The 72,089-nt window shown below is 41.0% G+C and overlaps 5 non-coding genes across 5 annotated transcripts; all 5 read right to left on the bottom strand.

Annotated features, from left to right (window-relative positions):
• Nucleotides 1-23,831: 23,831 nt before the first annotated feature.
• trnan-guu (transfer RNA asparagine (anticodon GUU)) lies at nt 23,832-23,905 on the bottom strand. Its single transcript has one exon. It is a non-coding gene; the product is annotated as a tRNA-Asn (tRNA).
• A 22,788-nt stretch (nt 23,906-46,693) lies between these two features.
• On the bottom strand, nt 46,694-46,767 carry trnan-guu (transfer RNA asparagine (anticodon GUU)). The gene has a single exon. It is a non-coding gene; the product is annotated as a tRNA-Asn (tRNA).
• Nucleotides 46,768-47,087: 320 nt separating this feature from the next.
• Nucleotides 47,088-47,161, bottom strand: trnan-guu (transfer RNA asparagine (anticodon GUU)). Its single transcript has one exon. It is a non-coding gene; the product is annotated as a tRNA-Asn (tRNA).
• A 358-nt stretch (nt 47,162-47,519) lies between these two features.
• On the bottom strand, nt 47,520-47,593 carry trnan-guu (transfer RNA asparagine (anticodon GUU)). Its single transcript has one exon. It is a non-coding gene; the product is annotated as a tRNA-Asn (tRNA).
• A 192-nt stretch (nt 47,594-47,785) lies between these two features.
• On the bottom strand, nt 47,786-47,859 carry trnan-guu (transfer RNA asparagine (anticodon GUU)). Its single transcript has one exon. It is a non-coding gene; the product is annotated as a tRNA-Asn (tRNA).
• Nucleotides 47,860-72,089: the final 24,230 nt, after the last annotated feature.

Raw genomic sequence — 72,089 nt, 5'->3', positions numbered from 1 at the left:
ACTTTCTCAAACCAATCACACACTTTTCTGGATTCAAAATAAAAGTGCAACACTACATTCTGTTTAACAACATTAACAAAAAAATGTCTTACATTACGATCATGATTTCTCAAACACATTTTAGTAAATCAGTTTAAGAATATGGAACATGTAAATTATTTTATAACATGTTCTGTTTGAGTCCTCAATTATAGAATAATTAGCAGGCTGAATATTACATTTTAGTAATAAATAGAGAACGTTAAAACGTCATGCAGCAATACGAAGACCATTAACTTGTACAACATGTAATGTACAAAACAGAAGCATTTATTCAGGTAGAAATATCACAGATTACATAACCAACCATATTTGACAATAAAAGCATGATTGCAACAATCCACATTGTGTGTTATTATTGGGTGAAACTGGTACTCAAACATCAAAGTGTAGCTTCTTCTCAAAGTGCAAGAGCTCCTAAAGTAGGAATACAAATTCTGTATTTCTACAAAATCTGGCAAGATACCAAAACACTGCAGATATTTTTTTTATTGTCCTTAAATCCTGTTTGTTGTTTTTGTGTGGAGCGGTTTAAAAAAGCATAATGTTTAAAACACATTTCCTCAAAGCAAATTAATTGCCCATTAATGTTGTTAAAACTTGAACATTGCCTATCCAGGCTACACTTATTAATGATGCCAAATTATATCTATCTGCTGATTCATTTTGAGTTAAGTATGAAAATGTGATTAATTGCGATTAAATATTTAAATAGTTTGTCAGCCCTAATGTATATATATATATATATATATATATATATATATATATATATATATATATATATATATATATATATATATATATATATATATATATATATATATATATATATATATATATATGTGTGTGTGTGTGGCCCCTCAGTCAAAAAGTTTGGAAACCCCGTCCTACTAGCGTTTTAAGAGTGTTAGGTACTCATTACTGAACACTAGAGGGCAGTCTTCATCATCCTTCTAACTACACACTTTTCAAACAAAATTATGTCCGTGGTGTGAACATTTTGTACCAGAATACTTTTTATTATGTTTAAAGTAACATGTATACAAAAAAAGTTACACTTCATAATAATATATCTTGTTATTATAATTTTGTATACTGAAACATTTGTTTTCTTATTTAGCACAACTTAAAATGCACTTGATGTTGCAGTCAATGTTCCCTCTAATTTTTCATGTGTGTAGCAATCGCACAAACACCCTGAACATTCAGTGGAATACAGACGTGCACACTGTGGTCATACCAGCAGCACATTTGTCTCAAACCTGACAAAAATTTAAATGTCTTATTATTATAATCAAGTGACTAGTCAATTTCAAGAGATTATTTTCTAATATATGTGATTTGGCCCACTTAGATATTGTTTTTTTTTTTTAATCAGCTATGCACTATAGTATTTTATGCCTGGGTGGGGGTCCTGCTTTGGAAAGATTGTGTACCCCTTTCAGAGATCACATTTAGCTCCCCTTAAAACATTCACATTTTGCATGAGATGAAGTGTTTATTAACTTTCTGTCCGTAAAATAAATATTTTTATTAGCAATTATGTAGTCCTGTAACATAATTTCATGATTAATATCCAACAAATAACATTAACAAATGACAGTAGAATAAGCACACTGATTGAGGAGTCATAGTAAAACGACCTGAAATTTACACTTTACGTGTAGTGTTGGAGTTGTCCAACTTTTTGTGTGGCCATAAACGCACCAGTGGCTAATTGCCATAGTGTATGTGTTGGTGCAGGTGAGAGAGAGAGAGCAAGCGGCTGCTGTTCATATAACAGATGACAAAGAGTTGCTTTTGGCTTGGTTTGTACGGTAGACAACGACTAGTTTTGCTAAATAAAAGTATTTTACACATTGTTTTAGTGTGGTTATGGCCGACAAACAATTTCGCTAAATAAAAGGACCGATGGAATTCCTGTCCTCCTTTAAGTGTCTCCACAGACGTTACAATAATTTAAGTGTTGACAAACGTTGTTTTTATCTGTTGTGGCCGCCTTTCGTCACATGTTACTCACAGTTGCATTGCAAAATCATACAAAACAAACGATTTGTTTATTTTGTTTAGAGTGGGATTTGATTTTTTGCGCGACATAGATTTGCTGTGCGCAGAGGACGCGTGAGCAGTGCGCAATTGCGCAGGTGCGCACCTTAGAGGGAACGTTGGTTGCAATGTTATAGCCTCATCAGTCATGTTCTTTCTAGCCCCGGCTAGTGTTTTCAATTAACAGAAAATGCCATTTTGGCATCTTAACAGAGATATGCACAGGTCATACTTCAGCTCTCACAATCCCAACCTTGCCTATCAGTGATAGAAGTTTGACTGTTTGAAATGAAATGGCAACGCGTGGCTTTGTCCGTCTTAAGCTTTGCCAAACATAAACAAAACGCACCGGATCCCAGGATTAGTTCCTTGGTAACCATGTGACGGTGCAGGCGATTGCTATGGAAACCGGTCTATTCAGACAGTCTCTCAGTTCCTTGAGGAAATCTATTACAACATTTCGTGTGATTCGGTTCAATTTCCATTTCTGGCAGTTGTAGCGCAACATTAAATATTCATCAATGTAGTTTGTCCTCCTTCAATGCCTTCCCCACATAATCAGTCGGAGGTGAGTTTGTGTGGCCACTCAGCCTGGAAAACCCTTGTTCTGAGTAAAAGTCGTAACGTTGCATTGACTTCACATGGAGCAGGAGAGCCATCACCATTTGTCAAACGATAATGTAATTTACATACGATAGCTTCCTCCAAGAGTTGTAAACAAACTTTGATGTGTAAAAGCTGGAGGAGTACGCCAGTCGGGTGGTGTCTTCCGCAAAGGGTGCTGTATTTTCTGCCGTGCGAAGGAAAATACACTCAGTAGAAGCACAACATTCAGTCTCGCTTGCGTAGAGCTGTCAGGTATGAAATGAAGCTGCCGACAGCTTCTGTCAGGGCTCAGCTGTGAAATTCTAACAATGAACATAATTTTTGAGGGCGCAATGTCAGGAGGGATTTTTTTTTTGTGTCATGACCCCACTGTCTATCTGTTTTTGTTACCTGTTCGCAAGTGGTTTTCCTCCCTGATGCTGCTAGTTTGCTTGTATCTTCCTGTCTCATGAAAGGCAGCAATGTTCCCTCTAATTGTTCATGTGTCTGAGAAAACACAAAAACTCCCTGAGCATTCAGTGGAGCACATGTGAGCAACATCACACGTGGCAATACCAGCAGCACACCTGTCTCAAACCCAGTGTTGGGACTAACGCATTAGTTACAGTAACGTTAACAGTAACGTTAACAGTAACGTTACTTTCAATCAATCAATCAATGTTTATTTATATAGCCCTAAATCACAAGTGTCTCAAAGGGCTGTACAAGCCACAACGACATCCTCGGTGTCGAGTGGGTCTGACATAATATTGTGAAAGTCCAACACATCAGCGAAAGTCCAGTCCATGGTGGAGCCAGCGGGAACCATCCCGAGCGGAGACGGGTCAGCAGCGTAGAGATGTCCCCATCTGATGGACAGGCTAGCGGTCCACCCCGGAGCAGAGTAGAAAAGAAAAGAAAAGAAACGGCAGATCAACTGGTCTAAAAAGGGAGTCTATTTAAAGGCTAGAGTATACAAATGAGTTTTAAGATGAGACTTAAATGCTTCTACTGAGGTAGCATCTCTAACTTTTACCGGGAGGGCATTCCATAGTATTGGAGCCCGAATAGAAAACGCTCTATAGCCCGCAGACTTTTTTTGGGCTCTGGGAATCACTAATAAGCCGGAGTTCTTTGAACGCAGATTTCTTGCCGGGACATATGGTACAATACAATCAGCAAGATAGGCAGGAGCTTGACCGTGTAGTATTTTATACGTAAGTAGTAAAACCTTTGTAACGTGTTACTTTGTAACGCGTTACTGTAACGCCGTTAGTTTCGGCGGTAACTAGTAATCTAACGCGTTATTTTTTATATTCAGTAACTCAGTTACCGTACTACATGATGCGTTACTGCGTTATTTTACGTTATTAATACATTATTTTTTATGTAGTATCGGCTAGAAACAGAAGATCTGAGTGTGTTTTATTGCAGCGCTGCGGTGGAAAAGAAGAGGCATGCTTTCTGTGGGTGGGGGCGGGGGGAACTCCCATACCGTAGTTGAGGGGCGCAAAGGAAACGTTCCTCCAGTGCGTATGTACTTCGGGCTAACAACCTTCACTTTACCCGGCAGTGGGTCTTTACAGCTGAGGGTGAATGAAGAGGCCGGCGGTTTGTTGCAACTTTGTGACTTTATTGGACGCAGCCATCCACCAAGCTAGATCACCTGCACGCACTCACTGTCGCCGTTCCTTCACCTCTCTCGCCCACTCACTCACTGACGTCACTCACCTCACATGCTGTCATATCTTAAAGGGCCACACACACACACACATACGCTACTCTCATAACAACTAACAAGACATCATGGTGAAGCTAGAAGTCGAGTGTCTTAACATTCTCACTACTTTTTTTTGTCGAGCACAAAGAAAATAACATTTTAGTTAAATATAAGTTGTGTCTAGGATCAAAGATCCTATCTACTTAAAGGCCTACTGAAATGAATTTGTTTTATTTAAACGGGGATAGCAGATCCATTTTATGTGTCATACTTGATCATTTTGCGATATTGCCATATTTTTGCTGAAAGGATTTAGTATAGAACAACGACGATAAAGTTCGCAACTTTTGGTCTCTGATAAAAAAAAAGCCTTGCCCCTACCGGAAGTAGCGTGACGACACCGGAGGAAGGGCTGCTCACATTTTCCTATTGTTTACACCAGCAGCGAGAGAGATTCGGACCGAGAAAGCGACGATTACCCCATTAATTTGAGCGAGGATGAAAGATTCGTGGATGAGGAACGTCAAAGTGAAGGACTACAGTGCAGTGCAGAACGTATATTTTTTCGCTCTGACCGTAACTTAGGTACAAGGGCTCATTGGATTCCACACTCTCCCCTTTTTCTATTGTGGATCACGGATTTGTATTTTAAACCACCTCGGATACTATATCCTCTTGAAAATGAGAGTCGAGAACGCGAAATGGACATTCACAGTGACTTTTATCTCCACGACAATACATCGGCGAAGCTCAATAGCTAAAGAGCTAACGTGATAGCATCGGGCTCAAATGCACACAGAGCTATGATAAAAACATTATCTATCCACCTACGCCAGCCCTCATCTGCTCATCAACACCCGTGCTCACCTGCGTTCCAGCGATCGACGGAAGAACGAAGGACTTCACCCGATCATCCGTGCGGTTGGCGGCTAGCGTCGGCTAGCGCGTCTGCTATCCAAGTAAGTCCTCCTGGTTGTGTTGCTACAGCCAGCCGCTAATACACCGATCCCACCTACAACTTTCTTCTTTGCAGTCTTCATTGTTCATTAAACAAATTGCAAAAGATTCACCAACACAGATGTCCAGAATACTGTGGAATTTTGAGATAAAAACAAAGCTTTTTTGTATTGGATTCAATGGGGTACCAACACTTCCGGTTCAACGATTAACGTCACGCGCATACGTCATCATATATAGACGTTTTCAACCGGAAGTTTAGCGGGAAATTTAAAATTGCACTTTATAAGTTAACCCGGCTGTATTGGCATGTGTTGCAATGTTAAGATTTCATCATTGATATATAAACTATCAGACTGCGTGGTCGGTAGTAGTGGGTTTCAGTAGGCCTTTAATGCCATTATGTTGCAGCTATTTAAAATAGTTTTGTCAATTTCTTCTGGCCTGAAATAAATTGGCCCTTTGAAACATATCTTTGTCTTTGTGTGTTGTATGTATACCACATTGCTTAGCAGAGTTCAGTGTTACAAATTAATGTCAAGTTGATCAACACATTGTATTATTCTCCAGTGCAATAACAGTACTGACATGAAGGCTAAAAGGGCATTAATGGGAGCTTTAAAAAAAAGGGGGAAAAAAGAAGTAACTAAATAGTTACTTTTCACAGTAACACATTACTTTTTGGTGTAAGTAGCTGAGTTAGTAACTGAGTTGCTTTTGAAATAAAGTAACTAGTAACTCAATTCAATTGAACGGTGTTGACGAACACCGTTTGTCACTGTCACTCAGAGTTGCATTGCAAAACTACACAGAATAAATGTGTTTATTTTGTTTAGAATTCAGATGGGATTTGATTTGTTGCGCGGCATGTATTTGCTGTGCGCAGAGGACGCCTGAGCAGTGCGCAATTGCGCAGGCGCGCACCTTTTAGAGGGAACGTTGATAGGCAGAGATCAGAAAGATAATGATGGTGGTGGTGAAAGATGGCCAAAATTAAGCGGTATCAGTAAAGCACTTTATCCATATACAAACACTGCATTGTGATACACAAATTAAGCCTTCAGGGTTGGAAAGGTCATGGTGCAGTTATCCCAAATGCTTCCATTTGTCTCAGGAGTTTGATGCACTTTGTGCCAACAATTGCTCGAAATATTTGTGTTATTAACCCTTGTGCAACCCTAGGGTCCAAAACGGGAATTACACGTGTTCCTTATGTGATGTGATTGTTCAGTTTAAAAGATAGCGATCTGACATTTCTTCCTGGTCCTGATGTATTGCTATGCTTTTTCTATGAAAATCAAATGAATCTCATTATTGCCGATTGAAAAACAAGAAAATGTTGTTTTGGTGCAATTGCGCCCCTTAACCACCAGAAGACGCCAAAAATCATGATGCATAATGTTTAGAGCTTTGATGAGCATAAAAGAAAAAAATTGCAATTAAACCGCTAAAATGCAATGAAAAGGATATTGGGAAGTCATATATAAGGCCAAAAGACTTGTGTAACAATTCCTCTCCCGTCGGTTCCCCTGACACCGACACTGGAGCACAGTCTTGTTTTAACAATCTTTTTAATCTTTTAAACAGCACTTCGCTCTGCGACTTTTCCTTCTCTCCCGTGTGTCTTTCCAGCGTGTCTCTCCAGCGTGTGTCTCCAGCGTGTGTGTTTTCTCATGACAGGTGATTAGATGATCAGCCCATCTGGGGCAATCCAATCACCTGCCAGCTGTACTTCGAAGCCGCCCCCCACAGACCTCCACCACCAGACTCAGGCCGAGAAGCCGTCTGGCCGCACCTACTCCCCCCCCCTCCGTATGGGAGCGGGAGAGAAAATTGGCTACGGCCATCTGCGCCCCACACTCTTTGCAGAGATGGAACGCAGCGGCAGTGCTTCGGGATATCGAGTTGCGTAATCCACCAAAACTAACGCAAAACGATATCCCTGGGTACTCGGGTGAAATGGTCCGACGAGGTCCATGCCAATCCGTTCAAACGGGACCTCTATGAGTGGTATTGGGCGCAAAGGCGCTCTGCCCGGGTGCCTGGCCAATAGTTTCAGTGTTTAGTGTTTTATCGTACCCCATATTTCCTGCCCTTGGGTTATAATGAGCCGCTTGGAAAATAATTTCCCGAGGGCTTTTTGGCACCAACAACTGGGTGATTTCCTCTCCCGTCTGCGTGTCACGACTCACTCTGTATAATCTCTCCCTGATTAATGCAAAGTGGGGAAATACCCGCACTATTCCTGGTCGATATCACTTGGTACAAGGCTGAGCGTAGAGTATCATCACGAGACTGGTGGAAAATCTTCCATGGGGAGCCATTGGGGAGCCGGGGGGACTTCCTGCGAAGTCCCCGCCGGTTCCCCCTCCCCTTCGGCAGTGTCAGATGACCTCGCGTCACCACTGAGAAAACAGCACAGATATCCCATTTCCCTACCGGTTGTGAACGCACACCCGCGCACTGCCCCACTATATCATTAAACCCTGCCCAATTGGTTCCCAAGATTAAAGGGTGCGTCAGGTGCGAACTTACAGCAACCTTAATACTATTTTTTTTTCTTAAACCAAATTTCCACTGGCACTACAGGATACTCGTGAATATCCCCATGCACACATTTAATCCTCACCAGTTTAGCCTCCATCAAAGCCCCGGGTCTCACCTGGTTCTGGTGGATCAGAGACTGCTCACAGCCCGAATCCACCATCGCCAGGTGTGTACCCCCTCGAATCCTTACTGGAACACAGTACGTCTCTCCCGGCCCGGGGGAGGGTGCCGGAGAGCCGACACCGGAGCGGACACTCCCGACGCACGTGACCGGGCTGCCCACACCTCCAGCACGCCTGCCCAGGCGTTCGAGGAGCCGTCTGCGGGGGAAGCACAGCATCTGCAGCGGTCGGGGCCTGTGAGGCAGAAGAAAACGATGGATCATTAATCCGGTGCCGTGGAACCGGCGGACCCTCCTCAGCCTGTGTCCCGCACAGCCTGCGCGGCACCGGTACTGGATGCTTGGCCGCCTCAATATTCCTGTCCCCCTTCTGCGCCTCGCGGTGCACCGCCAGGTGGTCCTCGGCCAAAACCACCGCTGCTGCCAGGTCTTTGGGGCGGTGGTAGCGGATTCAGGCCGATGTTCGCACCAGGATCGCCTCCAGGAACTGCTCCAGCATGACCAGCTCCACCACTCTGCCGTCGGCTTCCCCCGGCTGCAGCCAGGGCGTCGCCGCGTCCTGCAGCTGCTTCCCCAGTATGAACGGCCGATCCTCTAGCCCCAGACGTAGCGCCCGGAATCGGAGTCTGTGGTCCTTGCTTGAACAGCCTGTCCGGTCCAGCACAGCCCGCCTCAGATCTTGGAACCGAACCTGGGATCCCGACGGCAGGCTGAGCACAGCTTGCTGCGCCTCTCCGGCCAGCAGTAGCAGCAGCTGCACTCCCCACTCTGCTTCCGGCCAAGCGCATGCCACCACCATGGCCTCAAACATGGCCAGAAACGCCGAAGGGTCCTCCGTTTCTGCCATCCGGTGGACGGACACGGCTGCTGATGTTGGCGCCGTCGCCCCAACCCGGTCCACCAGCGACTGCAAAATCTGGCTTTGCTGGGCCACCTGGAGTCGGAATACCTCCATCTGCTGCTGGCTCGCAGCCGTCACCTCCGCCAAAACCTGCCCCAGCGCTGCCAGTGGGTTAGGCGCCGTCATTCTTGGTGTCAGGGAAGTTGGGCGCCAGATGTAACAGTTCCTCTCCCGTGGGTTCCCCCGACACAGACAGACTCGCACTGGAGCACAGGAAGTCTTGTTTTAACAATGTTTTTATTTTGCTCATACACAGCGACAGCACTCCGCTCTGCGACTTTTCAGTCTCTCCCGTGTGTCTTTCCCTCGTGTGTCTCTTCAGCGCATACTTGCCAACCCTCCCGATTTTCCCGGGAGACTCCCGAATTTCAGTGCCCCTCCCGAAAATATCCTGGGGCAACCATTCTCCCGAATTTCTCCCGAATTTCACCCGGACAACAATATTGGGGACGTGCCTTAAAAGCACTGTCTTCAGCCGAGCGTCTTCTACAACCTGTCGTCACGTCCACTTTTCCTCCATACAAACAGCGTGCCGGCCCAGTCACATAATATATGCGGCTTTTCTACACACACACAAGTGAATGCAAGGCATACTTGATCAACAGCCATACAGGTCACACTCAGGGTCCCCATATAAACAACTTTAACACTGTTACAAATATGCGCCACACTGTGAACCCACACCAAACAAGAATGACAAACACATTTCGGGAGAACATCCGAACCGTAACACAACATAAACACAACAGAACAAATACCCAGAACCCCTTGCAGCACTAACTCTTCTGGGATGCTACAATATACACCCCCGCTACCACCAAACCCCGCCCACCCCATCTCCCGAATTTGGAGGTCTCAAGGTTGGCAAGTATGCTCCAGCGTGTCTTTCCAGCGTGTGTCTCCAGCGTGTGTGTTTTCTCATGGCCCTGACCGCTACTGGTGAAAATGACAGGTGATTAGATGATCAGCCACAACTGGGTCAATCCAATCACCTGCCAGCTGTACTTCGAAGCCGACCCCCCCCCCAGCAGGTGCGCAAACCACGCCCTCCTGTAATTACCCAACCTCAAATACTAACCTCTGCAACTTATTTTTGGAAATATTGTCCATTATAAGAGACAGGAAATAGTTATTCTAATTTTGGATCAAAGCTTTTGGATCATAAGTGTACTACCACTACTTTGAGTAAGTGTAGATATCCATCCATCCATCCATCCATCTTCTTCCGCTTATCCGAGGTCGGGTCGCGGGGGCAGCAGCCTAAGCAGGGAAGCCCAGACTTCCCTCTCCCCAGCCACTTCGTCTAGCTCTTCCCGGGGGATCCCGAGGCGTTCCCAGGCCAGCCGGGAGACATAGTCTTCCCAACGTGTCCTGGGTCTTCCCCGTGGCCTCCTACCGGTCGGACGTGCCCTAAACACCTCCCTAGGGAGGCGTTCGGGTGTAGATATTCCATCCTAATATTGCACACGGGTTAACTTGATTGGTGGGGGCAAAAGTAAGGCAATAACATTTTCTGTTTATATGCTACACGATGCACTCAAGTGTCAGAGTCAGGCACGTGCACACATAGGGCCCTATGGGTGCTTGAGCCCCTGCCCTTTTTTGCCTCGTCTTAAAAAGTGCCCTCTGCCTGTGTGTGTTTTTTTTGTTGTTTTTTTTGTTTTTTTTTCTTTAAACAACATTAATAAATTCCTGTCAGGGATGTAAAAAGAAAAACAAAACAAAAAAAACCTCCACGTTTTCTTGTATTACGGGGTTGTTTGAGCCTGCCGCTTCCGCCAGAGAGAGAGAGAGGGCGAGTGAGTGAGTAAGTGAGAGGAGAGAAAGCCAACTGCGCCCCTGAGCCGGAGACGTGATAGTGGAGCAACTTGAACCTGTGAGTTATGGTCTAGTCGCCGTCCACTTATTCAGCATCTAATATGGGTAATATTTCAGAAAAACGCTGTATTATTCTATTATTCAATGTGTCAGCTTCTGTTTTTGCCGGACGTCGGAGCACGGCGCATCAATTGAGCACGGCACATCAATTCCGCACAGAGCAGAGCGGATCGTGCGGGACAGGAAGTAGTGTACAAAATACAAAATAAAACACCGGGTTAATTTTCAAAATAAAATGCACTGTGTTTACGGCGGATCACATTTCTCTCACAGTAGAGGTTTAGATATAAAGTTTATTGGGACTTTGCTATTACTGTGTGGGTTAAAAAAATAAAAAAAATAATAATGATAATAATAACAATAATAATAATAATAATAATGGTAATAATAATAATAATTATTATTATTATTATTAATAATAATAATAATTTCAGCATTCTGGGGATATAAGATGTAGGTTACCTGTTAGGAATATTACCATCTGTATTTAAACTTGATTCATGTTGATTATGCCTGCAGCACAATGCCAAAAAAAAGAAAGGATACAGAAAAGGAAGGAGAAGGAGCGCCAGGAAGCAGCTAAGGGTAGCAGACCTCTTAATGCATGGCTAAAATTGATGATTTCACAGCATTTCATGGAAGCCCTGAATTTACATTGAGGAGCATATTTGGGTATGGGTGGCCTCCATCCTCTACTGGCCCCTGGTCCATATTTTTGGCCCTGTATTGCGTTTCAGTTGTTTAGTCTGAGCATTAAGTGAGAAAGACCATAAGTTACAACTTGATGGTGTTTTCATCAAGTTAAGGGAAGAAGGACAGATTTTCACATTGAAGTTTTTTCCATTTGGGTATTTATTTTTGTATTTTTTTTCAAAGTTCATGTTGCACTGTTCAATGTTCAATATTAAAGTGCTTATCTTTAACAATAAATAGCCTAATAATAAACCAGTGTTTTGTTGCTTTTCATGTCTTCCAAGCCTATGATAATGTGAATTAACTCATTATGACAATAATTTGTTGACACAAAAGAAATGGCAATCACTTTTACCTATAAAGGACACAGAGCTAAGTAGTTAGCTTCCTGTTAGCAAATTTAATTTTACATTAATTTCCATATTGTGTAAAGGACCAAAAAAAAATGTCCTGCCCTTTTCTGACTTTGAGCCCCTGCCCCTCTATAATCATGTGCACGTCCCTGGTCAGAGTAATCCTTTTGCTCAGCTCTGTCAAAAAGTGGATCTATTGACGAGTCTAAAAAATCGATGCAATACTCAGTAGGCAACAACAAGCTGGGGCTATTTATCGAATATCTGTCAAAAACATCAACCTCAGGAACGGTGATGTGTAATTTTCTGAGGACAGAGTCAGAAACACGCTGTGACCTGTGGAAGTGACCCAGCATCAGTGCTTGGTTAATAAACTACAGTACATCTGGAAAGTATGTACAGCGCTTCACTTTTTCCACATTTTATATTATTTATATTACAGCTCGGACTAGGCCGATAAAACAATATCAATATATACCGGGATAGACATGTAGTCATATCGATATAAAATGCGTTTAATAAAACTTTGGATAAATATATAAAGACTATTGCTTGGTTGGTTGCATGAACAAATGCACTTGCAGTCTGGTAAGCTAGCCAAACAGCAAATGGGAGGGACACGCTTACCAGCCAATCGCGTAACACAGGCCTGGGCAATTATATTGACTCGGGGGGCCAAATTTTGAAAATAAAATGTGTCTGGGGGCGTGTATATCTATCTATCTATATATATATATAGCCTTCATTTCTAAGAACAAGAATAGACTGTCGAGTTTCAGATGAAAGTTCTCTTTTTCTGGCCATTTTGAGCGTTTAATTGACCCCACAAATGTGATGCTCCAGAAACTCAATCTGCTCAAAGGAAGGTCAGTTTTGTAGCTTCTGTAACGAGCTAAACTGTTTTCAGATGTGTGAACATGATTGCACAAGAGTTTTCTAATCATCAATTAGCCTTCTGAGCCAATGAGCAAACACATTGTACCATTAGAACACTGGAGTGATAGTTGCTGGAAATGGGCCTCTATACACCTATGTAGATATTGCACCAAAAACCAGACATTTGCAGCTAGAATAGTCATTTACCACATTAGCAATGTATAGAGTGTATTTCTTTAAAGTTAAGACTAGTTTAAAGTTATCTTCATTGAAAAGTACAGTGCTTTTCCTTCAAAAATAAGGACATTTCAATGTGACCCCAAACTTTTGAACGGTAGTGTATGTGAGTGTGAATGTTGTCTGTCTATCTGTGTTGGCCCTGCGATGAGGTGGCGACTTGTCCAGGGTGTACCCCACTTTCCGCCCGAATGCAGCTGAGATAGGCTCCAGCACCCCCCGTGTAAGTGTTGTTGAAACTTACACTTAATATTTTTGTTTTAAGGGTTAATATTTTTTGTTGAAAATTATTATGGTTGTGAATTCATTTTAAATTTGTTGTAAATAAGACACATTTTGTACTATTAAAAGGGGCAATTTATTTCCTATGTTACACCGCTATTCTCGCGAGGTTTGGTTTACTATTAGAGACTGCGAGACCTGCATTCGCCCAGACACGAAAAAGACTTTGAGCAAGCCATCAGCAGCAGCAAGAACATTTCGCTAGCTGAACAAGGTATTTTGTTATATTGTGTCGAATTGTTCTGTATATTTATAAAGTACATTGGTTTAATTATTGTACGCTTATTTAGTATGCACAAGACTGAAGTATTTGCTGCCCAAGAACCTCCGAAGTGGCAGGCGGCCACGAGGTAGCTATTTTGTTTAGCACTTTATTTTCCTGTGACTGAACTATGTCTAAAGCATTGTATTTCATGTCTTGTCCTGTAGTTTTCACGGCATAAACCCAAGTAAAGAGCCCGTCTTTAAGAAGCCGTGCCAGTGTTGTCATTTCGGAGCTACACCCCGCGACCCTAAAAGGGACAAGTGGTAGAAAATGGATGGATGGAGATATATATATATATATATATATATATATATATATATATATATATATATATATATATATATATATATATATATATATATATATATATATATATATATATACTGTATATGTATATGTATATGTAAGCTGTGAAAATCTGCTGTACAGTATGCATGTGTTCTGAAGGTTTTCATATTTGTATAAATTGTCCATTTTAGTTCTATAGATAAATCATTTCTGTTATTTATTTCCATTTCATATGTGTTGTTTGGGAAGGTGTAATGTATTTTCGTTAGCTTGTTTAACCGTTGCTACGGTTACGGTTGCCACGGTTACGGTTGCCATGGGGACGGGCACTTCCGTTTCCGCCGGCAGGTAAAGAAAAGTGTTTAAAAGAGCTCCGGCATTTGACAGGCAGCGGAGCATTGGTAATACTACCCGGAGATAGAGTTCACCACAGTTGCAGATCAGATAAGTAACTACTACTCTAAGCATTGTATTTAAGTTTGTTATAAGTGACAGTTAAGTGCCAGTGCACTAGTTTAGGTTTAAAGACGTTTTGGGCGCTTCACGTTGCCAGTAGGAGGTGAAGCGCATGCTAACCGCTAGTTAGCTCACCGCAGCTCGCACCTGTGTTTGTTGGCTGCAACGTGACTTCACGAACGCCAGGTTCAGTCACGTTCGGACTAAGTTTATTCAAGAGACACTTTCCCCTGGGACTATTTATTGTTTGGAGAGTGAACATTGTAGAGTTTAGTTGTGTGCTATCGCGGCTACCTTGCTGCGAGGGAAGTGGACAGCGCGAGGTACAAGTGTTAGTGGCTCGCGCTCACGGGCTAGTCGACAGAGAGGTGACCCAGGACGAGGCTGGTTTTCCTCTCGCTCCAGACTAGACTCGTGAGGGAGCTAAGAGGAAGCACGGCCGAGCCCCCCGCCCCCCTTCTCTACTCTACAACGGGAGGTGTCCCCCCTCTCCAACGCCCCCTTTGCATCCAGCATTTGCAACTCACCACCCCCACCCTTACGTGCACCAACGATCCAGCAGGACTACAACAGACTATCTTCTGGCCCAGCCAAGGGGCCCAGGTTGGACTGTGTGTGTGTGTTGTGTAATTGGTTTAGTGCGGGAGGTTTCATTGGGGAGGTAGCGTGTGAGTGGGGATGAGTGTATGAGTGTAATTAATGTGTGTTTATTATTGTCTGATTATTGTATATTATATGATATATTAAATTGGTTAACTATATAAGTAGTGTCCTCTCACTCTCTCCTAGACTATCTTTATTTGGTAAATAGTGAAAATTAGAGCATCCGCCTAAAGAAAATATACAGTCCTTTACAGGCTCCCAAACATTTTGGTCCTTCGAGCCGGATAGTCTAATCAGTTAGGATGTCCAAGAAGAGTTAGAGAGCCCTAAGCCCCTCCCCAAAACCAGAACCACCAACACGCCCTGTTAGAGAGCGTAGGTTACCCACTAGACTACAGGACTATCACTTGACTACCCTAGATGAGACTGACAGCCCCAGTAGTTTAGAGAGTAAAGCACCCCAAGTGGCGGAGGACAATATTGCAATACCAGAATTAGGTTCAACCATGCAACCCAGTATTCACCCCTTCTCCTCACTACCAAGGGATGAAGAGAGACAGGAAAAGGCGGGCCCGCCGCTGACAGCAGTCATTCCCCCGCCGACAGAAATCGTCAGCCAAGGCAAAGAGGATCCACCAGGAGGTGGCGACTTACAGAACGGTGAGGAAATAATTCCCCCTGATGCCGCCACCCCACTAGACAGGACCGACCCACGAACCCGGGAAGCACGGAAGGAAGGACACTGGAGGAGAGGGCTGAAAAGCCAACAAGAGACATTATATGTGAGACGAGCTGAAAAGCCAAGTAGAGACATTGTGTGTGCGAAGAGCTGAAAAGCTCAAGAGAGACTTGTGTAAGAAAATTAAAACAATTGTAAAAACCACATCCAGTGAGTGTTGTGCCTTCCCCGGTGGTCCAAGAGGAACCCGAGACAGAGACGTCTCACAGCCCTATCAACCTGAAGAGTGCTAATCCCAGCCAGACCCAAACGCACTTCCTTGGGGCCGAGTGCAAAATGGAGGAACCCTCAAACCAGCCCAATAAGGCTGCCAGTGAGACAGAAGCAGTCCTTGAGGTAATCAAAGCAAATATGATTGAGGACAACGTGGAGGAAGACGGGGATGCAAGCATTGAAGATGGACAGAAAATGCAGGAGGATCATCACCAGCAGCTCCAAACCGCTCACTGCCAGCTAACTGATGTCATGGACATGACAGAGGAGCTTAAGAAGCAACTAGCCCCCCTTCAAGTTGACTTCCAGTACAACCCACCTAGCGCCCCTCCCACTCTAAACTTCACCCTTGGAACACAGGTCCCCAAAGCTGAAGTCCTCGCCAATGTGTTAGTCAAAGCGAAAGCGATCCGGAATTCCAAATCATTGGCATATGCAAGTAGCAACCTGGCTGACCTCGATCCCATCACGCCCAACTCTCTCCTCATGGGGCGGCCAGACCTGATTGTGGATCCAGCGCTACCCAGAGCGCATTGGCTCCTGGGCAGAGTGAAGACCGTCACTAAGGGGAAGGATGGAAGAGTTTGCTCAGCAAAAGTGGACACTGGCCAGAGAACCTACCATCGACCAGTGCCTCGCCCTATCAAGCTCCCCCCATACTCTTCTTCGACTCCCCCATACTCTGACCCGACTCCCCCTTACTCTGACCCGACTCCCCCTTACTCTGACCCGACTCCCCCTAAACCCCCCTGATCTGCTTATATATCAAACCTTCATTCGGATAACTGATTTCCTTCACATAAATCAGGGGGCGGCTGTTCTGAAGGTTTTCATATTTGTATAAACTGTCCATTTTAGTTCTATAGATAAATCATTTCTGTTAAGGGACTCATTATTATTATTATTTATTTCCATTTCATATGTGTTGTTTGGGAAGGTGTAATGTATTTTCGTTAGCTTGTTTAACCGTTGCTACGGTTACGGTTGCCACGGTTACGATTGCCATGGGGACGGGCACTTCCGTTTCCGCCGGCAGGTAAAGAAAAGTGTTTTAAAGAGCTCCGGCATTTGACAGGCAGCGGAGCGTCGGTAATACTACCCGGAGATAGAGTTCACCACAGTTGCAGATCAGATAAGTAACTACTACTCTAAGCGTTGTATTTAAGTTTGTTATAAGTGACAGTTAAGTGCCAGTGCACTAGTTTAGGTTTAAAGACGTTTTGGGCGCTTCACGTTGCCAGTAGGAGGTGAAGCGCATGCTAACCGCTAGTTAGATCACCGCAGCTCGCACCTGTGTTTGTTGGCTGCAACGTGACTTCACGAACGCCAGGTTCAGTCACGTTCGGACTAAGTTTATTCAAGAGACACTTTCCCCTGGGACTATTTATTGTTTGGAGAGTGAACATTGTAGAGTTTAGTTGTGTGCTATCGCGGCTACCTTGCTGCGAGGGAAGTGGACAGCGCGAGGTACAAGTGTTAGTGGCTCGCGCTCACGGGCTAGTCGACAGAGAGGTGACCCAGGACGAGGCTGGTTTTCCTCTCGCTCCAGACTAGACTCGTGAGGGAGCTAAGAGGAAGCACGGCCGAGCCCCCCCCCCCCCCCCCCTTCTCTACTCTACAACGGGAGGTGTCCCCCCTCTCCAACGCCCCCTTTGTATCCAGCATTTGCAACTCACCACCCCCACCCCTACGTGCACCAACGATCCAGCAGGACTACAACAGACTATCTTCTGGCCCAGCCAAGGGGCCCAGGTTGGACTGTGTGTGTGTGTTGTGTAATTGGTTTAGTGCGGGAGGTTTCATTGGGGAGGTAGCGTGTGAGTGGGGATGAGTGTATGAGTGTAATTAATGTGTGTTTATTATTGTCTGATTATTGTATATTATATGATATAGTAAATTGGTTAACTATATAAGTGGTGTCCTCTCACTCTCTCCTAGACTATCTTTATTTGGTAAATAGTGAAAATTAGAGCATCCCCCTAAAGAAAATATACAGTCCTTTACAGGCTCCCAAACATTTTGGTCCTTCGAGCCGGATAGTCTAATCAGTTAGGATGTCCAAGAAGAGTGAGAGAGCCCTAAGCCCCTCCCCAAAACCAGAACCACCAACACGCCCTGTTAGAGAGCGTAGGTTACCCACTCTCCTAGACTATCTTTATTTGGTAAATAGTGAAAATTAGAGCATCCCCCTAAAGAAAATATACAGTCCTTTACAGGCTCCCGAACAGCATGCTTGGGTCCTAATACAAAACCTCACAGTTTGGTTGAAAGCTAAAAACGTTACAACTGACCACATTAAAAAACGGAATGGAATTTTAAATTTTTTTACTGAATGAGACACCCAGAATGTAGATAGAAATAAATAATGTGGGATTTACAATATTAACTATGAACGATAATACACTGAATATTGACAACATATGAACGTCCCACCCCCTCTCGATTGACATATTTTACAATCAAGCGAAACGCAACAAAAATGCAACAAACACAGCGAAATATGAACGCGAAGGGTAAAAAGAACCCCCACCTACAATCTGATACATCTGATATATCACTAAGCTTTAGAACTTTGTTGTAAAAATCTCCTTCCGGGTCTGTCCCTGACACCCGCATTTCAGGCTGGCCGCTCTGGAAGCGCACCCCACCCACACTGCTTGGTGCCTCGTCTGAGCTGCTGTGACTTAGATTACCATAGAAACTAGTATGTCATGCAAAAGTGCAGATTCCAACCATTGAAATACTTTGTGTAGTTCAAGACTTACGGTCATTTGAAAACAACACTGCACATAATAATGGCAGCTACAGTTTCCATCTTAAAGATGTAAAAATGATATTTGGGAATGTCCGGCGGGCCAGATTGAAAAGCTCTGGGCCTTAATTTGCCCAGGTCTGGCGTAACACCATCAACCATCACTTTTGGTTGCACCACCATTACATGAAGTTGTAGCATTTCTAAAGCCAGCTGGAGTACCTGAAAATAATTAGAATCAATAGAAATCAATATTAAAACCAGTGCCTGTGAGGTTGGAGAAATACAAAGTGTGAAGCAGCAAGTCTGTTTTCACCGTAGAACTACACCGCCAGTAGATCTTTTCAGAAATGTTTGTTGTGATACGCGTGAAATATTATTGTGGGGTAAGTTTAATGTTAGTGATTCCCTTAGCTGAAAAATCATACGGATAATACACATTTAATCAAAAATAGTGGAAGTTGTTATTGTCGGGTACTGTTGAGAATTTGTTTGGTTTCACTGTCTTCATCTCTTTGGTCATGGAAATAGCTTCAAAGCTCAACAGCCTTCTACATTCTCAACTTCCCTCCTGTTAGTCTTGGCGGCCATCCACAAAGCCATCTGAGCCACATTCTCATTGAGTAAGATGACCATGACGGACTCTCATAGTCTGTTGCCTGGGGCGTATGCCTGCTCTTCATGCTGTTGTGCACAGCTCAGGCCAGCTCTCAAGGGTGGATTAACAATGGACATGCCTGGTCCTGAGATGTATTCATCTCCCCAACTCTTGTGTCTTATCTCCATATTGCTAGTGATTTGTTACCAGAGACAACATAAAACAATACCTTTTTTGAACTACACAACATGCACTTGTACAAAGGACAATCACATGTCAGGGTTTCAGAAATCTTATAGGCAACCCATCAACAGAAAGAGAAAAACAATCTGTTGTGTTAACAGAAAATTTGCTCATTGCGGTTGCTAAGAAACCGCTTAGGTGTTGGTGTTGGACAGTGATAATTATACTACAAAAATCTGCGAAAAATTCATACAGTGTGTGATGTAGAGACAAGCTTCCTGAGTATGTAACTGTGTGAGACAACCAAAGTAAACAAAATGAAGCCTCATCTGCTTGAGTAGGCCTACTAAATGTTAACCTTACGAGCCCACGTAAAAGGAAGCAGCTCACTTATTTCGGAGACTGTCTCTGTGGATTTATCAGTTGGCCAATGAAGGTCAGCTGCTGCCTGGTTATTTTACCGCATTAATCTAGACAAATGCCAGCCCACAATTTGAGGGGCTCACAAAATTCCATATTTATGACAGGCTAATAGGCTTGTAGGCAGTGGGTGCCTGTCTCAAAGTCAAAATGTCTGTGAAGGGTTGCTTGTATGACAATGTTTTCTGATAATGAACTGTGATACCTGTGACAAGTGTTAGCGATCACTCAGATGGCAAAATGGCAAACTCATACATCTACGCAACAGATAATTGTTATTGACTTATAGATTATCTCAGCAGGAAGTACATATAAAGAACGTGTCCCTGGGCGAACTCAGACCACCCACCTTTCAGTCTACGGCTGAAAGGTTGGTGTGCTACGGATACATGGAATTCATGGAATGTGACAACACATCTGTTTTGCAAGTTACAATGTAATAAAATAAAGTAAATACATTTACTCTCCTCTGAGATGTAAGTTTCTAAGTGTGTCCTGTCAAAATTTGTGAAAATGTTGATAATCCACTGCAGTCAAAATTCCTTTGGGTTTTGAGTTTGTAATTTGTAACTGATTGACTTGAACGTATTTTAAACATATTTTATTTCAACCTTTGGAGATAGTTAAATTGACTTGTGGACTTTATAGACACAGCCAGGCTGAACACAGTCGATGGCACAACTCACGTATTATGGACTGCACACTTAGTTAATTAGGATGAATTGATTAACGGTTCAACCTCAGTAAAACTCCCAAACGTCACTAGTATATTAAATTCCAATCATCGTAAAACCGTGATCGATGAAATGTATGTCTGTTCACATACCAACACATTCCCCCGCTGTTTTTGTCCCAGCCAAAAAATACGAAAGTTGACTGGCACATAACACCTCAGGTAATCAATATAGCAGACCTGGGCATTCTGCGGCCCGCGGGCCGCATCCGGCCCTTTGTACGTCCCTGTCCGGCCCGCGTGAGGCCAATCATAAATTACAAAATACATTTAAAAAAGTATCTATTTCGAGTGTGCAATACAACGGTGCTGCTTTTGTTTTGAAAAGCGTTATTTGTATTACTTCCATGTGGATGTACACTACCGTTCAAAAGTTTGGGGTCACATTGAAATATCCTTATTTTTGAAGGAAAAGCACTGTAATTTTTAATGAAGATAACTTTAAACTAGTCTTAACTTTAAAGAAATACACTCTATACATTGCTAATGTGGTAAATGAATATTCTAGCTGCAAATGTCTGATTTTTGGTGCAATATCTACATAGGTGTATAGAGGCCCATTTCCAGCAACTATCACTCCAGTGTTCTAATGGTACAATGTCAATCAATCAATCAATCAATCAATCAATCAATCAATGTTTATTTATATAGCCCTAAATCACAAGTGTCTCAAAGGGCTGTACAAGCCACAACGACATCCTCGGTACAGAGCCCACATACGGGCAAGGAAAACTCACCCCAGTGGGACGTCAATGTGAATGACTATGAGAAACCTTGGAGAGGACCGCATATGTGGGTAACCCCCCCCCTAGGTGTTTGCTCATTGGCTCAGAAGGCTAATTGATGATTAGAAAACCCTTGTGCAATCATGTTCACACATCTGAAAACAGTTTAGCTCATTACAGAAGCTACAAAACTGACCTTCCTTTGAGCAGATTGAGTTTCTGGAGCATCACATTTGTGGGGTCAATTAAACGCTCAAAATGCCCAGAAAAAGAGAACTTTCATCTGAAACTCGACAGTCTATTCTTGTTCTTAGAAATGAAGGCTATTCCACAAAATTGTTTGGGTGACCCCAAACTTTGGAACAGTAGTGTATGCTCGTGCGCGCAGCGGCAATCACAAATTACAAAATCAATTTAAAAAAACATCTATATCGTGCGTGCAATACAACTGTGCTGCTTTTATTTTGAAAAGTGTTATTATTATTATTATTATTATAGAGGTTTATTTGAAATAGGGACAGATACAAAAACATAGACATCTGAAACAGTTATCCGATGCATGCATCACAGTGTTTGTAGCCAAAGCTAATTTACAACACTTGTCCCCAACAACAACAACAACAACACAGATCCAACATCATTAAAATAGGAAAATAAAAAATAGAATGGGCGTATGTCCTGTGAGTGAAGGTGCACAGCAACAAGTGATGCCCGGTTATCCCCGAGACGCTAATAAAAGAAAAGTTGATGACGAATGGCGTGTTTTCAACAAGACATGGACTGCACAGGTTGCTGTGTTTAAAGAATATAGTGTAACGACCTGCTGAAGTTGATGTTGTGTTTTTGAGTTGAGGAAATGAGGAGTGAGGATGGACGTGCGTGAGGAAGGAACGAGATAAGTTGAGCTGTGTTAGTATAGGTTGCTCAATAAAAGTTTAAAAAGAGCGTCAGGCTTGGTGTGCACTTCTTCTGGACGCTAAATTTGGTATCATAAGTAAAACTTTGTGCATACTGCCGCTGCTTAATTGTGTGCGCATACTGCGCAGCTTGTGTGCTCAGCCTGCTACGTCATCGGGAGGTACGTGCCACGATGTTTCCTGGCGACTTTGTCAAGATGGAACGGGAGGGGAAGGACATTGAGTGGGGACTTAAGGTGCCAGCAGCACTGCAGATGTCTGTGTGTATCCCGGACGTGAGAAGCTCGTCGCAAAGAGAGAGAGAAAGGGAGGAAGGAGAGAGGCAGCGTCTACAGGTGCAGCGCACGCTGCTTGGCATGGGGGAATTCCGCCCTCAATGAAGACTCCCAGGTTTGATAGCAAGGCGAACTGGGAGGCATTTCATCCCACTTCTGAAGAAGTGCACACCAAGTCTGACGCTCTTTTTAAACTTTTATTGAGCAACCTATACTAACACAGCTCAACTTATCTCATTCTTTCCACTCGCACGTCTATCCTCACTCCTCATTTCCGCAACAGCAACGCTTCCTCCTTCTTCGCCAATCACCTTAGAGGCGTGCTACGTTCACAACAAAGAGGATGCAGGATAAAGTGACAGAAATTGAAATTTTTGAATTGTATTATACATCAGGAAGTGTTGTGTAAGAAAGTGCTAAAAATAAAACCATCAAAAGATGGGTTTTTAACATGTAAAGCGACTTTGGGTACTTAGAAAAGCGCTATATAAATCTCAGGTATTATTATTATTATTATTAAAGCCATCTGCTTTTGTATAAAGATAATTTAGGTTAAATGAAAATATTATTATTATTATTATTTATCTTACGGTATATCAAAAATAATTTGAGCAAAATTTAATTGAAATATTGTCGGTGTGGCCCTCCAGCAGTGCTTGGGTTGCTCATGCGGCCCCCGGTAAAAATGAATTGCCCACCCCTGCAATATAGTGATAGTGCAATGACGTGTATATCATATTCAAAATCAGCACAGAGTGGATTATTGGGATGTATGGTATTCTGGGGTATAAAAACGAACAACAATGTACACCAAACTAAACTGAAAACTGTGACCACAAAACCATGATACAAACCGTTTATTTTATAACTGCAGAAATGAAATAAAACTAAAACATTTTGCAACAATTTAAATACAGCATAATACATAAGAAAAAGCACGTACTAATTAGATAAATCATCTCTTTCTCGTGAACCCAATATTGTGTATCGTCTCGTCTCGTGACCAATGTGTATTGTCACACCCCGAGTACAAACCTTTTAGTGACACGTGAACAGCAAAACTATGATCATTATTTTTTTCAGAAATCATTTGGACCTTCACTTTCACCTGTTTTTATTGATTTCAGAATTACAACACCTGTGCTTGCAACTCAATTTTGTCACGCCATGGACACACACCATATATTTACAGAGGTTTTTCTCTAGATTGAGGCACCCAGTGACCCTGCTATTTTCATCTTCACAAAATACAAGTGTCTGACGTTTCACTCTTTCAGCGTAAAGGTCAGGATAACCTCCGTCAGAGTGAGACCAAACTTCATCAGGGTTTCTGTGGTGACGCTATATTTAATGAAGTGGTTACAAGCCAGTATTTTTGGCAGTTGTAGGTTTTGTAAAGCTCTTGTAAGGATCCTTTAAAAGTGACTCTCGTCCCTGGGTGGGCTTGAACCACCAACCTTTCGGTGAACAGCCGAACGCGCTAACCGATTGCGCCACAGAGACATGTAAGCTTGTTGCTGACATGCTAGATGGCACTGGAGTAGTCACCGTCATAACATTTCTTAAGATCCTGGCCATATGTAACTAATTACATTTACTAAAGAGTAATTCCGTTAGTAATTCAACAATTGTTTTGGTAAAGTAATGAGTAACTATAATTATGCATCCATCCATCTTCTTCCGCTTATCCGAGGTCGAGTCGCGGGGGCAGCAGCATAAGCAGGGAAGCCCAGACTTTCCTCTCCCCAGCCACTTCGTCCAGCTCTTCCCGGGGGATCCCGAGGCCTTCCCAACATAGTCTTCCCAACGTGTCCTAGGTCTTCCTCCTACCGGTCGGACGTGCCCTAAACACCTCCCTAGGGAGGCGTTCGGATGGCATCCTGACCAGATGCCCGAACCACCTCATCTGGCTTCTCTCGATGTGGAGGAGCAGTGGCTTTACTTTGAGCCCCCCCCCCGGATGGCAGAGCTTCTCACCCTATCTCAGGAGCCTATCTAGAACTCCGGCTAATTAGTGATTCCCAGAGCCCAAAAAAGTCTGCAGGCTATAGAGCGTTTTCTATTCGGGCTCCAATACTATGGAATGCCCTCCCGGTAAAAGTTAGAGATGCTACCTCAGTAGAAGCATTTAAGTCCCATCTTAAAACTCATTTGTATACTCTAGCCTTTAAATAGACTCCCTTTTTAGTTGATCTGCCGTTTCTTTTCTTTTCTTTTCTCCTCTGCTCCCCTCTCCCTTATTGTCCAGAGTCGGGACCCGGGGTGGACCGCTAGCCTGTGCATCGGTTGGGGACATCTCTACGCTGCTGACCCGTCTCCGCTCGGGATGGTTCCTGCCGGCCCCACTATGGACTGGACTTTCGCTGATGTGTTGGATCCGCTGTGGACTGGACTTTCACAATATTATGTCAGACCCACTCGACATCCATTGCTTTCGGTCTCCCCTAGAGGGGGGGGGGGGGTTACCCACATATGCGGTCCTCTCCAAGGTTTCTCATAGTCATTCACATTGACGTCCCACTGGGGTGAGTTTTCCTTGCCCGTATGTGGGCTCTGTACCGAGGATGTCGTTGTGGCTTGTACAGCCCTTTGAGACACTTGTGATGTAGGGCTATATAAATAAACATTGATTGATTGATTGATTGATCTCTAAGGTAGAGCCCCGCCACCCGGCGGAGGAAACTCATTTCGGCCGCTTGTACCCGTGATCTTGTCCTTTCGGTCATAACCCAAAGCTCATGACCATAGGTGAGGATGGGAACATAGATTGACCGGTAAATTGAGAGCTTTGCCTTCTGGCTCAGCTCCTTCTTCACCACAACGGATCGATACAGCGTCCGCATTACCGAAGACACCGCACCGATCCGCCTGTCGATCTCACGATCCACTCTTCCCTCACTCGTGAACAAGACTCCGAGGTACTTGAACTCCTCCACTTGGGGCAGGGTCTCCTCCCCAACCCGGAGATGGCACTCCTCTCTTTTCCGAACAAGAACCATGGACTCGGACTTGGAGGTGCTGATTCTCATCCCAGCCGCTTCACATTCGGCTGCGAACCGATCCAGTGAGAGCTTAAGATCCTGGCCAGATGAAGCCATCAGGACCACATCATCTGCAAAAAGCAGAGACCTAATCCTGCAGCCACCAAACCGGATCCCCTCAACGCCTTCACTGCGCCTAAAAATTCTGTCCATAAAAGTTATGAACAGAATCGGTGACAAACGGCAGCCTTGGCGGAATCCAACCCTCACTGGAAACGTGTCCGACTTACTGCCGGAAATGCGGACCAAGCTCTGACACTGATCGTACAGGGAGCGGACCGCCACAATCAGACATTCCGATACCCCATACTCTCTGAGCACTCCCCACAGGACTTCCCGAGGGACACGGTCGAATGCCTTCTCCAAGTCCACAAAGCACATGTAGACTGGTTGGGCAAACTCCCATGCACCCTCAAGGACCCTGCCGAGAGTATAGAGCTGGTCCACAGTTCCACGACCAGGACGAAAACCACACTGTTCCTCCTGAATCCGAGGTTCGACTATCCGGCGTAGCCTCCTCTCCAGTACACCTGAATAGACCTTACCGGGAAGGCTGAGGAGTGTGATCCCACGATAGTTGGAACGGAGTTCCTTAAGGCTCTGGATGCTGTCCACGCGATGCTGCAGAGTCTTGTCAAACAAGACAGCCCCACAGCAACCAAAGCCTTAAGGAACTCCGGGCGGATCTCATCCACCGAGGAGCTTTTTAACTACCTCAGCAACCTCAGCCCCAAAAATAGGAGAGCCAACCACAGATTCCCCAGGCACTGCTTCACCATTGGAAGACGTGTTGGTGGGATTGAGGAGGTCTTCGAAGTATTCCCCACACCGATCCACAACATCCGCAGTCGAGGTCAGCAGAACACCATCCTCATCATACACAGTGTTGACAGAGCCCTTGCTGTGCGTCGAAGTGAGTCCGGCTATATCCAGCCGGAACTTCTCCACCTTGCGCACTACCTCAGGCTCCTTCCCCCCCAGCGAGGTGACATTCCACGTCCCAAGAGCTAGCTTATGTAGCTGAGGATCGGACCGCCAAGTGCCCTGCCTTCGGCTGCCGCCCAGCTCACAACACACCCAACCTCTCTGGCCCCTCCCATGAGTGGTGAGCCCATTGGAGGAGGGACCCACTTTGCCTCTTCGGGCTGTGCCCGGCCGGGCCCCATGGGGACAGGCCCGGCCACCAGGCGCTCGCCATCATGTCCCAACCCGGGCCTGGCTCCAGAGGGGGGCCGGGGAGGGAAATCGGAGTCTCGGTTTTTGCATTTCCATAGAAGTCTTCAAGTTGCTCTTCGTCTGATCCCTCACCTAGAACCTGTTTGTCTTGGGAGACCCTACCAGGGGGCAAGGAAGTCCCCGGACAACATAGCTCGTAGGATCATTGGGACACGCAAACTCCTCTACCACGATAAGGTGGCAGCTCAGAGAGGAGTAACTATAATTAATTACTTTAAAATTTTCCGAACACTGGCACCAAGTGATCGATCTATACTTGGCAGAGTTGAGTTGACAAAGGTGTCTTCAACAGGAAGTGAACTAGCGTGGCATGTCATAAACCGTAAGTGAAACAAAGTGAACACCCAATTTACATTTATTAAAAAAACATTCTAAAGCATTTGCAAATATAATAAGATAAACATATTTAAACAATCAGATAAAATAATATGGCTAATAATTTTGATCACAATAACCTTGATATTAAATGTTTATATCTTACTTTTAACAGAAAGCTTTCTTGTTTGATCCCACCCAGGATGAATTGCCTTCTTTTCTATGGTGTCTTTACATGAATGTGTCCTGAATTGGTAAGTAGAAAGTGCACCCTACAGTGTAGCCATTACCAAAGCTTTGGCCATTTCAATTGTCATAGTTGGTCTGGGCTGTACTTGTCTTGAGCCAACGTCCTGACGAGCCTCGTTCACCCTGAGTGGTTTCTTCTCTTTTTGGAGAAGTGTTCAATATGGATGCCCAAACGATGTCAGTGTCATTATAATCAGTTGGTGTAACCCTGCCACGAAGACTGAAGATTGCACCAGTAACAAATTAAGGCTGGTTTCATGAGCCACAGATACTTAAATAGACCAAAGGTAAGGACCTCTACAATCCTCTAAATCAGGGGTGTCCAACTCATTTTAGCTCAGGGGCCACATGGAGGAAAACCTATTCCCAAGTGGGCCGAACTGGTAAAATCATGGCATGATGATTACAAAATTAAGACAAATTCAGATTTATTTTTTTTTTGTTTGAAAATAGACTCGGCACATTCTGAAAATGTACAAATCATAATGGGTTTTTTTTACACTTACATGTTGCGGTTAAAAGTATTCTATCTTCATTTCTTGTTATTTATACTTTCTGAATAAATTAATCAGTCAAATAAGTGGAATTGAGTCTGGCAGAGTTTTCAAAAGCTCACATTGGTGTTAATTCTTAATTTACCTGAAGAAGAAATTAATAATAATATAAAAATCTAATTACAAGATGTTATTGATGTAATCTAGTCATTTCCCTCAACTGATGTGCTAACATCATGGGGTTTATTCTGTACATATGTCGCATTATCTACAGCAAAACTTGTGAATTTTGAATCATTTCATGAATCACACATGAAGTTAGATGGGGATACATATTATTTCAGCATATGTGCGCCCAGAAAATGTGTCCCCAGTCATATGTACAACACGAAATGTAGAAATTATGAAGAGCATTTATGTAGGTAGAAATGTCACAAGTTACATTACCAATAAAATCTTTAACAGTCAAGGCATGAACGTAACAATCAATGTTTTGTATCATTACTATCACTAATAAGCAGCTTAGGTACGTAGTGTCCAAATACAGAAGTGTTGCCTCTCCCTTAACATAGCATACACTGTAGCTCCGCCCCTTATGGAGTAATGCATGCTCTCGTGGCAGGGCACAAAAAAAATAGCTATTTTGACATCCACTGGACACATTTAGAACAGCAGTTTCTTTCATTCAAAAATGTTAGCTCATTTTTATACTCAGCCAACTCATCTCGTGGGCCGGATAAACCTGTTCACGGGCCTGATCCGCCCCGCGGGCCGTACGTTTGAATCAAATTATTATGAATCGAATTAAATCCTCTTGACTTATCACTGAAGGCCAAGCCTAATGCTAATGATGATATTAACAATGTGCGGTCCATTTAAATATGCCTGGTGGATAACTTAATTCCTCACCAGTTAAAGGTCAGCCACACAGCAACTTGTCTGGCAACATGAAACCCACAGAATACCAAATAGAGTCTGTAATGAATGAATCCTGAAACCTGTAAAATATGACTGACTTAACACATGCATGACTTTTAAAGTGCTGTGCTAATTGAAAAATTACTATTTTTTGGATGATGATGATAGCTGTCATGCAACATTCAGCCTATCTAAAAATGTCATTTATTGACATGCCTGAGCTACAGTGACTGACATGAGTGGTATTTCCTGACCCCGCGCTTCTATAGAGTCTGAAACAGGAAATACATTTTACATGAGCTGAATCCAATTCACAGCGGGCTGATTAGATGCTAAAAATGGAGTAATTCGCTGGATAATGAATACTTCTCAATAAAAATGCCCTGCAAATGTCACTGATGACGCACAAGCTCTCATTAAATGTGGCTTTTTTTCTCCTTCCATTTTTCCCTTTCCTCTAATGGATATGGCGAAACGGGCAGGTAGTATCACTGACCCCTCACACCTAGTATGAACATTTCTTATTGCGGTTATTGTGACTAAAATTATCATTGTTATCACGGTATTTTTAAATGTGTTCAACATTTTCAAAAAGTACTGAAACCCTTTAACCAAGTTGTATTTAAAAAATAAATTGAAAAAAACAAAACATTCACAATTATTTCCTTTGCAGAAGAAACATTATTGTAGATTATAACACTGTTTTATGGACCTCAAGGAGAAATTAAATGTACATATGAAAAGCAACACAAGCGTATACAAAAAAGGTAAAAAAATAATAACGGAAATAAGTAAAAATAAATATGAAAAGATGGCTTTTTATGAACATAAGAGGCACTTGTCATGGCTTGTCACACCACGCCATGCCTTATTTTGAATTTCTTGGTAATTTTCTCGGTGTAGTTTTAGTTCCTGTCTTGCGCTCTTGTTTTTTGGTTTTTTACTTCCTCTTTTCTCTTTTGCAGCAGCGGCTTTACGCCTGCCTTTGAGCACTTTTCCCCTCATCTGTTTTCTGTTTGTAACTAACACTATATAAGTTGAGCTTGCGACAGCATTTGTTGTCGGAACCAGGGGCGTCACTAGCTTTAAAGGACAAGGGGGGCTTAGCCCCCAGGAGATGCACAGGATGCGAGCGAACGTAGCGCACGAGCACAAAACTTCACTAACGGCTAACAAAGACTTAGAAATTATTCATTGTTATTATTATTATTATTTCAGTCGGTTTATTTTCAATCTGTGTTCAGTACAACAACAAACATGGGTTTGCACAGTGACATTTTGTTTACAGCATTAACAAGAAACAATTACTTGCGTGATCCTTCAAGATACACTGAAACACAATGAAAGTCATGGCATTAGCCTCTATGTTATTAATTCACTACATAGAGGCTAATGCCACGACTTTCGCTCACAATACAATAATTGTTTGTTCCCAAATATTTTTAAGTTGCACAGATTACATTTTGGGCACATATAATGACTAAAATGGTTGTAATTCAAGCCCTGGAAATATTACTTAATTACTTGAATTAAAGTAATATCTGGATCGGGATAATTTGGTTTATATATAATATATTTATATATATATATTATGGCAAGCCGTTAAGGAAATTAAATATATATGGAAGTCTGAATAGAAATGAGAAACGTTTATACATACTGTAAATAAGAAAGACTTAGAGTCCGTCTGCTGATCTGAAAAAGAGCCAAAGCTGTCAAAGAGCTGAGGGACCATCTTCAAAGTGCAATGCTGAAACAAATAATGCAAACAATAAAATGTAACTTCCAGGGTTTGAGATTAACGTAGTCCTGTCGGCCCGGGGACGGTAAAAAAAATGCACGGGATGAAATTAAAGGCCTACTGAAATGAATTTTTTTTATTTAAACGGGGATAGCAGATCTATTCTATGTGTCATACTTGATCATTTCGCGATATTGCCATATTTTTGCTGAAAGGATTTAGTATAGAACAACGACGATAAAGATTGCAACTTTTGGTATCTGATAAAAAAAAGGCTTGCCCCTACCGGAAGTAGCGTGACGTAGTCAGTTGAACATATACGCAAAGTTCCCTATTGTTTACAATGATGGCCGCATGAAGTGAGAGAGATTCGGACCGAGAAAGCGACAATTTCCCCATTAATTTGAGCGAGGATGAAAGATTTGTGGATGAGTAAAGTGCAAGTGAAGGACTAGTGGGGAGTTGAAGCTATTCAGATAGGGAAGATGCTGTGAGAGCCGGGGGTGACCTGATATTCAGCTGGGAATGACTACAACAGTAAATAAACACAAGACATATATATACTCTATTAGCCACAACACAACCAGGCTTATATTTAACATGCCACAAATTAATCCTGCATAAAAACACCTGCGTGTTTGTTATGCTAGCTCCTAGCTCCTCTGCTAGCTCCTAGCTCCATAGAACACGCCAATACAATTCAAACACCTGATCAACACACACAATCACTCAGCCCAAAAGACCGTTCACCTAACCCAAGGTTCATAAAGCTTGTATATTTTTAAAAAGTTACGTACGTGACGCGCACATACGGTCGTTATCAAATGTTTAGCAGCCAAGGCTGCATACTCACAGTACCTGATATTCAGCTGGGAATGACTACAACAGTAAATAAACACAAGACATATACATACTCTATTAGCCACAACACAACCAGACTTATATTTAATATGCCACAAATTAATCCTGCATAATAACACCTGCGTGTTTGTTATGCTAGCTCCTAGCTCCTCTGCTAGCTCCTAGCTCCATAGAACACGCCAATACAATTCAAACACCTGCTCAACACACACAATCACTCAGCCCAAAAGACCGTTCACCTAACCCAAGGTTCATAAAGCTTATATATTTTTAAAAAGTTACGTACGTGATGCGCACGTACGGTACGGTACGTGTTATGCTAGCTCCTGGCTCCTATGCTAGCTCCTAGCTCCATAGAACACGCCAATACAATTCAAACACCTGATCAACACACACAATCACTCAGCCCAAAAGACCGTTCACCTAACCCAAGGTTCATAAAGCTTATATATTTTTAAAAAGTTACGTACGTGACGCGCACGTACGGTACGGTACGTGTTATGCTAGCTCCTAGCTCCTATGCTAGCTCCTAGCTCCATAGAACACGCCAATACAATTCAAACACCTGATCAACACACACAATCACTCAGCCCAAAAGACCGTTCACCTAACCCAAGGTTCATAAAGCTTATATATTTAAAAAAAGTTACGTACATACGCAAAAAAAAGTTGCGCACATACGGTCAAGCGATCAAATGTTTAGAAGCCAAAGCTGCATACTCACAGTAGCACGTCTGCGTCTTTGTCATCCAAATCAAAGTAATCCTGGTAAGAGTCTGTGTTGTCCCAGTTCTCTACAGGCGTCTGTGTATCGAAGTCAAAAGTCCTCCTGGTTAGAGTCTCTGTTATCCGAGTTCTTCCATCTTGACTGCATCTTTCGAGAATGTAAACAAAGAAGCGCCGGCTGTGTACTGTTGTGGCTGACTACTTTCGAAAAATACGTCCATTTCGCACCGACAACTTTCTTCTTTGCTTGCTCAGCTTCCTTCTTCATAATGCAATGAACATGATTGAAACAGATTCACGAACACAGATGTGCAGAATACTGTGGAATTATGAAATGAAAACAGAGCTTTTTCGTATTGGCTTCAATGTGGAAGGCATACCCGTGTTCCCCGGTCTACGTCACGCGCATACGTCATCCTCAGAGGCGTTTCGAACCGGAAGTTTAGCGGCAAATTTAAAATGTCACTTTATAAGTTAACCCGGCCGTATTGGCATGTGTTATAATGTTAAGATTTCATCATTGATATATAAACTATCAGACTGCGTGGTCGGTAGTAGTGGGTTTCAGTAGGCCTTTAAATGCTCCCCGGGACGATGGCTTTTAACCATTTTTTTTCTTTTTCTTTTTATGTATTTATTCATTTTACATTTTATATTAAATGTCTTGGTTTTTCCTCCCTCTGAAAATTCTATGAAATGTTTAACAAGCCATCCTATAATAATACAACAGCTAGTAATGTAACAATACAATAAAACAAATATATTTCATTATGTTTTTTTCATTATTTTAACAATAGGCTAATGTATATTACTTTATATAGATTCTACAAGAAACACAAAACTTAAAAACTAAATTATTTACAATTGCAGACACAAGGTTTCGTGCAGCTTCACTCATTGTAAAGGAAGAGGGAAGTCCACGCAGGAGAAAAATGACTACACAGATGGTGTCTGGGTTTTTCTTATATATATATATATCAGAATCAGAATCAGAATCAGCTTTATTGTCATTACGCAGGGTAACTAGATTGAGGCCATTCCACACAGTGCGATGTGTGCATGCAAGAAAACAATGTGTAAATATATAAAAATATAAAAAATATAGAAGTGCAAAGAAATGTGTGGAAGAGAACAGTGTACACTCTATACTCTGTACAATGTACACTCTATACACTCTGTACAAATGTGACTCTATACACCCTGTACAAATGTACACTCTATACCAGACCTGGGCATTTTGCGGCCCGCGGGCCGCATCCGGCCCTTTGTGCATCCCTGTCCGGCCCGCGTGAGGCCAATCATAAATTACAAAATACATTTTAAAAAGTATCTATGTCGAGTGTGCAATACAACGGTGCTGCTTTTGTTTTGAAAAGCGTTATTTGTATTACTTCCGTGTGGACGTATGTGCGTGTGCGATTGTGAGTGAATTGAACAGCGCAATCACAAATGACAAAATGAAGTTTAAAAAACATCTATGTCGTGCGCGCAATACAACTGTGCTGCTTTTATTTTGAAAAGTGTTATTTATGGCCGTATATCCGGGTGTAACCTGTGAGTGGAGGTGCACAGCGACAAGTGATGAGACGCTGAAAATAGAAAAGTTGATGATGAATGCCGTGTTTTCAACAAGACATGGACTGCCAAGTATTTCTTTACATAAATTAAAGGTAAAGCCGTGTGCTTAATTTGTGGTACACAGCTTGCTGTGTTTAAAGAATATCATTTGAATCGCCACTACACGACGAAGCACGAGGGAAAATACCGGAATCTGTCCCGGAATCTGTCCGATGAAGAGCGCGCACAAGGGAGGCTGATGCGTTGATGGTAAAATTGCAAACCCAACAAGGACTTTTTGCCATATTTCACACCCCCAGAGATGCAGCTGTCAGGACAAGTTTCGTCATTTCTCACAAAAGCGCCAGAAAAAGTAAGGCGTTTTCTGACGGAGAGTTTATTAAGGAGTGCTTATTGGACTCTGTCGCGCTGATATGCCCGAAGACTGTTTTTCGCTGGCTTTGGAGGAGAGCTGCGATGTACGTGACACCGCCCAACTGCTCATCTTCTTACGTGGGATACCTGCCGACTTTCAAATCACGGAGTAGCTGGCAGCCATGCAGTCAATTAAAGAGACAACCACAGGTAATGACTTGTTCACATAGGTCAGGGGTCGGCAACCCGCGGCTCTAGAGCCGCATAGCGCCGCCCTAGTGGCTCTCTGGAGCTTTTTCAATAATGTATGAAAAATTGAAAAAAATGAGGGGAAAAAATATATATTTTTTGTTTTAATAGATTAAAGATTAAAGATTAAAGTACTAATGATTGTCACACACACACTAGATGTAGATGTGTCCTCTGCATTTGACCCATCCCCTTGGGGAGCAGTGGGCAGCAGCGGCGCCGCGCCCGGGAATCATTTTGGTGATTTAACCCCCAACTCCAACCCTTGATACTGAGTGCCAAGCAGGGAGGTAATGTGTCCCATTTTTATAGTCTTTGGTATGACTCGGCTGGGATTTGAACTCCAACCTACCGATATGGTTTCTGTAGGGGGACAAACATGACACAAACCTCCCTAATTGTTATAAAGCACACTGTTTATATTAAACATGCTTCACTGATTCGAGTATTTGGCGAGCGCCGTTTTGTCCTACTAATTTTGGCGGTCCTTGAACTCACCGTAGTTTGTTTACATGTATAAATTTCTCCGACTTTCTAGGACGTGTTTTATGCCACTTCTTTTTCTGTCTCATTTTGTCCACCAAACTTTTAAGGTTGTGCATGAATGCACAAAGGTGAGTTTTTTATATGTTATTGACTTGTGTGGAGTGCTAATTGGGCATATTTGGTCACTGCATGACTGCAAGCTAATCGATGCTAACATGCTATTTAGGCTAGCTATATGTACATATTGCATCATTATGCCTCATTTGTAGGTATATTTGAGCTCATTTAGTTTCCTTTAAGTCCTCTTAATTCAATTTATATCTCATGACACACTATCTGTATGTAATATGGCTTTTAATTTTTTGCGGCTCCAGACAGATTTGTTTTTGTATTTTTGGTCCAATATGGCTCTTTTAACAATTTGGGTTGCCGACCCCTGACATAGGTAAATGCGTGTTTGGACATGTTAGGACTGAAATGGGACAAGCTGGCAGGTGTGACAATCCAATCCAATCCACTTTATTTATATAGCACATTTAAACCACAAAATGTTTCCAAAGTGCTGAACAACAATATTAAAAACAATATTCAAATATTATCCTTATCTCCATCAATGACTGAATAAAAAGAAAAAATAATTACATACAAAACCAATATAAAAAACAATATGAAATAAATATGATTAAAAACGATTTTTAACAACAGATGGTTGTCCAAATCTGACGGGGAAAAATGTTGGATAATGCAGGATAAAGTGACAGAAATTAACCCTGTGCAGAAATGGACATTGTTGCATTGTATAATACATCAGGAAGTGTTGTGTAAAACAGTGTTAAAAATAAAACCATCAAAAGCAATCTGCTTTTGTATAAAGTTAAGTTAGGTTAAATTAAATTATTATTATTATTATTAATTATTATTATTATTATTATCATCATTATTTTTTATCTTACGGTATATAAAAAATCATATTGAGCAAAATTTAATTGAAATATTGTCGTGTGGCCCTCCAGCAGTGCTCGGGTTGCTTATGCGGCCCCCGGTAAAAATTAATTGCCCACCCCTGCTCTATACAGTGGGTGAAATGAATATATACATGAATATCTACATGAAAAAAACAGGTTGGTTGGTGGAATGGGTTATTGCACCGAAGAGAAGGCAGATATGAGGGACAATGGGGAAGTCCGTTCAGGGTGGTAATGGCCCTGGGGAAGAAGCTGTTCTTTAGCCTGATTGTCTTGGTTTTAATGCACCTGTAGCGCTTCCCAGAGGGCAGCAGGTGGAACAGGTCAGAGCCAGGGTGGGTGCTGTCCTTGATGATGGCACTGGCTCTGTTGAGGCAGCGGGAGGTGTAGATGTCCATCAGAGAGGGGAGAGGAAGGCCGATGATCTTCAATCAATCAATCAATCAATGTTTGATTATATAGCCCTAAATCACAAGTGTCTCAAAGGGCTGTACAAGCCACAACGACATCCTCGGTACAGAGCCCACATACGGGCAAGGAAAAACTCACCCCAGTGGGACGTCGGTGAATGACTATGAGAAACCTTGGAGAGGACCGCATATGTGGGTAACCCCCCCCCCCCCCCCTCTAGGGGAGACCGAAAGCAATGGATGTCGAGTGGGTCTGACATAACATTGTGAAAGTCCAGTCCACAGTGGATCCAACACATCAGCGAGAGTCCAGTCCACAGCGGGGCCAACAGGAAACCATCCCGAGCGGAGACGGGTCAGCAGCGCAGAGATGTTCCCAACCGATGCACAGGCTAGTGGTCCACCCGGGGTCCCGACTCTGGACAGCCAGCACTTCATCCATGGCCACCGGACCTATGCAACTCCCCCTCGCAAGGGACAGGGGAGAAGAGGAGAGAAGAAAAGAAACGGCAGATCAACTGGTCTAAAAAAGGGGGGTCTATTTAAAGGCTAGATTATACAAATGAGTTTTAAGATGGGACTTAAATGCTTCTGCTGAGGTAGCATCTCTAACTGTTACCGGGAGGGCATTCCAGAGTACTGGAGCCCGAATAGAAAACGCTCTATAGCCCGCAGACTTTTTTTTGGCTCTGGTAATCACTAATAAGCCGGAGTTCTTTGAACACAGATTTCTTGTCGGGACATATGGTACAATACAATCGGCGAGATAGGCTGGAGCTAAACCATGTAGTATTTTATACGTAAGTAGTAAAACCTTAAAGTCGCATCTTAAGTGCACAGGAAGCCAGTGCAGGTGAGCCAGTATAGGCGTAATATGATCAAACTTTCTTGTTTTTGTCAAAAGCCTTGCAGCCGCATTTTGTACCAACTGTAATCTTTTAATGCTAGACATAGGGAGACCCGAAAATAATACGTTACAGTAATCGAGACGAGACGTAACGAACGCATGAATAATGATCTCAGCGTCGCTAGTGGACAAGATGGAACAAATTTTAGCGATATTACGGAGATGAAAGAAGGCCGTTTTAGTAACACTCTTAATGTGTGACTCAATCCTCAGGAGATTTTCTCCTGAGGATTGAAGAAAACCCCTCATGAAACAGGCCTGTAGAGATTAAATAGTCTTGTGATTTTTTCCCCACACATACATATATATATATATATATATATATATATATATATATATATATATATATATATATATATATATATATATATATATATATATATATATATATATATATATATATATATATATATATATATATACATATATATATATATACGTATGTCCTTACGCAACATCATCAGAATGATTGACAATTAGGAGGACCAATAGTCAACATGATCCACCCAGAAATAAATAAAACAAATGGCTTATCGATAAGCCATTTAAAAAAAAATTGTTTTAATATTTATTATGTGTATCCTTATTCTCCTACTCACGTTTCCAGTAGAGGCCTCTCTCCTCTCACTTTCTGTGCTCCTCTGCCCTGACTCCTACAGGTCAATAGGGGTTGTGGAGTGATTATTATTATTATCTACTGACATACTTGCCAACCTTGAGACCTCCAATATCGGGAGGTGGGGGGGTGGGGGGGGCGTGGTTAGGGGCGTGGTTAAGAGGAGAGTATATTTACAGCTAGAATTCACCAACTCAAGTATTTCATATATATATATATATATAAATACTTGACTTTCAGTGAATTCTAGCTATATATATATATATATATATATATATATATATATATATATATATATATATATATATATATATATATATATATATATATATATGTATATATATATATATATATATATATATGTATATATATATATATATATATATATACATATATATATATTTATATATATATATATATATATATATATATATATATATATATATATATATATATATATATATATATATATATATATATATATATATATATATATATATATGTATATATATATATATATATATATATATATATATATATATACATATATATATATGGTCAGGTCCAATCGCAGCTGCGGCAGACTTTTTTTTTGGGGGGCGTGGCCTCCAGCTCCGGCTGAATACCGGGAGTTTGTCGGGAGAAAATCTCCGTCGGGAGGTTGTCGGGAGAGGCGCCAAATATCGGGATTCTCCCGCTAAAAACGGGAGGGTTGGCAAGTATGTCTACTGATGATAGTCATACGTGAATGAGCTCAGCTCCTGTTCTCCTCCATATGTAAAGTGAGAAACACAGCTGATGCTCCAGAAGGAAGTAACCCCAAAGATAGCAAATGGTAAAAAAAGAGTGCACATTTAACTTAATTAATAACCAGGACCTTCATGATGCATTTCAGGCTAACTAGCTAACTAAGTAGCAGCATTGTTTTAGAGCGGGAATGTAACTTTTTGTCAAACACAGACCTGGTGTAAAGTGGAGCTATTACACTTTACTACAAGCACTGATGAATACTTACTTTCTTGAAAAAGTTTCTTATGTCCATTTTGCATCCGTTCACGTTCTTGTTCTGCAGTGCTGTGTGCTAATGTGCTTCGTACACCTGCAGGACCGCAAGAAAGGTCGCAGAGAAAATGCGGACTGGATTTTGAGTGATGTGGGCATTTCCTATATGAACAAGTCCAAGGACCGCAGGCAAGGTCGCAGAGAAAATGCGGACTGGATTTTGAGTGATGTGGGCATTTTCTATATGAACAAGTGGAATGGATTGGATACCGACGCACTAAAGGGGCTCTCTACCTTACGCTATGAAGTGAGGGGAAACTGAGGGAATAGTGACAGGTTATATGATTATTTATTTAAACTCATATTCGGGCCACTTTATAATGAATATGTCGGCATGTATTTGTAAAAAAAAACAACAACCTGTAACCACACGGTTAATGCTATCACGCCTGGCGAAGCTTAGCAATGCTACTGCTAGCGACGCCATTGAAGCTAACTTAGCTGCGGGACCTCCTATCTGCCCATCACAACCCGAGCTCACCTGTGCTCCAGCAATCGGCGGCGCGACAGAGGACTTCACCCCGTTCATCGACACGGTCGGCGGCTCGGCGGCGGCGGCGGTGGAGGACGACCCAGACATCGGCGAAGGCAGCGGCCCGGCGGTGAACAGCACGGCGGTGAGCGGCGCGGCGACGGTCAACATCGACACCCCGGTCTGCAGTGGAGACGGTGTGGCGGGGGTTCACGCGGCCTCTCCCGGCATACACGGGATATTGGGGCTCCTTCATACTACCATGGTCATTGTTTTCAACCGGTCCAAAGCCTGCGAAAGTGAAATCCACCCCCACCCCCACCCCCACCCCCGCCACCCCTACCTGGCCCCCCACTCTCCAACTCTGCCCCTCCCCCTTCACCTGGATGAAGATCAATATGCCTCTCTCTCCCTTCTCTCCCTCCTGCTCCCCCAAGCAGCTCCAGCCAAACAACGACCTGAACTGCTCTACAACTCCAACCTCAATAACAACCTACAACTTTTCTGGACAGTACCACTACACAGCGGACTCTGATGCTCTTTTTGGTTCCAGTGTACTACACATCATCCACCTTAATGTGAACAGCCTCTCTGGAACCAAACTCGACCAAATCAGAGAAATGTTCCTCAACACGAAGTTAAAAATCCTGTGTTTTTCTGAAACCAAATTAGATCAAAGTGTTTCTGACTCAGAGATAGAAATAGAAAACTTTTCGGTTATCAGAAAAGACAGTAATAAACATGGTGGGGATGTTTGTATGTATATTCACCAGGATATAAAATACATAACTCGCACTGATCTCAACCACAATGACCTTGAATCTGTGTGGGCGGAAATCAAATTTAAAAACGCTAAGCTGGTTCTGATAGGGACTGTCTACAGAACCCCTAATCAGAGTGATTTCTATGGGGCTCTTGAGGAGTGCTTGGCTGGGGCAGACAATGTGGAGAAAATTATAACTGGGGATCTGAACACAGATATTCAACGCAGAGATGCGCCTGTCTTCAGGTCCTACAGCAAGTTTTGTAATCTGCACGGTCTTTCCCAGCTAATAGCACTACCTACAAGGGTGTGTGATTCCACCCAGTCAACCATAGATCTCATTCTCACTTCAGACTGGCCTAAAATAAAAAATAGTGGGGTTATGATCTGTGGTCTTAGCGACTACTATCTAACCTTCTGCACCTGCAAAATAGCTAAACCCAAAGCCAATGGCCACATAACAGCCCAATTCAGATCCCTTAAAAAATACTCTAGTGACAATTTCAACTTAAAATTACATGACTGGGACTGGTCCCCTGTGCTCACGAGCAACCTGGTCGATGTTGCTTGGGATCGCTTCAAAACAGCGTTTCTAAAGATACTAAATGACATGGCTACCGTGAGAACAGTCAGGATCAAAGCCCGCTCTGAACCATGGATGAATCCGGACCTATTAGCTGCCATAAAAGACAGAGACAGAAAATACTCAGAATACCAAAAGTGTAAAACTGAAGTAGATAACAACCCAATAATAACCTCAAATCACTCCTTTCAAATCTCAAAAAACAATGCAATAAATTAAGAAATAAGACAACCAACCTGACTAAATCCTTAAAAAAAAATTACATTAGCGACAAAATAGAGGAAAACACAAATAAGCCACGTGAGCTCTGGAAAATCCTCAACAACCAGCTTCCCGGTTGCAGCCAGAAACTTAAAACCAGACTCACCAACATCAGCATCAAGGAGGGTGACTCCTTCATTACAGACAAAATGCAGGTAGCAAGCAGACTTAACACCTTTTTCACCAGCATAGCCGCAACTCTTGTCAACAAACTGTCCCACCACTCTGGTCGCTTTGGTGTAGAACACATTAAAGCCTTCTACAGAAAGCTAGGAGTATCCAACAACGATTTCAAATTAGAAATGGTCTCAGCTGATGAGGTGCTTAAAAAATTGAGCGCGCTCCACCCAAACAAGGCCACCGGCATTGACAATATCCCCTCCAGATTTCTCAGGGACTCTGCCTCCATCATTGCCCCAATCATCACACACATAATAAACCTCTCAATTTCACAAGGCCAAGTACCAAAAAATTTTAAGATAGCAAGAGTAACTCCCCTCTTTAAAAAAGGAAGCAAATTGGAACCTGGCAACTACCGACTGTTTCTATTCTCAGTTCCATTTCGAAAGTAATGGAAAAAATTGTTTATGAACAGGTCGATGGTTACCTTGCCACCAATAAACTAATGTACAAATTCCAATCCGGCTTCAGAACTAACCGCTCCACTGACACATGCCTTCTCTATCTGACCGACCACATCAAACATGAGGTGGACGCGGGCAAATACTGCGGCATGGTCATGCTGGACCTTTAGAAGGCCTTTGACACCGTTAACCACGCTATACTGTTGGATAAGCTCAGAGCAATCAGATTTGACAAAAAACCTCATCGAGCTGGATGCAATCTTACTTGGAGGGAGGGAACAGGTGGTAGAGGTGAACGGCACCGTGTCCCCCCACCTCTCAGTGAGCTGTGGAATCCCCCAAGGCAGTATATTAGGGCCTTTACTGTTCCTAATATACATAAATGACTTGTCATCGGCATGCGACTATGAATTGTTCTTATTTGCGGATGACTCGGCCCTGCTGGACAAGGACAAGTCACAGGTGGAAAAAATCCTCAGTGCTGAACTCTGTAGAACTTGCACCTGGCTCGCTGACAACAAGCTATCCATACACTTGGGTAAAACGGAATCCATCCTGTTTGGGTCCCACATCAACCTTAAGAAAGTCAATGATTTCACTATAAAAGTGGGTGACATTGTTATCACCAGGAAAGATGAGGTCACCTACCTAGGTTCCATTCTAGAGGCTAATCTTTCCTGTGATAAAATGGCAACCAAGGTAATCAAAAAGGTCAACCAACGAACGAGATTTCTCTATAGAATCTCCTCTCTGGTCAACAAAAGCACCATGAGGATTCTGGCGGGAACTCTCGTTCAACCCTTTTTCGATTACGCATGCACCTCCTGGTACCCTAGCACCTCCAAAACCCTCAAATCTAAACTCCAAACATCCCAGAACAAGCTAGTCAGATTACTTTTAGACCTCCACCCCAGATCACACCTCACTCCTACCCACTTCTCCAAAGTGGGCTGGCTCAGGGTGGAGGACAGAGTAAAACAACTTGCACTGAGCCTAGTCTATAAAATCTGCTACACCACCCTGATACCGAAGTACATGTCAAACTACTTCCTTAACGTAAGTGACCGCCATAACCACAACACCAGGGGGAGCTCCACTAACCACGTTAAACCCAGATTCCGATCTAACAAAGGTCTTAACTCATTCTCTTTTTTATGCCACATCAATGTGGAATGCGCTCCCAACAGGTATAAAAGAAAGGGCATCTCTATCCTCCTTCAAAACCGCAATAAAAGTACACCTCCAGGCAACTTCAACCCTAAACTAACACCCTCCCTGGATTGTTAATAATCAAATGTTTTTCTTATGCTTTCGATACCTCTCTCTCTATGTCCACTACTTGCTGTACATATCCTACCAAGTCAGACCTACACTGTTTCAATGTCCATTTCTCTTAAGATGCAATTGTTGATGCTGATTGTTGATGACAGAAGTGTTGATACCTACCAAACCTAACCCCCCACCTCCATATCCCACACCCCGGATTGTAAATAATGTAAATAATTCAATGTATATACTCTGATGATTATCTTGTGTGATGACTGTATTATGATGTTAGTATATATTTGAGAGTATATATCTGTATCATGAATCCCCGACTTAAACAAGTTGAAAAACGTATTCGGGTGTTACCATTTATTGGTCAATTGTACGGAATAGGTACTTCACTGTGCAATCTACTAATAAAAGTTTCAATCAATCAATCAATCATAGCAAATTATGCAAATTACTCAACTGCGTCACTTTGACCACGCCCATAACCAAGCCACCACCGCCACGGTGTCTTGGCAGTTTCGGGGAAACCCAGTAACCGTCTTGAATTTTAACGCCGTTTATCATTGTACCGTTTATTGTTACATCCCTACTCACACCCTGGCCAGAAACGTGACAAATCACTGTATACAAGGCGTCAAAAGAACAGTTTCTACACCCAGGCGACCAATCTGATGAGCACTGTGAAATAACTAATGTGTCACTGACTGTACTAACTCACGTCTTCATCTTTTTGCCTTGCTCAATTCACCACTGCAGTCGTATTTATTAGCCTTGCACATATAAGTTATTTCAGTACTTGTTTATGTTTTTAGTTCTTGGTTAATATTTATTGCTTACATTAAACCAGGGGTCACCAACCTTTTTGAAACCAAGAGCTACTTCTTGGGTACTGATTAATGCGAAGGGCTACCAGTTTGTTACACACTTAAATAAATTGCCAGAAATAGCCAATTTGCTCAATTTACCTTTAACTCTGTTATTATTAATAATTAATGATATTTATCTTTGTCGAAACACTGATCATCTTAATGATTTCTCACAATAAATATATATAGAAACAGATAAATATCAATATGCAACACTTTATTTTTATATTTTCTCTAAGTGCACATTTTTCAAATTGAACATTTTCAAATGATCACTTCTAAGACAGTCTTTTGAAATCACAGTATCCCATTTTAACTAGCTAGCCACTAACATTTTTTAACAAATCATGAATTTCTTTGCACCATGTTTGTACAAATAATAACTCATGTAAAATACAAAAGTAAACTCTCAAATTTTTAAATCATGTCACACTTTGAACTGGACACCAAATCTGTTATCTGTTTCTTTGTCAGTTAGTGGGAAGCATGGCATTGCATGCTGTTAACTAGTGTGTTGTACTCTGGTGTGTAACTTGACACTGCAACCCTGAGTGAGTCTTGCAGATGTGCATCAGTGAGGCATGTTCTGTGTTTGTTCTTGATGAAGTTCATGTCAGAAAAGGCTGATTCACAAAGATACGTTTTTTCCTCATTGTTTGCGGAACCTTCTTAATCTTTTGGACATATTTTCAAAGCAATCTGGCCTTAAGCTTAATTATGATAAATGTAAAATGTTAAGGATCGGAAATCTAAAGGGAACATCATTTCGAATGGGATGCAAAGTGCCTGTTTTGTGGACAGATGGACCAGTTAACATACTTGGTGTTGTTGTCCCAGAAAATCTGGAAGATCTAGGCTCAGTAAATTATGATAATCGACTAAGAAAGCTGGACAAAATTATGCAATTATGGAAAGGGAAATCCCTAACCTTGTATGGTAAAATGTCTATTGCGAACTCGTTAATTATTCCTCAATTTATTTATTTGTTTTTGTCATTACCAGCTCCATCACAAAACTTTTTTAAGATTTATGAGCGGAGGGTCTTCGATTTTGTCTGGAACGGCAAACCAGAAAAGATTAAAAGAAAGGTTTTGTACAAAGAGTATGAATATGGGGGCCTGAAACTTCTCAACCTTGAAGCTATGTGTCTGTCTTTAAAAGCATAAATTGTTCCAAAGATGTATTTAAACATTGAGTGGTACACAAATGTCCTGTTGGACAAAAAACATGTACTGTATCAAAAGAAATTGTATCCTTTTTTACAAGTGATCCCCTCCCATTGTTCTTATGTAGAGAGTCTGCTGGGAAACATGGCGGGGTTCATAAAGGAAACAATGCACTCATAGTGGTGTTTTCAATTTTATGTGCCAGAAAAAAGAGACGATATTTTGCAGCAGATAATATGGATGAACTCTAATATTGTAATAGATGGAAAGCCTTTCTTTTGGAAAAATATGTTTGAAAGAGGAATCATTTTTGTCAATGATATTATCAATGAGAATGGTAAAATGATGAAGTATGATGAATTTAGAACTATGTATGGTGATGCTTGCTCAAGCTTTTCATTTTATCAACTAACTGGAGTAATTGGGAAAAGATGGAAACAAATAATTAATTATGGAACTACTAAATTATTAGTTTGTAAACCTCTAATAAGAAATTCTAGTTGGCAAAAAGGAGCTAAAATAAATAGAAAAGTATATACTTTTTATTTAATAAAGACATCTTTGAAGGCTGCCCCATACAACACATATGGAAAATGGGAGGACTTTTTTGACTGCCCTTTGCCATGGGATACCATATTCAAACTAATCTATAAAACTACTATGGATGTGCAAAATCGTTATTTTCAAATTAAAATTATTTATAACTTCTTACCCACAGGGAAAATGTTAAAATTATGGAATATGACAGAGTCAGATGATTGCCGATTTTGTTGTCAGGAGCCTGAATCCACCCTGCATTTGTTTTGGTATTGTCATATTGTGTCTTTGTTTTGGGTGGAAGTTGAAACAATTTGTTTAAGGATTGGTTTTATGAAGGTTAATTTGGTTTCTGTTATTTTAGGAGAGTTCATTGACAATCATGATTTAGTCAATTTAATATAGTACTCGGTAAAATGTTTATTTTTAAGGCCAAAAACAGATATTCACTTAGTATTACTCTCTTTAAAACATTTATTCAGTATTTTCTAACTTTAGAAAGTTACATGGTTGAAAACGATAATGATGCCAAAAAAACATTAAAAAAAAGATGAGAAAAGGCTTATTTTGAAAGTATAATTATGTTTATAGATTATATGATATCTGTTGTTGTGTTCCCTAATTTGAGTGACCTGGACATAATCTGGACTGTACATAAATGCTTATTTTGAAAATGTAATTTTGTTTATAAATTATATGCAATCTGTTGTGTTCCCTAATTTTTTTCTGTGTACATGAATGAAGGTGTGTGTTGCTGAGTCCGACTTGGACATTATCTGGACTGGGCCTGGTTTTAAAAACCCTTTAAACAAATCTAATTTCATTGACAACCTGGTCTGTTGAAGATAAGGCCCTTTTTAAAAAAATAAAATAAAATAAGATAAATAAATAAAAAACATTTTCTTGGATAAAAAAGAAAGTAAAACAATATAAAAATAATTACATAAAAAATAGTAATTAATGAAAATGTTAGTGGACCAGCAGCCTATACAATCATGTGTGCTTCAGGGACTGTGTCCCTTGCAGGTGTGTTGTCTATGTTGTGGGAACCAGAATATTGGTAGCAGAAAGAAATAACCCATTTTGTGTGAGTGGGTGTGGATGAATGTGCATGGGGGAGGTTGTTTGGGTTGATGCACTGATTGAAAGTGTATCTTGTGTTTTTTCTATGTAGATTTAATTTAAAAAAAAAAAAAAAAAAAATTATTATTATTATTTTTTTTAATTTAATTTTTTTTTTTTTTAGAACAGGCCCGCGGGCGACTCATCTGGTCCTTACGGGCGACCTGGTGCCCGCGGGCACCGCGTTGGTGACCCCTGCATTAAACAAAGAGAGCACAGTCTGCCAAGTCAAATTCCTTGTGTGGTAACCATTTTTTTTGTATACTTTAGCTATGAAAATATTTGATTTCTAACTTTTATTTTTCGCTCATGATCATTTTCGAGCGATAAATGAGGGGAAGACTGTAATATCTTATTGTTGAATCGCCAAACCTTGTGCGGAAAATGTGTGATGTGTCAGATTGCATATTCATTGCTGTTGTATTGACAGTGATAGGCAAAATCCAAAAGAGAGCGTCCCTGGGTGGGCTCGAACCACCAACCTTTCGGTTAACAGCCGAACGCGCTAACCGATTGCGCCACAGAGACATGCGGCACTAGTGAAGTTCGTTCTGTCTTATGCTAACTGCAGAGTCCAGTCTAAGTATTACACGCATGTTCCTCTTGCTCTGTTCCTCATTCGATGCCCCTCCCCTAACTGCATTATTCTGTTTGCATTTGTGTGTGAGAAAGTTAGCAGTTGAGTGTTAATGCTTGCTTTGCGCTAATTTATGTTCTTTTAATTTAGCCTTGACATTGGGTTTGTAATTTACCAGAGAAATAGAGTACAATGTGACGAGCCCTTCCTCCAAGTTTTACACTGCAGCAGTCAGACAATTCCTATTCTGTGTCCAAATCCAAAAAGCAAGCGTCCCTGGGTGGGCTCGAACCACCAACCTTTCGGTTAACAGCCGAACGCGCTAACCGATTGCGCCACAGAGACATAGGGCGAGCGAAAGGAATAACCTTTTTTAACCCTGCAGGCAGGATCCGTGGCGACGGCGACTGTGACGCTACATCTTCCACAGCACATTCCACCCTGAAAGCTGACAGACAGGATCATAAACTTCGCCCTTCTTCTTTCTCTTGCTCTGTGCCTCACTCTCTACAACCCTGCCCCAACACTCCTCATGTGTCTGCAGGCAAACAAGGCCTCGCCCACCCTCTCGACGCAGTTTGGCTGTGATCCGCATTCTTCTGTTTGCATTTATATATCAACGTTTTGTACAAGTTAATAGTTTAATTATTATTCAGCTTTGTTTTCCTACATACACTTTACAAAAGTATATAAAAAAGCGAGTCGTCCCTGGGTGGGCTTGAACCACCAACCTTTCGGTTAACAGCCGAACGCGCTAACCGATTGCGCCACAGAGACAAGTGACATATCGTGAGGGCGCCAGCTTCTATAATGTTACACCTTCTATTAGCCGCAGTCAAATGAGGCAAAATGTCAACAACTAGCAGCAGACAGAGTCTGCATTCATGAGCTAGGATTCTATTGTAGAGTAGACAATGAGAAAAATATTTTTGCAAAAAACACAAAGGTCATTCGACGTTAAAATTCTAGCGTCCCTGGGTGGGCTCGAACCACCAACCTTTCGGTTAACAGCCGAACGCGCTAACCGATTGCGCCACAGAGACATGTGAACATTTCGTGTAAAATTTTTATAAAATCCATCACCCCATACATCATAGTCAAACCTCTTACACTACTTTTGAAATGTTCATTCAGACAAATGTTTGTCTTTTTATTCAATATTAGTATCACCCCCGCCACTAAATAACGCCGTGGCAGCATAAAGCAAGCTTTTATTTGTATTCAATGATATAACGAGTTTCTTTCGGTAGTGATGATTCAGAAAAATGCATGTGGAAAGCAAAAATAGATTTTAGACAAAAGAAATGACATGCGGTGAAGTTGAAATTGTTTACAAAATAGTGTATTGAATTTCCTGAACATGTTTAATATTGTCACATGTTTGATGTTGTTGGACAAATGTATTCGTTTTCATGATGACGGGTGAGTGAGAGGCTGTCCATTGTCCACATAGAACTGAAACGCACCAAGGAAAAAAATAGCTCGTCCCTAGGTGGGCTTGAACCACCTACCTGTCAGTTAACAGCCGAACGCGCTAACTGATTGCGCCACGAGACATGATCGTACACAGACTCATGGTAGAGACATGCTGCGTTGAAGTAAGTCTTAAAAGTCACACTAAGTAGAATATGCAATTTCAGAGAAATAGCGTGTGGATACTTGCGCGCAAGCCGGCGGTAAGCGAAAGTCAAACTGAAATGCTAACGTTAGCATGGCGACATTTACAATGCGACAAGTACAAAGATATATGAATGTGAGGCATACGCATGTAAAATTAGCTGAAAAAAAAGCATGCTAACAATTAGCATGTGTTAAGTACCAAATTATCTGAGGTGTACGTGGGAAAATGGGCAAAAAATGTATCATGCTAACAGCGTGTGTGACGTACTAGGTTTAAAGGTGCCACATGTGGCCAAAAATGGTACTGCAATCACGGTCAAAATTCTGTAGTCCCCTCCCACTCTCCATGACTGAGGTTTTTGTAAGATTTGATTACGATTCAGGAGCTAGGATTCGATCCAAAACCGATAATTGATGTATCTTTAGATTATGTATATTGATGCAGTTTTATGTCTATTTTCGTTTCACTAATTAAGCAATCATTACTTGCAACTTTTAAAAACAGTGTACTTGTAAGAAGAAACAGTTGAATTAATTCCCATTACATGTATTAAATTAATGGAAATGTGTGCAACACTGGAAGATAAGAGCCCTAAAATCAAGGAGCTGGTCGGATCTCTCAGTGAGGTGGCTGCTGCAGTCAGCCAAATTTAGAACTGTCTGCATGACTTTATTTACAAGGAATGAATAATCGATTATTAACCTTTATTAATCGATTTTACAATCGGCCGTGTCCGAATTGCAATGCACTTAAAAATCGTTTATTTCCCCCACCTGTAATATAGTGTTGGAAATATAATAGAGATCGGGAAAAAAATTAAAAATAGGTTAGTGAAAGAAAAGGTTAGTGTAGCAGTGGAGGATATGGTAAGATTGCATTTGAAACATGTAGGGTACTAAGCAACACATACATAAAAAAACAGGGTTAAATAAAATCATTTAGAATAGGGTACCATCTCGATTCACACTCCATTTCAGAAGGTGGCGGTAATGCACACCACAAATTTGCTTGACAACCACCATTAAAAGAAGAAGAAGGAAGGCAGTCATGGCGTCTCAAACTATCTTTCACACACAACAGCGCTGACATTTAAAACCCACTCAACATTCTCCTGCTTACGAAAATAAGGTAACTACTCAACTTTATTCACTGTTGATTAGCTGTTTCTCCTTGTTTTCCCGACGTAATATGTACTGTTTTACGGCTGCAATAAGTCTATCATTGCTGTATTTGTTGCAAAGATGTGTAACATTTATTTGCCTCTTCTCTTGTCCAGTTCACATTTTAAAAAAAAGACTCTAATGTTAGTCTCAGTGTGTGTGTGTGTGCGTGTCAGTTACAGATGTGTAAATATAAATTTAGACCCCCCCCCCCCCCCCCCAAGCAGTGTTTCTCAAACATTTTAATTTCAAAGCATGTCTTTAACTCTGACAGTGTACAAATGGAACTGAATGGACCCAACACTGTCAGAGTTACAAACTTTGTAAGGGTCAATTTAGACTGTCCGAAAGGAACCCACAGAGTCCCTGGAATCCACAAAGAGACCACTGAAAAACAGATTCAATCAAACAATTCAGGCATGTAAATAAACATTTACAAAATATTTCTGTGTAAATAACTAATTTCACAGCGTATATATCTGCTTATAGTCCCGTGCGTCTATTATATGGGGGGGAGGAGGGTGGTAGTATGTACCGGTGCGCTCTATAGTTGAAAAGAATACGGTACTTTGGGTGCTACCATGAATTGATTAACGTGGACCCCGACTTAAACAAGTTGAAAAACTTGTACGGAATATGTACTGTACTGTGCAATCTACTAATACAAGTCTCAATCAATCAATGCTCTGCCCCCTCTCCTTCGTGGAGGGGGGGTGGGGGGGGGGGCACAGATTCGGTGACCACAGATGTTGCGCTAGCTGGCCAAAGTCGGGACCCAGGGTGGACCACTCATCTGTGCATCAGTTGGGGACGTCTCTGCTGACCGGTCTCCGCTCAAAATGATATCCTGCTGGCCCCGCTATGGACTGGACTCTCACTATTATGTTAGATCCACTATGGACTGGACTCTCACAATATTATGCTAGATCCACTCGACGTCCATTGCACCGGTCGCCCAGGGTGGGGGTCCCCACATCTGCGGTCCCCTCCAAGGTTTCTCATTGTTATCCCATTGGGTTGAGTTTTTTCTTGCCCTGATGTGGGATCTGTGCAGCCCTTTGAGACACTCGTGATTTAGAGCTATATAAGTAAACATTGATTGATTGATTGATACTTCAGATGCAGTCAGTAGTCATTTGTTCAACTTAATTATAATTAATTATATAAGTGGTGTTTCTCGTTTTAGGTCCTCTCTTTTTCATCATTTGGGCTATTAACTGGTGGTTTGCAAGTTCAGTTAAAAAAACTTGTGAGACACATTTGTGCAGAATGTCTTTAGAAACAGCCCTGCGGTAACTCTGACAAAATAACTAGACCAAAATTAAATGTCTACTGTAGAGGAAGCTGGTTCTCCGTAATATACAAAATAAGACTAAGAGTGAAGGGAGAAGTCCGGCCCGTTGGCGTTTTGGAAATGTGACCCCAAAAACGATTTAGTGAATGTTCCTGGTTTAGGGGCTAATTTGCTCCCTGTAAGTGTGTTCTAGATCTGTGGTCCCCAACCACCGGGCCGCGGACCGGTACCAGGCCGCACAAGAAATAAAAAAATAAAAAAAATAAAATATTTTTTTAAAATTAAATCAACATAAAAAAACACAATATATACATTATATATCAATATAGATCAATTCAGTCTGCAGGGATTCAGTCCGTAAGCACACATGATTGTATTTCTTTATGAAAAAAAATAAATAAATATATATATATATATATATATATATATATATATATATATATATATATATATATATATATATTATTTTTTATTTTATTTTTTTGTCCCCCCAGTCAGTGGGACAAATTTTCAAGCGTTGACCGGTCCGCAGCTACAAAAAGGTTGGGGACCACTGTTCTAGATCAAATGTGTGAATTTCAAGGTAAAATCCCGCCACATTATCCGATCCAATTTTCAACTGATTCGTGTAGCTATTTTTTGTTGTTTACAATCCTAAACTACAAGTATTGAACAAAAAAGACACGCTCTGAGATGGAATATGTTCCTGTATGACACCTTCCTCAGATCCTCTACTAACCAAAGCGGGCGCAGGTGTGTGCCTCTGCTCTGATTCATCCCACTAATCACTTCACGGCTGCTATTTCAGGAGGGACTCAGGTCCATGCTTGCAGAGCAAACACATCCAGCTCCAGGAATAATTAATCTAAAATGGCATTTGTCCAGCGTCACTACGCGGCATGGTATGTTCCGCTGAGGCCACCCTCTCTCCATTCATGGCGTGCATACAGAATACAAATATCCCATATCATCACGGAATAACAGTTGCACAACAGCTGAGGCAGTTTTTGAAACAGTCATGTGACACATGGCCCCAAACACTTGTTGTCAGGCATAATTCACACGGTTAAAGGCCTACTGAAACCCACTACTACCGACCACGCAGTCTGATAGTTTATATATCAATGATGAAATCTTAACTTGCAACACATGCCAATACGGCCGGGTTAACTTATAAAGTGCAATTTTAAATTTCCCGGGGAACTTCCGGTTGAAAACGTCTATGTATGATGACTTTTGCGCGTGACGTCAATGGTTGAAACGGAAGTATTCGGACACATTGTATCACAATACAAACAGCTCTGTTTTCATCCCAAAATTCCACAGTATTCTGGACATCTGTGTTGGTGAGTCTTTTGCAATTTGTTTAATGAACAATGGAGACTAAGGTGACCATTTCCATGACACCAAAAAGGAGGACATTATGCGGCATATGACAAAAAGGAGGACATTATGCGGCATATCAATAAATTACTATGGTGTACATAGGACTCTGGTATACTCTTATTTATAATACAATTTTGAGTGGTTTAAAGATGATGTTTGTGTGGCTGAATAGGAAAAAATATTAAAGTCAAGTGTTTGTTAACAGTATTTGTATTTATTCAATACATTGTGGTGTTCAAAAAGTGACCACTGAGATTAATATTTTCAAATGCAGAGTGCCACAAAGCATAACATGTGTGGACTTAAATGTAAACAACAATTAACAGGTAACATATATAATTAAAAAAAAATGCTTTTAAAAAAATCCTGAATAACCTTTTATATAAACAACAAAGGAGATTGTAACAAACAAACAAACAAACAAGAAAACATTCAACTGCTCAAAAAGCATAGCATTTCTAAAGTGCTTCAGTCTTTTGGGGACTTGTCTTCAGTGTCTGTGTGTGTGCGCAGCAGACCAGTCTTTAAGCAAACTCCACATTCACCCTCTGTAGCAGCTCAGGATCAACAGCCCCTTGCAGCGGTTATCTTGTCATCCAGGGGCGACGAAACTTCACGAAAAAATTTCCTCATTGAAGAGGTACCTGCCGCACGTTTATTACTTTTATGTTTATCCGTACCTGCATGCCGTTCAATTGCAGCTTTCCCCTGACTACTTACGTCGACATCACATCGACAAAGTGTGCAGAAGCCATGGAATGAGTCTCGACTGCTTTTCGTTATAAATTTGTGCTCTTTTATCCATTCAGAATTAAATGAGGTCTTGCGTTTTGGCATGATGCTAACTTTCTGTCAATGTCATGCCGCAGCAGCACATGGACCCTTGTTTACCTTTTTAACCAATGATAGGCAGATTTGTATCCGACACCGCTCTTAGCCAATCATTTGATATGTTACTGCGTTGGGGGCATTTTTTTACGGTCTATGATTGGCTATTGCGCTGCAGCCCAGCAAAGATGAAAAAACGCCGCTCTTCAAGCCTAGTGCCTCAAAAAGGAGGACAAATACGTGTCCGGCTTGATGCTGCGCCGGACGCCGGACAGGGCATTAAAAATCCGGACTGTCCGGCCTAAATCCTGACACCTGGTCACCCTAATGGAGACTGCAAAGAAGAAAGCTGTAGGTGGGATCTTTGTATTAGCGGCTGGCTGCAGCAACACAACCAGGAGGACTTTGAGTTGGATAGCAGACGCGCTATCCGACCCTAGCCGCCGACCGCATCGATGATCGGGTGAAGTCCTTCGTCGCGCCGTCGATCGCTGGAACGCAGGTGAGCACGGGTGTTGATGAGCAGATGAGGGCTGGCGTAGGTGGAGCACTAATGTTTTTAGCATAGCTCTGTCGAGGTCCCGTAGCTAAGTTAGCTTCAATGGCATTGTTAGCAACAGCATTGCTAGGCTTCGACAGGCGGCACAGCATTAACCGTGTGGTTACAGGTCCAGTGTTTGGTTCGGTGTCTCCTGATAGTAGTTTTGTTGATCTTCTGTCTATCCTTCCAGTCAGGGGCTTATTTCTTTTGTTTCTATCTGCATTTAAGCACGATGCTATCACGTTAGCTCCGTAGCTAAAGTGCTTCACCGATGTATTGTCGTGGAGATAAAAGTCACTGTGAATGTCCATTTCGCGTTCTCGACTCTCATTTTCAAGAGGATATAGTATCCGAGGTGGTTTAAAATACAAATCCGTAATCCACAATAGAAAAAGGAGAAAGTGTGGAATCCAATGAGCCCTTTTACCTAAGTTACGGTCAGAGCGAAAAAAGATACGTCCTGCACTGCACTCTAGTCCTTCACTCTCACGTACCTCATCCACGGATCTTTCATCCTCGCTCAAATTAATGGGGTAATCGTCGCTTTCTCGGTCCGAATCGCTCTCGCTGCTGGTGTAAACAATGGGGAAATGTGAGGATGTCACGCTACTTCCGGTACAGGCAAGGCTTTTTTTATCAGCGACCAAAAGTTGCGAACTTTATCGTCGATGTTCTCTACTAAATCCTTTCAGCAAAAATATGGCAATATCGCGAAATGATCAAGTATGACACAGAATGGATCTGCTATCCCCGTTTAAATAAAAAAAATTCATTTCAGTAGGCCTTTAAAGTATTTTGTCCAATAAGACGGTGGAAAAACTTGCATCCATTCTAGGGTTGTCCCGATACCAATATTTTGGTACTGGTACCAAAATGTATTTTGATATTTTTTTAAATAAAGGGTACCACAAAAATGGCATTATTGACTTTATTTTAACAAAAAAATCTTAGGGTACATTAAACATATGTTTCTTATTGGAATTTAGTCTTTAAATAAAATAGTGAACATGTGAGACAACTTTTCTTTTCGTAGTAAGTAAACAAACAAAGACTGTTAATTAACTGCTGACGTATGCAGTAACATATTGTGTCATTTATCATTCTGTTATTTTGTCAACATTATGAGGGACAAACTGTAAAAATTGATTATTAATCTACTTGTTCATTTTCTGTTAATCCATCCATCCATCTTCTTCCGCTTATCCGAGGTCGGGTCGCTGGGGCAGCAGCCTAAGCAGGGAAGCCCAGATTTCCCTCTCCCCAGCCACTTCGTCCAGCTCCTCCCGGGGGATCCCGAGGCGTTCCCAGGCCTGCCGGGAGACATAGTCTTCCCAACGTGTTCTGGGTCTTCCCCGTGACCCCCTACCGGTCGGACGTGCCCTAAACACCTCCCTAGGGAGGCGTTCGGGTGGCATCCTGACCAGATGCCCGAACCACCTCATCTGGCTCCTCTCGATGTGGAGGAGCAGCGGCTTTACTTTGAGCTCCCCGCGGATGGCAGAGCTTCTCACCCTATCTCTAAGGGAGAGCCCCGCCACCCGGCGGAGGAAACTCATTTCGGACGCTTGTACCCGTGATCTTGTCCTTTCGGTCATAACCCAAAGCTCATGACCATAGGTGAGGATGGGAACGTAGATCGACCGGTAAATTGAGCGCTTTGCCTTCCGGCTCAGCTCCTTCTTCACCACAACGGATCGATACAGCGTCTGCATTACTGAAGACACCGCACCGATCCGCCTGTCGATCTCACGATCCACTCTTCCCTCACTCGTGAACAAGACTCCGAGGTACTTGAATTCCTCCACTTGGGACAGGGTCTCCTCCGCAACCCGGAGATGGCACTCCACCCTTTTCCGGGCGAGAACCATATTTTCTGTTAATATCTGGTTATTTTCTGTTTCAACATCTTCTATATATGAAATCCCTTTGGATTTGAAATCTGCCCTTGTAATCCCCCTATTAAGGAGGAGGTGACCCTAGTAATCTAATTAATTACAGACAGATCTCTAAACTCTCTGTTCTGGCAAAAGTGCTTGAATCCCTTATCAGTGAATAGATAAAATAATTTTTGGACACCAACTTTATTCTGTCACCATTTCAGTCAGGTTTTCGCAGAAATCACAGTACTGTTACTGCTGCTATGAAGTTTATAAATGATGTAACTGAAGCTCTTGACAAGAAGCAGTGCTGTCTTCCCCTCTTTATTGACTTTTCAAAGGCATTTGATATACACCTGTTCAAATGTAATATCACTTATTCTTCTGTTGTATGGATACTTTATATTAGTTTTGGATGATACCAAAAATGTAGGTATCGATCCGATACCAAGTAGTTACAGGATCATACATTGGTCGTATTCAAAGTCCTCCTGTGTCCAGGGACGTATTTCCTGAGTTCATAAACATGATATGAATTTAAAATAAAGGAAAAAAGATTTTATGACGATAAAAAATATTGATCTAATCATAGTAGTATCGACTAGATACGCTCTTGTACTTGGTATCATTACAATTGATGTCAGGTGTAGATCCACCCATGGCATTTGTTTACATCCAGGGGTGCTAGCTTGCTGTTAGTGGTTAGCTATTGTATCCGCCTACAGTGTGTAGTGAAGCATGTTGAGCTATTCCTTGTCCTCCAGTGATGATAATAATACATGTAAGAAACTTAGTTTATTTATTTGTGATTTAGTAAATGATTATTGGGACCACAAGTGTCCCCAGAACACAAATTACCACTTTATTTCAAAATCATAGGTATTTCATGAAGTCAGTGTTTTGCTTACCTGCCATTGACTAATTACTAAACATTTAAAAAAATTCGCTGGATCAAAGTTTTTTTAACAGTCCATACTAAAAAATATGTATGTGTTATGATTAGCTGATATCTATCGGTTTAATATTGGTATCGACCCACACTCAAAGCTCTCCAATTGAGTCAGTTACATGCTGTAATTTACGCTCGGCGATATGGGGAAAAAATCATATCACAGTGTTTCTTTTCATTTCTGCCGATATCCATTTGTATCATGGTATAAATTACATCACTATTTATGTCATGTTTAAATGTTACATTGCTAATAAGTCTAATGTAAAAACATCAGGTTATTTTTGAATAACATTTTTTAAAAGCATCATGTCAAAGAACGTGATACATCTGCTTCAAAAAACTGCCTCCATGAACAGTATCTTACTGTATATTTACACACATTGGCAATATTATTTTACAAATGTTATTTTGCTATATGTACAGTATGTTGTTATGATTAAAGCTATTGTTATTGTGTACGTTACACGGGTGGAAGACTGCCTGGTACACATGCATGCATGAAGCGTGCACGCACATAAGCAAGCAAAGTAAACAACAATTTGCATATTACAATGAGCAACATGATCTCGTGTTTTAAACCTTATTGAACAACAAAACATGAAGTTATTTACTTTAAGTTTTTGTTTAATTTTGTCCGGCAAACACTGGCAATTAAAACAACATTCTCTAACTTTGTTCCAATTGGAAATATAGACTATACTGTATATATTGAGACAGCAATGTGTATGTAGGACGTTTCTTAATGGGGAAATACTGTTTTCATGTTAGTATTTAAGCTTGCTTGCAAGCTTGCGCTAGTCGGTCCATAATTTTATCAATGTGTAGTTATCAATCACAGTCTTTTGATCATTTTGATTTAATATGGTAGCTGAGATAGGCTCTAGCACCCCCCGCGACCCCCAAAAAAGGGACAAGCGGTAGAAAATGGATGGATGGATGGATGGATGGAATACTAACCGTACCGCGGTTATCATTATTACCTTTCAAGTGCATGGAGTACAAACGGCCGCAGCTGCTGAAAGCGATGCAGAGTGAACCCTCTTGCAGCCCGTAACACATGGCAAGGCAAAGTTATTGAGTTCATTTTCATCTATCGTTGGATTAATTGACTTACCAAATACTGGCCCAGGTCTGCACACGTCACTCCACCGAGTGTCATGACAGAGTGAGACCTCTTTTCCACCTCGGCTACATATGATCTTTGTGCTGCATGGCGCTGAGTGCTGCGGTTGTCTTTAGCAGGCCAGTCTTACATAGGTCTTTTAGAACGTGGACAAATAACTGCTGTTAGAATTGTCTAATATTACTATCGAGAAAAAGTTATTTTGTGATATATATCGTTATTGTTTCATAGCCATCAGTAAGCCAACCTAATGCTAATGCTCCAGACTCAACCAGCTGATTCTAACGCTAACTTGACCCAGGTAAAAACAAACCTAATTTTAGAAAAGTTTCTGTGTAAAAGGAGCTATGGTGAGATATTTTCTCAAGCAGCCTGACATAATTACACCACAGTGCAATTTGACAGTAAGTTGACAGTCCAGGTGTGCGACAGGTGATGAAGGGGCTTCTCAAAATAGAATAAGTAACGAATGACCCCTCTGCCATGCCTGCTGGCGTTACCTCTTGATGCTTCATTCACTCCCTTTTTTTAAGCGCACTTTTCACCCCATCCGCACCTTCACTGTCAGACAAGTCTCCAATTAAGTTGAGTCTTCGCTGGCGTATGTGAGGTCCTGTTGTTTGGCGTCATGACAACCAGGCGTACAATGTCTTCTTTGTTCCTCTAATACCAAAGAGCCTCGCCACACTAATAGACCTCATTTGCATGCTTGTGTTGTGTCATAATCATGTGTCCAAAGAGTGGACACCTGCCATTACTGGTTGTGTCGTTTGCTCTTCCCTTCCCTCTCGGTGACTCTATTTCCTCAGTCTGATTGTCACGCACACACGAATGAGCTGATTGATGTTGCGTGAAATTTAACTTTAATTTTTAAAGGCGATTGCTGTGGAGAAAGAAGGCTACAAAAAAATAGGGAAAAAAACAACACAGTGACCTAACCTTAAATAATTTGATAATCAGGCCTTCACCGACTTAAAGGGGAACTGCACTTTTTTTGGAATTGTGCCTATCGTTCACCATAATTATGAGGGACAAGAAGACAAGTTTTTTTGCATTCTAACATTCTAGGTGGCGAGCAATGAGTTCTACCTCTAAAGCACTTTAAAAATGCATTCGAAAACTGTCAGCAATACTTTATTTATGTTCTGTAACCTGTATAATAACCAAACTGTAGCAACATTGTTATTGTAAGATTATGCGGTCAGGATTAGGCTTGCCTCAGTGAAGAGGTCGTCCCTGCCATGCACAGTCCACCACAGGCACCGGTGGAGGTGCGACAGGCCTAAGGCCCAGCGGCAAGACCACCTTGCTGTAATTAAAGGACACATTTCACCACACCTTGTGTGTGTGTGACAATCATTGGTACTTTAACTTTAAAATGCTTGGGTATTAGCCGTAAAAGTTAACTACGGAAAGAGATAAGCTAGATTAAACGTGTTTGAATTTGTAATACACAACACTGTGATAGAACGCCAATCTGTACTGACTGAAAAACATGAATAATCATATTACAGTATCATATTACAGTACATGTAAAATATCATTTCATGTTTTGTTTGTACACAACTAGCCAGACAGTGTATGTACTGTAGTTGTAATAACACACATGACGTGCTGCGTGTGTCATGATCATAATTAAAGTGACTCACTTGATGAACAGTTGTTCATCTGAATGTTTCCTTTTGATTTTGGGTATGCAATTCATTTATGTCGAAATAGACAAAGCTCAAACAAAATCTCGTTGACATGTATGACTTAAGTGTTATTATGACAATGACAATAAAGGAATTGATTGATTGATTGATTAATTGATTGAGCTTGTCTCCAAATTCCACATTTGCAGCTTCGAGTCGATTTCACCGCACTATATTGGCTTCCGTCTGCTCCAAAAATAGTCGTATTTGTTGTTTGTTATCCAAAGATTAGAACACACACAAGCGTTTTGTATCCAGAAGTAGGAACACACTGGAAGTCAGACGTGCACTGCTATGGAAACGTAAATAAATCCATCCATCCATCCATCCATTTTCTACTGCTTGTCCCTTTCAGGGTCGCTGGAGCCTATCTCAGCTGCACATGGGCGTAAGGCGTGGTACACCATGGACAAGTCGCCACTTCATCACAGGAAACGGAAATAAATGCGCCGAATAATTAGTTTGGGCAATGATTAAAATGATCAAAATACGGTAAATAGTGAACATATTACATATTGTTATGATGGTGTCTGTTACCACATTATTTATATACTTGCAGTGTGTATATAAAACATTACATATTGTTATGAAGATGTCTGTTACTACATTATATACTGTATATACTTGCAGTGTGTATATAAAACATTACATATTGTTATCAATGTGTCCGTTACTACATTATATATATACTTGCAGTGTGTATATTGTACATATTACATATTGTTATGAAGGTGTATGTTACTTCATCAGTGTTGGTGTTAACACACTTTTTGTGTCTTTTTACGCATTGAAATCAGAAAGGATGCGCAATTCCAGAAGACCGCGGGTCCCACCGACGCGGATTTTTGTATTTTTTTTTACTGCCCGGTTTGCTTGTTTTTATTTATTTGATCGATTATCGCTTTCCGCCGGTGTTTTGTTTAGTTTATATTTGCCGGATCAAATTTCCGTCCCCGTTTATTGCGTTTTTATTTGTCGTAAATTTTGATTCGCCAAAAGTTTTATCAATGACAAATACTGCCTCGGTTTGCACTCGGACAACTTTACCGCGAGGGGCTGTCAAAATAAATACTTCATGGTAAACACTAAGGTGAGTGTAAAGTCTACCTTTTTAACTTCATCCTGTGCCATGTCTCCAGTAAATGACTTGTTTTAGTCTTGTGAGTCTATGGAAACTTCACTTTTATCTCCCTCTGAAGCGACATCGTTCGAGGATGGACACAGGCTAGCTGTTAGCTTCAAGCTAACCAGCACCCGACCAGACTCCTCCACCCCAAAAACATACTTTGCAGGTCAAAAAATGGGGTAATTGTTTGCCTTTTGAAGTGTTAATGTGCGAGGAGTGTTCAAAAGGAGTCTCTTGGAGAAGTGGGGCGGCGTGGCGATGTTGGTAGAGTAGCCGTGCCAGCAATCGGAGGGTTGCTGGTTACTGGGGTTCAATCCCCACCTTCTACCATCCTTGTCACGTCCGTTGTGTCCTTGAGCAAGACACTTCACCTTTGCTCCTGATGGCTGCTGGTTAGCGCCTTGCATGGCAGCTCCCGCCATCAGTGTGTGAATGGGTGAATGTGGAAATACTGTCAAAGCGCTTTGAGTACCTTGAAGGTAGGAAAGCGCTATACAAGTATAACCCATTTATCATTTATAAGTGGCTGATAAATTAGCAAGTGTCGCTTGCTTCGCTGACAGTGACGTCATCACCGTCATTGTTTACTGAACAGAGATGCTGACTGTGCGTTATAATAAATGTGCATGCGTCGTCAGGCTCTGCTTTTAATTGATAGACTTCCATCCATCCATCCATTTTCTACCGCTTGTCCCTATTGGGGTGGTGGGGGTGCTGGAGCCTATCTTAGCTGAATGGATAGATTTATCAGATTACATTTTTTATTATCTGCAGCACTGGTGTCAAAAGTGTGGCCCAGAGGCCATTTGCAGCCCGCAGCTAATGTTTTAAAGGCCCACGGCACATTCTAAAAATACTATAAAATAAACAAATAAACATAACTAAAGTGGAATCAAAAAGCTTACAGGTGAAATGTAATTTAGAAAAAGTTGCTATTTGACTAATAAAACAAAGCTCTTTTTTTTTCTTTAAAACTGTCATTGCTCAAAACATATTATTGAATCATAATGTATGTTTTTATGAATTATTAACCTATCCAAGGCTCCAATTCTTTCACATCAAAAATTAGAAAAATATTTTTGTGGAAGATTTTGCATATTTTGTTTGTTTGCCATAAAAAAACATAGTTTTCTTTGACAAAAAGGGCAGAAAACAAACAAAAACAAAAAATTACAAAAATAACAACTTAGAATAGATGGCTAGATCTGAAGTTGACTCTAGCGATTTAAGCGTTAAATAAATAATGTATGTATGTCCTGGCACACCATTATCAACCTTTCATTACCAAAACAAAAAACTTTTTACACTTTTATACTGAAATAAATTCACCTACAATTAAATACAAATATAGAAAAAACTACCGGCAGCAGTAAAGTTTAGATCCATGAAGGAAAGAAGAAAGTGAATGAAAGTTTATAATTATACATTTACATATGCATTAAATGAAAGTCGCATTTTTTTAAATATATTTTTCTTTTGTATTATTTTTTTAATGAATTAACGTTTATGACAACCTTTTTCCAAAACACAATATAGAATGTGAGATATAACAGGATAATGCATACATTTATCATTTGTTTTCAAAACAGTTACACAAAAGTGAGACCCCAGAAATTTACTGTGGGACCCCATTTTTATGACTTGATAGGGTCCCTGGGACCCCTTTTGGAAAATTCCTAGCGCCAACACTGTCCATTATATATATACTTGCAGTGTGTATGTTGTACATATTACATTATATTGTTATGAAGGTGTCTGTTACTACATTATATACATACTTACAGTGTGTATATAAAACGTTGATGGAGGGTTTTGAAGTTGCTTTCAAGGCTACAACAGTGACTCTCATTACCTGCATCTTTCAAGCGTTTATTTTTTTTATTATCTTTAAAATCCCCCCCAAAGTGTGTAAAGGATATCACCACATGGGCTCAGGAACACTTCAGAAAACCACTGTGGAAAAGTGTTCTGTGGTCTGATGAGTCCACATTTAAATTTTTTTGGGAAACTGTGGACCAAAGAGGAAAAGAACCATCCGGACTGTTATAGGCGCAAAATTCAACAGGCAGCATTTGTGATGGTATGGAGGTGTATTAGTGCCCAAGGCATGGGTAACTTACACATCTGTGAAGGCACCATTAATGAGGAAAGGTACATACAGGTTTTAGAGCAACATATGTTGCCATCCAAGCAAGGTCTTTTTCATGGACGCCCCTGCTTATTTCAGAAAGACAATGCCAAGCCACATTCTGCAAGTGTTACAACAGCGTGGCTTCTTAGTAAAAGACTAGACTGGCCTGCCTGTAGTCTAGACCTGTCTCCCATTGAACATGAACATTGAACCCATTATGAACCCTAAAATACAACAGAGACTCTGGACTGTTGAACAACTTAAGCTGTAGATCAAGCAAGAATGGGAAAAATTGGTCTCCTCAGTTCCCAAACGTTTACTGAGTGTTGTTAAAAGGAAAGGCCATGTAACACAGTGGTAAAAAAATGCCCCTGTGACAACTTTTTTGCAATGTGTTGCTGCCATTAAATTGCAAGTTCATGATTATTTGCAAAAAAAAAAAAAAATTCTCAGTTCGAACATGAAATATCTTGTCTTTGCAGTCTATTCAATTGAATACAAGTCGAAAAGGATTTGCAAATCATTGTATTCTGTTTTTATTTACCATTTACACAATGTGCCAACTTCACTGGTTTTGGGTTTTGTATTGCACTCTCTACTTTGCTCTTTTAAGAGAGACAATCCTCTGTGTACGGGTTTAGTAGATCAGCGTTGTGTGTCCTATCAAGTTTACACATGTTTAATTAGGGCTGTCAAAATTACAGAGTTAACTCATTGGATTCATCGTGAAAAATTATGAACACACTTAGGATTAATCATGCAATTTATTTTTGACCGTACCAACTATTTTTCCTTAGTCGCTATACGGTCAGATTAATGCATACGCCAGTACAAAGATGAGTGAGAAGACTGGTGGCAAATTTTACTACAAAATACGGCCTGAAAGAATTTTAGATACAACTGTAGTCAGGTTTTGCGCAAATATGACATGCACTCAAGTAAAATGTTTCTGGATGACATTCTGGCAATAAGATTGCATTTTTGTACACATATTGGGGTCTTTTCTTATGCTAATTTCAATTAGGCAAGCAAGTAATCAGCTGTGATTAATGATGATCAACCCAAATTTCACGATGTGATTAACTTAATTTAAAAAAATCATTTGACAGCCCTAGTTTTATACACGCAAACCTTTGGTAGATCAGGCCCACACTAGAAAGTGGCTTCAAAATATGACTTTGGAGAAAAATGTACACCTAATCATATCTAATACATATTATTTAGACCAAAAGGAAGTGTGATAAATAAAGATAATCATAACTCTCCTTTACTCTGCTTATAGGTTATATGTACATTGTACAATAATCTGTTTTGAGTCAAATGTGATTAACCAACAGGGTCTCGAAAATAAAGATTCTGGTTGAACTATTTTAAAATCTTTCTTACAGCATTTTGGGAGTAGGGGGGCTGTTTGCAGTTTAAACACTAAACTAGGTCATTTGTTTGTTTGAAAAGACTAAACCAGTGGAACTTATAAAGTTAGACCCATTTCAGATCATACAATTTTGCGAATTGGATTTGTTTTGGAGGGGACACAAAACATCAGAGTTCAAACTACTGAGGGATCTCCGCTCGGTAAGCATAACATCTGCTTGTATTTTCTTTTCTTTTTGACTTTTTTGCTGCAAAAGAAGGAGCAGCCCTGAACAAAAGGTGTTGGCCAAGAAGTTTTGGGAAGTGGTTGTTTGCAACATTTACACAGAGGGCGCCAACTTTCCAATTTATTTTACACGGTAAATTCCGCCCTCTTACGGCTTCCCATTCAATCCACTTTATTTATAGAACACATTTCAGAAAAGGATACATGTTTCACAAAGTGCTGCACAGGAGTTAAAACACATTTAGAAGCAGGTTAAACTGAGGACAGTCAACTAACATTTAACTTAAAAGACAATAAATACATAAAATACATGAAGACTAAAATCACACAACTATCATACTGGTTTAAAAGACATGGAGTAAAAATATGTTTTAAGTTGTGATTTAAAAGTCATTAAAGATGGAGCCGTCTGAATAGCAAGAGGGATATCGTTCCAAAGTTTTGGGGAAACAGCAGAAAATACACGACCCCTCTGGGTTTTCATCGTGTTTTTCGGACGACAAGAAGAAACTGATCAGCTGACCTCAGAGAGCTGTGGGGGTGTAGGTTTTTAAAAGGTCTGACATAGATTGTGGCGCCAATCCGTTAAGAGATTTAAAAACAAATAATTACATTTTAAAATGAATTTTTAGATTAACTGGGCGCCAGTGAAATTATGCTAAAATGGGGGAATGTATTATGTTGTTTTTTTTGACCAGTTAAAAGAGGCCTGCTTCATTCCAGCATAGTCCAAACGTGATGAAATAAAAGCATGGATTACCCGCTCAAAGTCGTAAAAATATTACATTTTTGCTAAAAGTCTTAGATGATAAAAACTGGAGCGTACAACAGAATGAATCTGCTGTTCCAATTTAAAATCATTGTTTAACTTAAAACCAAGATTTGTGACTGTGGGTTTTAAATAAGGCATCAGGTGGTCCAGGACACTGGGGTGAGCATTCTGGTTTACTTTTGAGTCAAATAAAATTACTTCCACCTTCTTCTCATTTAAATGTAAGAAGTTTACTGCCAACAATGCTTTTATGTCCTCAAAACAATTTAAAAGTGATTTTAAACATGTGTCACTTTTTCTGTTTAGAGGGACATAGATTTGCGTATCATCAGCATAAAGATGATACGATATATTTAAAAAAAATGTGTTGCACAGGCAGGATGTGCACTGAAAACAGGATTGGTCTAAGGATCGAGCCCTGAGGGACACCACAGGACAAGGGAGCACAGGCTGAAGCCGAATCATCAATTTGGATCTTAAAAGTCCTGTTTGTCAGATATTACCTGAACCGTTTCAAAGGCGTGCCTTTTAAACCCACACATTGTTCTAAGCGACTAATGAGAGTCGCGTGATCTACTGTGTCAAATGCAGCGGTTAGATCTAAAAGAATGAAAATGGCAGAATCGCCAGAATCAGTGGACATTAAAAGGCAGTTAAAACCCCTTACAAGTGAAGATTCAGTGCTATGCAAGGTTTTAAAACCGGACTGAAAAACAATCGAGAACAAATAAAGATAAGACTGAAATTGTGAAAGCACAGCTCTGTCTAAAATATTTGAAATAAAAGGAAGCTTAGAAATGGGACTAAAATTATCGTGCGTAAGTCCGGCTTCCTCCCACCTCCAAAGACACGCACCTGGGGATAGGTTGATTGGCAACACTAAATTGGCCCTATTGTGTGAATGTGAGTGTGAATGTGAATGTTGTCTGTCTATCTGTGTTCGAAGGTAATAAGCGGTAGAAAATGGATGGATGGATGGATAATGTAATTTAAAGTTAAAGTACCAATGATTGTCACACACACTAGGTGTGGCGAAATTATTCTCTGCATTTGACCCATCACCCTTTATCACCCCCTGCGAGGTGAGGGGAGTAGTGAGCGGCAGCGGTGGCCGCGCCCGGGAATATTTTTTGGTGATTTAACCCCCAATTCCAACCCTTGATGCTGAGTGTCAAACAGGGAGGTAATGGGTCCCATTTTTATAGTCTTTTGTATGACTCGGCCAGGGTTTGAACTCACACTCTAACCACTAGGCCACTGAGTAGGTTACGTTTAATTTGTACGTACATACGACATGTGCATTAGCTGAAGGTGTTGTTTGCTAATAATATAGCTAGCATTAGCAATCATTGAATTTATATTCTACCATATCATGACTGAAATTGTTCCTTCTCTTGGACTGCTTTTTCATTTTGTGAAATATCCAATATACTTATTCTTACTCCTCTAAATTCAATAAAATATAAAACATCCGTCTTGTTTTCAATGAATACTTAGGCCTACTACACTGCTGTATTTTTATGCCGGTCATTATGGTGGTACTTGGAGAGCCAAGTATTTTCTCAGGTGGTACTTGGTGAAAAAAGTCTCGAGGACATGCGTTACATGGCTCACAATAACGATGATATCGCGGCATTGTTACAACAAGGGGTGAAACAAAAAAAACAAAAAAATGTCTTCGTTTATATTTTGTAGAATCATTCAAGCATGGTAAAAACAACAATAGTGCAAAAACAACACAGGAGGAATATACAATCATTTTACAGCGGCAAACGAGAGCATTTCAGTAATCATACCGTAATAATCGCTATAGTAATAATTAAGGATGATGTTCGAAAACCGGTTCTCTCAATTGTTCGATAAGAAAAGAACTGATTCCATGGATTCAAATCCCTTTTTGAGAAACGGTTCCCGTTATCGAAGCCACTATAGTAAAGAAAAATATTTGGTTCTTTATTCAAATCCCTGAGAATGAATCCCGTGTCACAGGACATTTCCTGTGACACGTCACAGGAAATGACGTAGCTCAGTCTTTCGGCGGCAGATACAGCAACAACAATGGACCGGAAAAAACGCTCCAAGGCATGGCTTCACTTTACTAACAAATACGACGAAGAAACTGTTATCTGCAATTATTGCCAGGCTTCGCTTTCCTGTAGGGAGCAGTACAGCAAACATGTTGAAACATGTTCAGGCCGTACATAACCTGAAGGTTAGAGAAACGTGTCGTGTCTTCGACACGTGGAGAAGCAGCAACAGAGATGACGAAGCACGCCCCTCTTCCTCTGCTTCAACCTGCAGTCCCAGTGATAGTGCCGGTGAGTAACTAACGTGAACTGTTTTTCTATATCTGCTCATTTGTAGCCTTTAGGCTAAAATAACGTTACCTCTTATGCCAACCAGGACTGCAGTAATGTTAGCTAAACTAACGTTACCTAAGCATAGTCGGTGGCTAACGGTAACGTTAACGTTAGCCTTTTTGTATGTGTCTGATAACGTTAACGGTATCTTGTAGCCTACACCACTCCAGAGTTTGTAGGTTTGTCTAATAAACTAGTGCTTGAAAGATGTGAATTAAGATAATGTTAACGTTATCCTATTTCAGATGATGACATTCATGACAGCCAGAGTGACCAGGGCAGTGTTTGCTCTGTTTATTTTATTTTTTTCTTAAAAAATAAAAGTGAGCTTTTGTTAAACCAAGTATTGTGTTTTTTTCCATAAAAAACAACCTATCTGGATTCGATAAGAGAATCGATAAGGAATCGGTTCGATAAGAGGATTCGATATTGGCATCGAAATCGATAATTTCTTAACAAACATCATCCCTAGTAATAATGTTATATTTATTCTGTTTACTTGTTTATTGTTTTGATACACTACTAGTTGTACACTCCACAGTTCACAATGTGACTTTTGAAGTTGCTTTTGCAGATCATGAGAGCTTCATGAAGGTTACAGCTGGACTCTGGAACGTATTATTACAATTTATAGCTCGGCTAACTTCAAATTGCATTTGACTTTAGATGTTCCTCAGTAAACAAATTCACATTCATCAAACTAACCAGGAGTGGTGAGGCTCATGCAAGTGTCATAGAAGCCTGTGATGACTAAAATCAATCTCCAAGTGAACACTACGGCCGCACTAGATGTTAAGTGGAGCAGCGGAAGAGGAAATTCAATTCAGTGACACAAACATTAACCTCTGCTGAAGTCGAGTTCAGGAAGCTTACTTGCTAGCCAAATAACTATTTATGCTACTTTCGTGAGGCTTTTATAGCCCAGCTTAGTCCTGTATGTGACAGCTCGATGTCGCACAATGCACGGTTGCCGTAAGGACCGACTCTTTCAAACGTCCTCTGTAACTACAACAGCAGCAGACATTTTGAAAGCTTCTCTTACCAGCAAGTTTACAACCTCCTGAACTCTCCATTGAGACATTCTTTGAGGATGAACAAAAGACGACAAAATGTCCTATTTGAGCATCCTTCGGTGTCATGTTATAGAGAAAGAATAATAAGCACGAAAGGCAGTTGAATAGATTTATGATGGTCGTTTGTGAGTCCTTAAATCACTCCAGGGGTGTCCAAATTTTAGACTGGCCAAAAAAATTTGGCCGGGGGTCAAAAGCATATAGATTAGGGCTGGAAAACTAATAAAATGTTAATTTGGGTTTCGATGATGGCTTCTTACAATTATAAAAATATAATAATGGAAACAAATAGTGCGATAGTGCTTGTGACGGTGAAACGGATGAGGAGCGAATGATCAAAAAAAGAGCATGTGTACTAGAAGTTTGGGATCACACCATGGTTGCTCTTTTTGATTTGGCACAGCGCTGGTATGCCTGATCAATAATCACTAAACTCAACAAAAAAGTAAGTCATGTGATTTCTGCATTCACATAACCGCGCACGGAGTCACATAAGTGGCCAATAAAACGGAATCCGCTGCTAAACGAAGACTATCAGGGAAATTGACATAGATGTGAGTGAAATGTTGTCATTGTGAGGAGAAGGAACATTTGTTTGGGAAAATAATGTGTCCTGTGTCGCTCATTCATCCCTAACATACTAAACCGCACCATCCTGAGTGTGGGGACGGCCCCTTGAAACAGCGACTAAACTATGAAACTAAATCTAGCAAGAACAATCCATACACCCTAAACACATCTCAGCTGCTCATGTTGTTGTGAACGACATCATAGATGTAACATCAATGTACAAACAATCATACACACACAACACATCTCATCTGCTGTGTTGTTGTGAACGACATCATGGATGTATCATCCATGTTCAAACAATCATACACACACAACCATACTTGCCAACCTTGAGACCTCCAATATCGGGAGGTGGGGGCGGCGTGGTCGGGGCGGGGGGCGTGGTTGGGGCGTGGCTAAGGGCGTGGTTAAGAGGAGAGTATATTTACAGCTAGAATTCACCAAATCAAGTATTTCATATATATATATATATATATATATATATATATATATATATATATATATATATATATATATATATATATATATATATGTATGTATGTATGAAATACTTGACTTTCAGTGAATTCTAGCTATATATGTATATTTTTATTTTTTAATTTTTTATTATACATATACATAAAAGACATACTTGAATTTCAGTGTTCTGCAGGCTATCCAGTAGGTGGCAGTATTGTCCTGTTTAAGAGTGTCACATGCTGTTTACGGTAGACGAACTGCTTTACGGTAGACTAAACGTGACTGCTGTTGTTGTTGGAACGTCCACCTGATGGGATAACTTTGACAAGCAAGACTTTTTGCTCTGTGTCATAAGAAAGGTGCAACATTATCTTATGTTTTTAGTCCCTGTTTAACGACAAATCATGAAGTTAACTTACGTGTCTTGCTTCCATTTTTGTAGAAGAGCCGAGCGCGACCGTGCTAAAAAGCGACCATGCAACTAAAAAAATAAACATAATGTAGCGTCCTCCTTGTAGTGTGTACTGATGTTAAAGACAATGTACACTTCATTAAACATGTACCATATCATTATATCCATGATTAAATGCTTTATAAGTCCCTGAAACATGCAAAATGGTTTCCTTGGCTCGTTAGTTCGTGCTGATTGTAAAAATAATGTACACTTCACTGCACATGTAATTCATCACCATGTTGCTGGACATGTTATAATTCTATGAGTGTTGGGTTTCAGCAGCACAGGTGTGCATTCGCTCTTTAATAATGTTCCCAGGGCTCTGTGTACGTGCAGGCTGGTTTTAAAGTTAAAAAGTTAAAGTACCAATGATTGTCACACACACACTAGGTGTGGCGAAATTATTCTCTGCATTTGACCCATCACCCTTGATCACCCCCTGGGAGGTGAGAGGAGCAGTGGGCCGCACCCGGGAATCATTTTTGGTGATTTAACCCCCAATTCCAACCTTGATGCTTAGTGCCAAGCAGGGAGGCAATGGGTCCCATTTTTTGTAGTCTTTGGTATGACTCGGCCGGGGTTTGAACTCACAACCTACCGATCTCAGGGCGGACACTCTAACCACTATTAGAGATAATGTACATGTCATTGTACGTCTAGTATATCAAAATAAACATAATATGAGGTGCAATTCCACCAAGTCAGCCGTTGCTGCTTTTTTCAGGCTTCTGATTGAACAAAATGTGCATGAACGCAGGTGTATGTGTATGTGTGTAGACATAGACAGTTTGGAAACTACACTTGTGTGGATGACATTTTTTTTTACCCCAAATATGTGTTTTTGAAACTTTCCGTGTTCATGTGGACATGGCCTTATTGTCACCAAGTTTTGAGCAAATCAATAACTAGCAGTTCAGTAAAACATTTAAAAAAACATTCCTGTATGATAGTCTGCGTTTGTATCCAAATATTGTTATTTTCTTAAGCAAATGTTATTTATGCAAGCATCATGATTAATCTCAGTTCAAGAGTGATTATTCTGATTAAAAACAATCACTTGACAGCCCTAATCATCTTTAAAAATACTTTTAAAAAATGCACATGTATTTAAAGTCTAATAAGTGTTATTAGTTATCAGTATCAGCTTTTTCTCATTACATTTCCTCATCTTTTTCTTGTTACATTATATTGTTTTCTTCTATTTTTTAATTGTTGCTGCATATTTTATTACTACAATATAACACCGGCTGCACTTTGGCAGATTGGTAAACATTACAGATAAAAAAAACTTCCAACTTCCATCCATCCATCCATCCATTTTCTACCGCTTATTCCCTTCGGGGTCGCGGGGGGCGCTGGAGCCTATCTCAGCTACAATCGGGCGGAAGGCGGGGTACACCCTGGACAAGTCGCCAACTCATCTTGTGGTTGTTTATTGATAGTCTCTGCAATTACGTTACTGTAAAACAATGCACACAAAATAAAGTATATTAGCATATGAAGTACACATTCATGTAGTATGTATGTTAAATCAACAATAGTTTGCTATAAACTAAAACAAAAAAGCAATGCAACCATATAGGTTAAAGGCTGACTCATATGCCGCTAGCTTAATGCTAACATACAATGGACGAGGGACTCCATTGACAGGCTAACAAAACATTCCCAAATGAGATTTTAACAAAGAAAATTGACAATGCATTTCTACTTACAGACATAGTCACCAAACTCTGTGAAAACGAATATTGACCGCCTGGGGCACCATCCTTTGGTGGGGGTGCCAAATTGCAGAATGTAAAAAAATAAATAATAGCAATAAAAATATGTGAGTAAAAATGTTTGTATAATGCGCACTCAGTACACTTAATTGGAATGTTTTCTTTTTAAAAAGTAACAATCTAATCTATGACACGACTGGTATACTGCTCCTACTGCTGGTGTAACATTGTGTTACGGTCGAAGAAGGCTAGTCGAACATTTTTTTCTGATTGATAATCTTTGACAATGAAAAGTGGGACATCAAAGTTAAAGCAAGCGTATAAACCAAAGGAAAGAGGAGGAGATACGGGCTGAAAGTACACGTATGAATGTGCATTTAGCTAATTCATTTTTATGAATGAATGAATGATCTTTATTGTCATTGTGCATGTTCAGGTACAGGTCCAACGAAATTTAGAATTTAGCGTTATCATAATCCATCCATCCATTTTCTACCGCTTGTCCCTCTCATGACTTTTCTTATATGTGCT

The sequence above is a fragment of the Entelurus aequoreus genome, linkage group LG24 (assembly GCF_033978785.1).
Source record: "Entelurus aequoreus isolate RoL-2023_Sb linkage group LG24, RoL_Eaeq_v1.1, whole genome shotgun sequence".
In the NCBI taxonomy this organism is placed as follows: Eukaryota; Metazoa; Chordata; class Actinopteri; order Syngnathiformes; family Syngnathidae; genus Entelurus; species Entelurus aequoreus.
This window is presented reverse-complemented; position numbering and strand designations above follow the sequence as displayed.